This window comes from Cynocephalus volans, chromosome 4 (assembly GCF_027409185.1).
Source record: "Cynocephalus volans isolate mCynVol1 chromosome 4, mCynVol1.pri, whole genome shotgun sequence".
NCBI classification, from domain to species: Eukaryota; Metazoa; Chordata; class Mammalia; order Dermoptera; family Cynocephalidae; genus Cynocephalus; species Cynocephalus volans.
In genome coordinates this window covers 47,792,889-47,864,977 of record NC_084463.1, presented here as the reverse complement: position 1 = coordinate 47,864,977, position 72,089 = coordinate 47,792,889, and the positions used below count along the sequence as shown (strand labels likewise).

The 72,089-nt window shown below is 40.1% G+C and overlaps 1 protein-coding gene across 1 annotated transcript; it reads right to left on the bottom strand.

Moving 5' to 3' along the window:
• Positions 1-13,879: 13,879 nt before the first annotated feature.
• LOC134375615 (death-inducer obliterator 1-like) lies at positions 13,880-32,197 on the bottom strand. The gene is given in 14 exon segments (XM_063094225.1): positions 13,880-14,101; positions 14,997-15,086; positions 15,777-15,930; positions 16,217-16,721; positions 16,958-17,093; positions 17,358-17,411; positions 17,414-17,464; positions 17,608-17,724; positions 18,870-19,029; positions 19,169-19,613; positions 24,665-24,878; positions 28,115-28,327; positions 30,284-30,605; positions 31,365-32,197. Coding segments are annotated over 14 exon segments (3,516 nt in total).
• Between the last annotated feature and the right edge of the window lie 39,892 nt (positions 32,198-72,089).

Here is a 72,089-nt window from a genome sequence, read left to right as displayed (position 1 = left end):
GCACTCAGATACCATTTTTAACAGGTGATGAATTATGGGAAGGTGACTAGGGCATGTATAGGAGACAAGGGTTGTTTAGTAAGGATTATTTGTGCAGACTCTTCTTGGTGCAGAATTTCCATCTTCTGCGTGGCCATAAAAACTCCCCTAGAGAAGAGATTTCCGGCAGTCCTCATTTCTCAAAGTTTCTGCTTTTAGTTAAAGGAAGCTCCAAGAAGGTTTCTTCAATTGTCTTCAGCTCAAAATAATCCCCGTGCCTGTGTACTCATAGCATATGTTGGGATGGCACACTCTGATCTCCTTCATAATCATCGAGGAAGACAGCACCTTGTGGAGGACACTGACGTTAATAAACACATGCATTTCACAGGGCCATAGCCTATAGCGTAGTAGGACCAAAGTCCTTAGTTTAGCAGGACTAAAGTCCTGTAGTTTAAGTCATAGCCCAACTCTTTAGAAAAACACATGGAAATGCTAAGATTGGGAAAAACCAGAAAAACTTTCACAGGACTGAAGTCTTTAATGTAGATAAGAGAATTGAAACACAGCAAAAGTGATTGCTCTGGGGGCAGTTGCCCTTGGTGCCGCTAAACCTAAATAATGGGAAAGTATGTGAACTAAAACCTTCAAGGCTCTTCTGCTAGTTAGTGGTTGGAGGATGTTCCACATCTTACCCTCAGCTGTTTCTTGGAGTTTCTTAGGGAGCTAAGCACTGCTATAGTGATTATTTCATTGTTTCTGTATGTCACATAGCTTAGTTCTATTACTCCTCTTGATGGTAAACTGCTTGAACTATTTTAAGTTACACCTGCTTTAATGAAGATTGTCATGTAGCCAGTTTGTTTGTTTTCACTATGACTGATTAACCCCCTGTGTTTCTTCTGTAACTTTCTTGCCTGTACAATAAAAGCTGAGAGAAAACCTGACCCAGTGCTGTGCCTGGGACCCTTCTCTCTTGAAGGAGTTCTCCCTGCAGACAGACACTTCAGGCCTCTCAGTGCTCTGCATACATGAGCTCTGAGTAATCCTTTGCATCTCAGTCACTCTATGAGAGGTGATGACAACACTCCATCTTCCAGCTGCCTAGAAGGAGATGGGCCTCACTTCAGATGTCACCTGGCTCTGAACTGCAAAACCTCCCTGAAGTACTGAATGGGTGGTATCCACTCAACTTGATGAAAGGGTGAGGTTGCTGTTTATCTTTTCAGTCTCTTAGTGAGTTGCCTGTGATGCGCATGATGTTCTGGTTTAATGCTTATTCAAAAATAAAATGGTTTTCTTTCTCTTCTCCCTCTGTGGAGGGGTTTTCTGGGTTGGGGAGAGATTTTGTTTTTTGTTATATTTGCCCAATAGGCACAGATGTACCTGAGGTCAGAGTGGACCCCTAGCACAGCTGCTGCCCTTCCTCTGATGGGACAACCCTGGGCACTGGCCACTGGGACTCACCATGTGTGCTAGAATTAGAATGCATTCATTTAAAGTCCTTTATCTTCTGCAGTTCTTATTAGAATAAACTGATCCAGCCACTGTCTATTACATTAAAGGTTGTGTTCTGTTTCTTAGAACTCTTGGTTACAAGCAACAGAAATGACAATTCAATCTGGTTTCAAGCATATGGCATGTTTATTACTAGGATATCTCACAAAGCAGGGGCCGCAGGATAAAATAAGATTGTGGCCCCAGTGCCAGACTAATCCGTCTTTTTGTCTCCCAGCTCTGTTCTTTTCAGCCCCCACTGTATTCATCTGGCTTTCTCCACACACGATAAACACCACAAACAACAGTTCTGTAGCCTTCTCACCCTTCCCAGCTTCATCCACCAGAGCAACAGTCAAGAAATGCTCTTTTTTCCTGAAATCCAAAACCTGGGAGGAAAAGAAAGAAATACTACATGCTAATTTTAATTGTAATGACCATACATTCATTTGCTCATGTTGCCATAAGAAAATACTGCAGACTGGATGGCTTAAACAACAGAAACTCATTGTCTCTCAGTCCTGGAAGCTGGAAGTCTGAGATCCAAGTGTAGGCAGGGTTGGTGTCTCCTAAGACCTCTCTCCATGGCTTGTAGACAGTGTCTTCTCCCTGTGTCCTCACATGGTGATTCCTCAGGGCTTGTCTATGTCCTAATCTCCTTATAGGACGTCAGTCCTATGGGATTAAGACCCACCCATATGACCTCCTTTTATCTTAATCACCTCTTTAAAGGCCCTTTCTCCAAATACAGGCACATTCTGAGGTCCTGGTTGTTAGGACTTCAACATATGAATTTGGAGGGGACAAAATTCAGCCCACCACAGATAGTGAACACAGGGACCCACCATGTGCAGACACCGTACAAGTGTGTTCATTAGATTATGATGTTCTGTGACCACCCTCTGATCTGGGCACTGACATTATGTATCAAGCCCAAGGCCTTCTGGCCCAGCTCAGGGCAGGTGTCCACCTGCATCTCATGCAAAGACCACAGGATGGCCATGGGGAGTGGAGCGGCTCATGCCCAGTGGGAAGCCTGTGGCTGGGGGCTGGGATGGTGGGGGCTGTCTGGTCACCATGAGCTGTCCCTTAAGAAGGGTCAGAGGGTAAGGCCAACAGGAGGGTTCCAGGATTCTTTCTAGAAGCTTCCTGCTGTGCTCCAGTCAATGGACAGTTCTAGCTATGAAAGTTCCATACCCTCACCACACACTAGCCTCACCCTCAGCCCCAACAGGACCCTCCAAGAAGGCCCTGCTGTGGCCTCCCCTTCCCTGATGCACTGTCTGTGGGGCTCCCAAACCAGAAAAAAAATTTACAGACTTTATTTTTTAAGAGCAGTTTTAGGTTCATAGCAAGAGCGAGCAGATGCCATCAAATATCAATACAGAGCCCTATTGCTCAGGTTCAAAAGGCACCAGTATATGGAGGGTCAAATAAATAAACAGAGAAAAAAGGAAAAAAAACACAAGAAATAAAAAAGTAAAAAATGATGATTTTAAAATTTAAAAAAGAAAAGAAAAGGAAATTTTCAAAAAGAAAAAAATATGTTTATATCAAGTGGAGGAAAAATAATTTTCTCCAGACCCTTCATAGTTCTCAGCTGGGCCTACCTGTGGCACAAGACAGACTAACAAGAGCAAAACAGAAGTTTAATAACACACATACCTCTTTGTACACATGGGCGATACTCAGGAAAATCTCCAAGAGTAAATCTCCAAAAAGTGGCTCTGACTTCAGACTTACATAACCATCTTTCTCTGAATCAAGAAAGGGGAGACTAGTTCTGGATAGGAGGCCAGGAAAAGCACCTTAAACACAGCTAAGAAACATTATGCAGAGCTCAGTCAGTGCTGTTTTCACTAAGAGTCTCTAGTGAGTTAGTCACCTTCTTCCTGGTGCTAAGAGAGAGCCATCCTTACAGATGGAGACTTTCATTATAGATATAAATTTCCCTTACAAAAGGGTAACTTCTACTCTCTTTTCAGGGTTTCTTCTGTGTTGGCTATTTCCTCAAATAATCAGCTTAAAATAATCCTTATGCCAAAGATGTGTATTTGGGATAGTGTGTCCCAAACCCTATCACTGAAGCATTCCAGATGGTGGAGGCCATGAACTGGCCTCCTGAGTGATCATGTGTCACATGAAACCCCCAGGAGGCTGAATGGATCAGGACATGCCACCCTAAAATATGCCACTTTCATATATTGATTATTTTGAGTGAGGGCCAATGAGAAACAGCAAACATATAAGGAGTTTCCTGCCCTCCCCCTTTCTACCTAAAATCAGGGTATAAATTTAAATTTTGTAAAGGAAATTTCCATTTGTACAGATGCCCCCTCTCCCGTACCAGGAAGAGGAGATCGATTCATCACCAGAGGTGAGTCTATCTACCATGAGTTTCCCCCATACATTCCCTAGTCACTTCTCCACAATTTATTGCTCTTTGTGAAAATGGTATAGAAGCCCCTGGGTCTAACTGCCTCTTTAGGTTTTCAGTTCTCTTATGTGAAGCTCCCATATATGTGTTGACCTAAAAGAAACTGAGGCCAAATATTAAAAGTATAGCATTTATTATAGCCAGTGTGGCCAGTTAGCTCACTTGCGGGGGTGGGGGGGTGTTGACAGCACCAAGGTCAAGGGGTCAGATCCCCATACTGGCAAACAGCCACAAAAAAAAAAAAATTTATTGAGCTAATATGACAATTGCAACCAGGGAAATGCATAGTCAGGTCACCCTGAGAAATGAGTTCCAAAGAGAACCAGCAGAACTTATCATTTATAACCACAAGAAGGAGGAAGGGTCAAAGGACAGTGAGAGAAGACAGTCCCACCTCATCTCTTCATCAAGCTTTCTATTTGTTGTACATTACATATAGATTTGGGATTGTTACTAGGTTACAACCTACATGCAGGGATCCAGGATGAAGGTCACAAGGATTATTCTAGGTTATTGTATGGCTTCCTGGTGCCATTATACCTGCTTCTAAGTAAAATGGTCTTATGATAATGTTTTCCAGGACAGGTGGACATGATTGCTGACTTATCCCAGATCCCCCAAGGCACTATAATTTAGCTGACCTGGTCACAGCAGATTTTTTAGTTATCATATGTAAATTTTTTTAAAAAGATGAAACATGTATGTCTTTTGTCCTGTTAATCTGTCTTTTGTCAGTTTAATTTGAAGTCCCCAGTCACCGAATCTAAGAGTGTACAGGATATTTTCCCCCTCCCCTACAAAGCCCGTGATGTACATGTTGTAAGTGTGAGAAATAACCTTGCTATGGTGAGCCTCCAGGATGCAGGGTTGTCTGTTACTGCAACAAAACCCTGACAGATACAGCACAGGCTCTACTTTGAGTACAGAAAAAAATAATCACATTAGTTAGCGAAAAGTCTGGAAACCAGGTCCTATAAGAAATTGTGGCAGGCATGAAGATATTAGGGCTAAAGAAGGGACAACCTGGTGGTCAGGGAGCAAGGTTTGGGAGAAGGTGTAGGGTTGATAAAGTAGAGACCAGATATTTGAAGATCTCCATCTGATAGAAGAAGTCAAGGACATGCTCCATGTTACTTCAAAAGGGCTGGAAAATTCTGGGCTGCAGACACCAGACATAACACCATTTCCACCAGATTCCTGGGAAGGTGGGCATGCATCGCACTCACTAGGAGGTGGGTGCCAATCACCAGGGTCATGTTGTTACCAGGCACGGGTCCGGCTGCTCCCTTTCAAAAACAAGCCACTGAAAAGTCAAATGGTGGTAAAGACGGAAGTCAGCTTTTATTCAGAAATACCATTGACCTGAGGAGAGGTGTCAGGCTAACCATCTCTCCAATAAACCTGAAGGAGAAAGGCCAGACTCGTATTTACTGAGGGGTTTTTAAAGAGGGAATTGAGGGAAGGGACTATGGAAAATGAAAAGCAGGACGGAGGGGGACACGAGCTGTGGGGGCTCCGTTCAAGGAGCCGGGTGCAAGGTCTCACCAAGACTCCGCCTGGTTTCTGCTCCCATCCTTGTGGTTATCTCAGGGTCTGGATAGTGTGTGCATCCTGGCAAGTCTGCAGCTTCAGGCTGTCTGGAAAAAAGCTTTACGTTTCTGTAAATAATGTCATCTTGCCCCATATCAAGGTTTAAAATATCAAATAACCATGGGAAATGAAGGAACTCAGAAATACATGCCAAGAAAAAAACTGTCCTTTTAAAATTTGCCTGGAGCCCATGTAGTTTTAGGTCCCAACGTGGCTTCAGTCCTGCTCACTCTAGCAGTGACAGAACAAGTTGGGCAGGCCCTGTAATGCCAGAGTCCTGTATTAGTCTGTTTTCTGTAGCTTATAATGGAATACCTGATACTAGATCATTTATAAAGAAACGGAATTTATTTTTTACAGTTTTGGAGGCTGGGAAGTCCACAGTCCAGGAGGTGCATGTGGTGAGGGCCTTCTTGGTGGGGACTCTCCACAGGGTCCTCTGGTGATGTAGGGTGTCACAGGTAAGAACAGCTCCCTTCTTAGAAAGCCATCAGTCTACACCCATGATAACCCATTACTCCATGAATGGATGAATCCATTCTTGAGGGTGTAGTCCTCATGATCCAATCACCTCTCAAAGGCCCCACCTTTCAAGTATCATAATAGGATTTCCCACCCTCTTAATACTGTTAAAGTGGGGGTCAAGTTTCCAGCACACGAACTTTGGGGGAACACATTTGACCCATAGCAGGTACCTTCCCACACCAGCACCACACAGCACTATGGATCTGATATCAAAAATTGATATCAAATGCCCTTCAGTGTTCCCTATATTTTGTTCCATACAATACTGCCTTTAAGGTTTATAGGAACGCCAACTGTTCTCCCAGCCAATGTCACTATAAAATGTGCAAACACCCCTCAGCTCCCACAAACCAGATGGTGAGGGGGCAACAACTTGTGGCATTCCAGAAGTCTTAGAGCAAATCAAAGCTTTAATAATGACAAAGACTCACCCCTTGACCAAACTTCAGTCAGGTGCCTCTGGGCCCTCTTTTCCATGAGGCCTCAGCCTTGGACCCTGTCTTCATCCTGCCTAGCACAGTCTTAGCAAAAAGTCCCGCTAGGTCAGTTTAGAGAGAGCCCCCCACCCTTGACATCTCATCAGGCTGCTGTGGTTTGAATGTCTCCCCAAGCTCAAGTTGGAACTGAACCCCAATGTGGTGGTTAAAGGTGGGGCTTTTAAGCGGCCATGAGGACAGTGCCCTCTGAATGGGTTGGTCCATGCGTGGAGTAACGTGCCGATGGTTTAATGGGCATGGTTCTGATGGCTTTGTAAGCAGAATTTCAGCTCTCTTGCTCAGGCCATTCTCACCACATGATTTCCTGCACCATCTAGGACCCTGCAGAGACTCCCTACCCAGAAGAAGGCCCTCACCGGAGGTGCCCTCTTGCCCGTGGACTTCCCAGCTTCCCGGAATCGAAGAAATAAATTATATTTCTCTATAAATTACCCAGTTTCAGGGATTCTGTTATAAGCAACAGAAAATGAACTCAGACACCAATCCTCATCCCTCACCTTTGATTTTTAAGTCTGTTCTGTCCATCACAAGAACCCTGTTTGGTGAGTTTAGCAAGAAGCCCCCTACCCTTGATGTCCCCTCTCAGTAATGTCCCACTCACTTACCGCCTCACTGTGTTCGTTGGCTGTGAACCCCCTGCGGACCCTGCTATATTCAGAATCGAGCTCAGTCCTACACGGTGGTCTCTTTCCCCTTTTGCAGTAGACCCACATGACATCTGCCTTTGCCACCTTTAACTCGTGTCTGCCTTGGTTGATCTTCAACAATAACCTCTGGAGGAGATCGGAATATGTCACCCTAGAATATGCCACTTTGACATTAAGATTATTGTGAGCTGGAGGAAGCTGAGAAAAAGCGGACACAGGAAGAACTCTCTGCCTTCCCTCTGTCTTCCTAAAAGGAGAATGTAAATTCCTCCTTGTGAAGGTGTCCCGCTCTCCCACACGAGAACAATCCTGTCACCAAAGACAGAGACAGCACTGAGGCGGATCTGTGTAAATCCATCTTGTTAAATGACCCTTATCTATTATGTTTCCTTATGTATTTGCCTTCCCACAATTTACCAGCAAGAAGCCCAGACCTCCTCTGCTTCCCTTTGTCTAGTCACTTACCCACAATTTATCACCTGTTGTTACAGTGGCTATAAGTCCCCACGGTTTTTAGCTATTTATGTTTTTTGGTTTTTTGTTTTAACATCTGTGAAGCCCCCACGCACATTATTTAAAAAGTTAGCATCAGGACGGCCAGTTATCTCGGTTGGTTAGAGAGAGGCGTTATGACACTGGCTTAGATCCCCTCACCAGCCAACCACCAAAAAAAAAAAAGAAAGAAAAAAAAGAAAAGAAAAAAAGAAGAAAAATAATAAAAAATAGTTAACAGCAAATAAAATAAATAAGGTTTTCTTCTGTTAAACTGTCTTTTGTCAGTTTAATTCACTAAGAGAGTATAGGAAAAGGTTTTTCTCCCCTACACCTCAGAAAAATAAATACTACAAACATAAGACTTTTCATTTGAATGTTTATTCATATTTTTTCTACACTCAGTTTTGTAAATTTCAAATAATAGTTGTTTGATTTGGAATTCGGGTTTCCATCCCTCAGACTCATGGTGGCAAACATGGATGGAAACAAAAATAATTAAAATCATACAAACTTCACAAAACCAAATAAGTAGAAAAGAGCTAGACATGCTGCCAGTTGCGCGCTGGCTCCATCAGGATGTCGTGGGGTGAGGTGAGACCCTGACACCCGAGGCCTGTAAGGCCCGAGTGCTTTCAAGTGGGGGCATATTTTCCCAGGCATTTGGGAGGCCACCCTGATGGCAACCTGCAGGCCACATAGGGCTCACCAGTGTGGAGCCAAGTGCTGTGCCAAGCACCCCTTAGTGTTTGTGTGGTGGAATTGGAACTTCCACTGTTTGACAAAGTGTCACTGTTGGGCTGCATCGCAGACCTCTCTGCCTCATCCTGTGCAGGTCCTGAGTTAGGTAAGGGAAAGAAAAACCGAGCAGCTGCCAGCAAAGTGGACATGCTTTATTCTTCAGACACGAGCTCCACCAACCAGCAGTTCAGAGCTGCTGCCTTCCATACTGAAGTACACAATAGTAGCAATGAGCCAAGGGGTGCCCGGGCACATGCGCACTAATTCTACTCTCACGTCACTTATTTACAAAGGATGTGCCGAGTCACACCCAGCTGGACATGAGGTGAGGGGGCCCGACCAAACCAACTCCACTTTCCTCACTGTCAGCTACCAGGAGCTCCCTTCAGAGCAGTCTTCCACGAGGGACACCAACACACGTGCCACCACTGAGATTGACAAGGCCCTTGAGGTGATGGGGCCATCGTTGAGGCAGTGCCAATGGCTGTGAGAGCAGTCTGAAGGGAGTGGGGGGCTGTGTGGCCAGCACAGGTAGTCAGAGGGGACCCCTTATGAAGTCCCCTCCATTGTTACACTTGCCTCAGGTCTGCATGAGCTTGGCTGGGAAATGAGACACCAGCCCCACTAAACACTCTGCCACACAAGGCCTGTCCTGCCTGGGCTGGTCAACGATTTGTTCAGGAACATCCCCTCAGTGTCTATGCTCATGGCTGAGTTGTGGACATACACACTTGTTGAAAAGCTAATTGCTGGCTCATGGGTGACCAGATCAATCTGTCATATGGAAGGTGGGCCAGACCCACACCTGCATGCTCCTCCCTGTGGTGACCATGCACAGCCATCTCCCTTCCACCTTCAAGTACTTGTTCTGGGCCACCAACTCAGCCCAGTCACTTCCTAAGAAGACTGAATGGCAGCTGGATGCTCCTTTGAATCCCAACGGGCTGGGATTTGGGGGCAACCTCCTGCCCAGGAGCCACATACTCGGCCCCTCCCTGCACCTCCTCACTGTTACACTGTGACCACGTTTCCCCCTTCATCACACTCTGTGGTTCCCTGGGAGGGAGGCTCCTTGGTGGCCCCCAGCAGGGGTGTGTGACACCTGCAGAGCCATGAAGAATGTGGGAACCTGGGTGGCCAGTCATGACTAGGCTCATCCCCCAAGTTCAGGAAGGGGACGAGGGCAACAGAAGCTGGGGGTCCAGGTGCCCATGTCCAACCTCTAAATGCCCAGTGTTAGGGGAAAAAAATGCTGAGTGAAGACACACGAGACAAAACTCTTTGTAGATATTTATTCTACTTCAAATAACAGAACCTGACAGCCCAATATACAGTGATAAAATACTCTGCAATATAAATACAACTTACAGAAATTTCTATCAACAAAACCTAAAGAAACAAACTTTTTTTACATTTGTATATTTAAATTAGACAAAAAAACCTTCATAATGTATTAAGTATTGGGAATGACACCCACTTCAAGGTAATTTAAGCTAGTGACACTTGTTTTATAACACAAACACCCCAAGTAGATAAGTTCTCCATATTTCCATAACTTAAAAATTTGTGCTATGAAGTGAAAATCTGTAGTGATGTGTAATGCAACAGACTCCAAAAGAACATGTGAAATTCTCTAATGTTACATCTGAAAAAGTAAGTTTAAGAAAATGTAAAAAATTATCAACATATATTTTGTGCAGTCAAATAAATTAGCCAGGTTTTCTCTATTTCACATTTCAGAAGGACATCGTGGGGTAGATGGAAATGTCCACGTCTTCCTGTTGAAGTCGGGGCCGTTTCTTCTCAATCCTGTCTAACTCTCCAGCACTTGGAGGACGTTTTATTTTATGACAGATTATTAACCCAAGGATTATATTTGGGCGTGGTGACTCAAGACCTGAAAACAAAATATTTGTGTGAATTTTAGAATCTAAATCCAGTTTTCATCCTTCAGAGGTAAATTTTATTAAGGGCTTTCATGTGGGAAATTCTGTGGGAAAATAAAGCCGAGTGTTTGAGGAGCTTATTGCAAAAGAACAAATGGTTCCCGTCCCATGAAGTCACCACCAGGCCTACCCAGCCCTGATGGTGGCCGCTGAAAGGGGAGGGATTAGTCCCCTAGCCACCAACTACAGAACCAAGCGCCCAATTCAAGAGTAAACTCACCCCAACTGTCAGAACTTGTTACATGTTTTATAAAAAATTACACACAATGCTAAAGCAATAGCATGGTGGAGGCGGCGGGAAGGGCACTACAGCAATGACTAACATTGTTAACCTGCAGGGATCAAAAGTGCGTGTGGACCAGCATGTCTTTTAAACAAACGGATCTCAGATATGCTCTTATGTGCCTCTTGTGACATATCCAGAAGGTAACAGCCCTTTTTGTCATTCACTTATGAGTTGCAACACATAAGTTAAGCTAAATATACTAGTATTAGGTGTTAATGATTAAGGACCAATTCAACTCAATTTACAATGACCAAAAGGATCATAATCAGTAAAGCACAAAAACCATTAGGTAAATTCATTAGTTTCTGGTACCAGAATTACAATGAATGAAACAATAATGCTGACTGAAATAGCTAGAGTAGATGTTTGAGGCTTAGAAAAAAATTCAATGAGCATTAATTTATCAAAAACTTGCTAATGTTTGAGTCTTTGTAAACACAGGGCTTGTGCTTAAGTAAAGCGCCGAGGCATTCAGCACACTGGTGGGGAAGGACAGTCACATGGAGACAGACTGGGAGCTTCAGGGCACAGCATCAGTTTACAGAATAGGTATTTGTTAAGAAACGGTTACTCCAAAGATCCTAAGTTGTGACAACTTACATCAGGAATGCTAACGTTCCCATAATGATCCCCCACCCCCACACTCACACTCCATCAAGAATTCCCAAAGGGGAACTAACTAAACAGCCAAGTCACAAACAGTAACTTACAGAAAAATGGTTCACGAAGGACAGAATATTTGATTCAATAGCATAAGGATACAATCAGTCAAACTGTATAAATTCAATTTACAGATAACATTACATAAAATACAGGAGGTAATCACACTTTTTTCTTACAATTTAAAGCACTGCTAAGATTGTCCTGTTCTTTTTGTGATTTAGAGATGATCACACATCACTTCACGGTGTTGTTTTCATAGTTCTAAATATGTTTGCTTTGAGTCTTCCAAAATTCAGTACGGAATTGATTACTGACAGCTGAGCGCACAAGTGCAGGTGGATGTCCTGCCCGCCACTTAGGAGGAGGACACCAGGTTGAACTCGGACAACCCGGCCTCCGCAGACTGACGCCGCTCTGCTCCCCTCCCTGCTTAAGGGTGTCCTAAAGGTCACCTGCTTCACAGGCTGCTGTGTAAGAGATTCGTGTTGAAGGCACCCCTGGGTGAGCTGTGATCACAACATATCCTAGTACCACGCCACCCTCCTCTCATGAGAACTTTCTGTCAAAACCTCCTCTCCCTGCCCCGTCTGGTAACAGCAGTGTGTCAGCAAAAGAAAAGGCAAAGGAGGGGATAGCATGTGGCGTGTGGCCACCACACTGAACAGCACTTCCAAAATTTCCTGCTTGGCCAATGTGAAGAGCAACTTATCAACTTAATTTCCTAATTAGTATTCATTAAGGATATTTTAACTTCAAATAGTATTTCTTTCACCATAATAGATATTTACCGAATACTTTATAGCTAATTTAAACACAGAGTTTTGGGGTTTGGTCAATTGTTAAATCAGCTATCATGGCCTTTGTGGACAAACTATCTCTGCTGCAGATGGTCCCAGAGCTTCAGTACAGGTTTAACTGCTGAGCACATTCGGACCTACTGAGTCACAGCTGAAGTTCTGTCTGTGGGGCAGCTCTGTAAGCCAGGCTCTCTCCCTACAGAACTTGGTCTCAGGAGCAGAAGTAGGAGTGGGCTTGGCCGGGGTGGGGGTGGGGCACCAGACAGGAAGGACTGGGGGGTCTTTGCATGCGGAAGTCACCAGGGACTACCTCACTCAGGGAAAGGCTCAACTTCTAAAGGGCTAACATCAGGGCTCTTGCACAAATCAAGTTTCTTTCATCAATCAACTGCGTGTGCTGGGTTAACCATTGTGTTAAACTAAGGAAGATTCGGTCCCCAGGCTTCATAATGTGGTTCACTCAACTATCTTTTAATAGCCTAATATGCTTATTGATGAAAACAATTAGTATATCCCAGCCCTGGCAAGCTGGCTTTGACCTTTGTTGTCTTATACATCAGAGGTGAGGTTACTTAATATTTATGTTGGTCTTGAAAACAGCAAGCTGTCTAGAGATTGGGATCTAAAAGCAGCTGGTTTTTTAGATGCTTTCAACTCTCGCCCATCTCATCTGCACACACTGGGAAATGATCTAGTGAAGCTCCACAGTTTTGAACATCCCCAGCAAAATTCCCAAAGTTTTAAAATTTAAATAGGCCTTTCCCAAAATGCGTACCCCTATCCTGAAATAGTCAAATCTTATCACCTGACTCACATATTTGTTATGTTATGGTTGCATGAATATTTGAAATATAACTAGCACCTTGGAAATAACTTATATTCCTGGAAGAAACAATAAAATTCACCTATCTTGGACCTTAGAAGAAATGTTTACTGAGATGAAGGGACTTGTCTCAAATCAATGATGCTCTACACTGCTGTAAGGTGTGTCCAGCATGACGATACCAAACACATGAGGGCAAAGGGAAACATGAGCACCCCCAACTGTGCTCCACATCTAGGGGAGGAGCAAGAGAGGACCAGATTTCCCAGGGGTAACTCTCTGGGTTCACTCCATTTTGGTAGCTCCTGTGTCATGAGTGTTAACATGGAGAGTGGTGTGTGTCCCAAGAAAGTGCAGAAGCAAAGGCCACAAGGGCTGCAGCAGGGAAGAGGCAGCCCCGTGGGAGGCCGGGCACCAGCTGGGCACAGGATGGTACTTCCCCACCTCCCATGTGAGGGCTGCTGTGAGGTTTACAATTCATAAAGTGTGTGAAAATAGGCAAGTAAGTAGGTGAGATATTGAAAGACCAGCTTCAGTTAAAATGTGCCATCTTCCACAGAGGCAACACCCCCACCTGATGCCCTCCAAAACACCAGCGTGTACAGTGTATATGAAGACTTTTTAGATCCATGTCTGTATCCGTTGACTTCATGGTGGAAGGTCTAGCCTCAGACTCAGTGGTTAGAATTAAGCCACATATATGGTAAAAGAAACCAAGGACAAGGGTTACATACTGATACTAATCAATTCCTCTGTGGGCATTTAATTCCAAAAAGTTGGCATGAGTCAAGCCCATGCCAGGTGTTAAGAGTGGGCTCCAGTTGGTGCTGGGGCCATGCTGGGAGTGATGGATTCCAGCCCCCGACACAAGTCCAGGAAGTGGAGGGGCCCATACAGGATCCCAACTCAGCAGGACTCCATGTCACAGGAGAATATATGTGGGTATCACATGTTCCTAATTACCACCCAGAAAGTTGGTGCTTACCTGGTCCCTCAAAGGGCAAGAGTGCGGATGGAATAGGGTCCTTAGCACCCAGTGGAATGAGGTAGAGGTTCTTGATGTGCCTGGTCTTATTAGGTACAACACCAAAACGGCCACGACTGCTCAAGTAGGAGTAGAGAGAAACATAGGCAACCTTTTCTTCCTCTGTCAGGGGATGAAAGCGGATCAGACAGAGCTCCTACAATGCAAACAGAGGACAGGGGAAAGACTTTACCTGTGGTCATGAGAGGAAAGCATCTGCTTTAAAATTTGTACCCAAACCTCAAAAGTACAGCCTGAAATGGGAGATTTTAGCAATTCTGATTTTGACTTTCATAGCCTTATTGTCCAACATTTGAAATAATGAAATAATGAAGTAGTAAAAGAAATTCACAATCAAGCATCCAACTTCTTGACTCAAGTCTTGGTTTCAGCAGGAGACCCTTTAAAATGACTTCTACTCACAGCCTCAATTTCAGAGAGCTCTCCTGTGAGAGGGACAGGCCATGTAAGGTGTAGGCCTACCCACGTCTGCAGCAAAGTAAGCTTTCCCGCACGCACAGCGGCTGTGGGCAGAGTGAGCCGCTGCACGATCTGCAGCCATTCCCTGTGTGTCTCCACATGGGAGGGTTAAACTAGGCACAGGGTCTAAACCCTTTTCGGAATCTGATGGAAAACTGTACATACAGACACACGCAGCTGTAGCTAAATCTCAGGGGTTCCCCGAAAATCAAAACCCATTCAAGAGCCTAGGCTGGGTGCCTTTTGCCAGATCACCTCCAAATTCCCATTGTACTCCTTCAATCATAAAAAAATAAACATAAAAATGAGGAAATAAAGTTTTCACATTTTTTTACTAAAATGTAATCATATGATTACAGTAAAGGAAAAAAAACCCTTCTATCACCGTATTTCTCAAACACACCATCACACAGGAATGTAACTATATAAACTTACTTTAACATTCACCTGAAAGTATCTAGTAAGTTGCAGGCTGACATTCCAACTGTTAACCATCAAAATGAAAGGTTAAAAAAGATGTTTAAATAAGCTCTATGTTCCATTGTTGCAGAGACTATACTATAAGCGGATACCTTAGACACAGAAGACTTGAGTTCACCAACATAATCCCAAACCATCTTCGGTGCGATCCTCCCACCGATGTGAATTGTGTTGGGCAAGTCCTAAATAAAAAGTACTTTGAGTAAATCACTTGTGAAATTCTAGTGTTCAAAAAGAGACTAATGCAGTAACATGAAGGCACCAAACAACCCAAAATTCAAGAAAACAACAATTCCAAGGAAAATGGTGATAACCGTATTAAATACTGACTGGTGAACTACCATCCAGGATTACAAGCTCCCAAACCCAAAGGTGGTGTAATAACCTTCTGACAAACAGCATTGTTTAGAAACTACTGCGCAACCTTTTTATGTAATCTTTTGTGAACACGCACATACAGTAATGATTCAGTTATTACCAGGATAACTGACTTGCCACTCCTTCCTAAGGTCATAAATTCTAGTGCCATCTTTGTTAACTTTGAAAAATGAAAGACCTATCAGGAGGTTACACCTGCCACCCACACTATGCAGGTTACAGACTCCTGGCCATGCTGGTGGCTGGGCACACACGTGTGGTAAATGCCCTTGCTAAACAGATCACTGCTAAACAGATCACTGTTCTGCCCCACTGCTCAAATTTCTGCTCTGTGCAAACCTGCTGGCCCACTGTGGCAACCGTTATCTCGCTTTCAGACGTACTTAAGTAACCAGGCAGCCAGCGTAAGAGTGTCACATGTCTGCCTGTAGTAGAGGAAATCCTGTGAAAGACACATACACACAAGCACACACACATATACTCTTCGTACTAACCTCACTGAGATAATCAAAACACCCAGAGACAGGATATGCTTTAGTGACAAATTCTGCTACACTTTTCATGTTAATAAATCCTTTCCAAACAGTGTTCAGTTGAGATAAAAAGTGGGTCGTATCTCCTTCTTCAGAGGAATGTGACTCAGAGACACTGTAAAACAAAACCATGAAAAATAAGGAAATCTGTGTAAAATGAGAATTTCAAAAGAATGAAGACCATGTGTTTAAAAGTAAAAATTCCTGCAAGTTTTGGTAGCTTACTTTTGCCAATTAAATGTTTTAATCATAAGGATATAAATAAGACATTTTGGTCAAAGAACAAATAAACTGAATTGTATTTCTGAGTAAAATTAAGAGTTGAAATCACCAATTGCCTCCATTCATTAGTTCAAAAGAAAACTTCATTGGCTCTTTCAGACTATATCTGAAATACACACCTGATATTCTGTGATGGAACTGACAAGTGTCCTGGGTCAGGGGATGAGGACGGCTTAGCCAGTATGAACCTGGGCACCGTCACAGAAGTCAAAGCAGGCATTGGTGTGTCTTGTTTGGTTTCTACCACGTGGGCACTGTCTGGCTGGGCTGCTATGGAGGCTGTGACTGTGCACAATCCACTTGGACCAGTCCTGGAGTCCCAGCTTGACATAATGACCGAGGTGATCACTGCATTCCCACGGCCTTCCACTGGGGAGAGCTCAGGAATGACATCTCCTGGGGGCCCAGAGAAATACTTTCTCTTCAGGTTTGGATGAGAAGCACTTTCCAGGTCTGGCTCAGAAGCATTTCTGGGCAGAGTTCCTGGTGTTCCTTCATCAGCTGAGTTAGGAACTGGATCAGATGGAGAGCTGACACACTTGGATTTTAAGTCTTCTTTCTTAGCAGAAGCCAACAATTTCTGTTTTTTCAGAGGTGGCTCATCTTCTGATGAGGAAATGTGACCTGAGGTAAATGAGGAAAGACATGGTGAGAAATCTGGCACATCCAAGACCACAGCGTGCTCATGAGCAGATAATTGCTTACGAGAACCCAAAAGCAACAATGCAAAGAGAGGAGCTAACTTCATGAACTCCAGAAATCCATTCTACCCTTTTTGTTTGTTTGTTTAAACTCACCTTTACAAGGATTAGTGATTTTAAACAAAATCCAGTTTAACATTATCCCCAAATTATGCTCACCTGTACAGATTTTACAATTTAGATTAAAAAGTTGCGCCTCACGGTGGCTTGTTGTGTCTTTCAACAAACTGCTACAGACGTCCAGAAGGGGCTGGGGGCTTTTTTCAGGGACAGCTTGTACTGATTCTTGCTGTTCCTCAAAGAAAACAAAAAGGTAGGTCATTTATTTTCCAATGCCATTTCCAAATTAACAGCACACATGAAAAACGGTGGATGTGATTAAGAACCGCTAGACGAAAAAAAAAGGACCACTGGATACAAGTCCTTGAGCAGTAATGAAATTATATATATTTGTTATAAGCTCAGTGTCCTGCCCAATAATTTAAGACACCTAAAAACATTTGGAATGGAGAAATTTTACTCTATCTTTTCTGAACCCTGAAAATACCAAAATGCTCACACCTAAGACTGACACGGGTGTAGAATCTTTTATACTGGGAATGGTTTCCTGTTTTTAATGTCAGTCTTTTTGCCTTCATGGCACAATTTAGTTCTGGATTCTATCACCTAAAATAAAAAAGACAAAAATCAAGTCCTCCACCTTGTTTTCCAGGAGGAAAGCATATCACTCCTGCAAACAGTGTATTATTTGACTTCTGGTAAAGTTAAGTCTCTGGTATCTGAAGCAGCCATTCTGAGTCAGTACTCACAGATGTCATCAGTTTCTCTTTCCCCCGGGAACTTTCCTTAGATCCAAGTTCTTCTGGCTTCATTCTCACAAGTTTTGCCAAAGAGATTTCTCCACGCAAAACACGACGGAAGAGTCCCTATAAAGAAACATCATTCATTCATTCATCCATTCATTCAAACAATATCTGTGTGTGTTAATGTGGAGGCTACAGAAACAACAAAGCAGCACAAGAAGCTCTGCCTGGAGGTTCAAGGACCACTGGACAAAAAACCAAAGCTTTCAATGGAAGGCTGCACTGCACAGAGCCCTGCAGAGGCGCGACCTCACCTGCCTCCCAAAGCAGTCCCTTGAGAGCACGCGCCAGGCCGCCCAGCTGAGAGCAAATGGAGGCACAGAAAACATGCGTTTCAAAGTCAAGCAAGGCCCATGTTGCACTGATTCTTTTTTAAAAAATAAAAAGTCACCTCCGCAGGAAAAACAAAATCATGTACACAATTTGGAATACAGGTCAGAAATATACAGTATTAGGAATACAGACAGGAAGAAATGACTTGTGCTGGGGGGCTGTTAACCACGCTGAGATGCAGAGTATCTGACCCTGGTTCTACTGCACAGCTAAGAGCTCATAGAGTGACACAGAGGCCCAGAAGACTGTGAGCCCTGGAGGCAGGAGGCAAGAGACTGTACCAGACAAGCAGCTCAGCCTTCTCAGATTCCATTTCCATTTTCATTGCAGGAGAACCCCCACTCCACAGCTGCTATGAGGACTGAGCTGCCCTGCAGCACCCGTCGAAATGATGAGAACTGGAGGGGCTGCTCCTTATTATTACTGTGAAGTAGCCCAAATTGTCGGGCTCACTCAAGTGATGATGAGAGAAAAGAAAATAAGGCAGAAAAGGCTGTCTGTAGCCAGAATATGGACACACCCATATTCTAGATTAAAGAATCTGTACTTTAGAGCAAATGAAGGGATGGGCATGTGATTTGGCACTGCAATGTTTAGAAGAGGCCAACCTGGTGAAATAAAAGATGAACTTCAGCCAGTGAGATCCCTGACAAGAGTCCACTTAAGGTAGGGAACAGAAAGATCCTCAAATAACACCAAGTACATGGGGGCATACAGAAGTGTCAGAGGATAAAAATACTTTCTAACTTTCATGGAAAGAATATAAATGTTGCAAATGCTGTTTGATGTATTACTGTGAAACTCAGCTAATAGAAAACAGACACCAAGTTTCCTTCTGCGTCAGGAATATTGCAGTACACAGAGACCACACACACCTGATTTTTAGGATCCTTGAGGTTGAACAGGAGGCTGCGGTATTTTCTCATGTAGCGAATATCTGTAACTTGAAACAAGTTAAACATTTCCTTCTCCAGATGAAGGGCGATGTTTCCTACTTCTTTCTCTGTCATGATTAAGTCATCACTGTCACTGACTCTGAATGGAATGAAAAAGAAACTACATAAACCCCTTGAATTTGGATACATTACATTTTTGAAGAAGTAGGGCAATCTCAAAATGATCACGCCATACATGGAAGAGCCTCCACAGATAAAAGCCAAGGACAACAGCCCACCTTTTCCACAAAATCTCTTTCAAGGAGCATCGTATATTCTGCCGAATTTGTGAACTGGGCTGTGACTGGGCAGGGCTCCAGGTCCCAAGGTGTCCTGGGACTGGAGAAGCCACAGGAAGAGAAGTTGTTACTGGCTTCCCAATGGCTCCAACCAAAGCAGCAGATCCAGGGAACTCTCTGGAAGCCACCGTCTGCATGACAGCAGAAGTGCCACCTGATGGGGTGCCCGAGAGCCACGGCTTTTGTGAGATGGTGCCCTTGAAGCTAGAGGGTGCCTTTTTAATGGCCAGTTTGGCTGCTGCCACATTAGCAAATGGAGGAGACATCTTTGGAGCGAGATGTCTTGGTGATGGTCGTTTGCCCACCAAGCAGCCCGGGGAGGCTTTTCTCTTTGAGGCCGAGGCCACCGCTGCCTTCTCCTCTGCTCTTCCATCTGCCTTCCTGGCTGCAAGAGAGAGCGCAGGTGTGCGGGTGACACAGGAGAACAGGCTTCAAAGCACGCCCACCCTTAACTAGCAAGAGCTTACTAGGCATTACTGAATAGGATACATCTAGAAAAAAGGATTTTTAAAATCTTAAAATTCAGAAAAGAAGCATAATTAAGGTCTGTCAGCAGTATTTATTATAGACTATGGCTTATTTCAGATAGAAAAATGCTTTATTATTTTATTATATTAAAGCTTTTACTTTGACCAACAAACTCCATAATCAAAGACTCAATTTACTCCTCAGTTGAGCTTTAAAACTGAAGGACAAACTTCATTTTACCAAAAAAACAAATAAAAATACCCTACATAGGTTTAGGATAGCACTACAGAATTCAAGTGCAATTTTCTTGTAAACTTGAGTTTCAAAACTCTTTTCAGGAAGGGTAAACAGACGAGTGCTCCTTACATGCACATTCAACCCCGAGTGGAACTCTGTGGCAACCACATCTGAGCGGGGGGGGGGGGTTCACATGCCACATTGTCCTACTAGACGAGTCACTTGTAGGTGATGCCATTAATGAAATATGGAAAGGTGAGAGGAATTTGCAAGATGGGGAAAGTCAATCATGTTTCCATACTAAGAATTGGCAACCAACAACACAATAATGTTGCTGTTTAAATGTCCCCCTTTAAAGCCTTCTAGTCATTATTCAATTAATGTGGTAAACAGTAAATTAGTGCTTTTAATTAAAACAAGGATTATAGTCAAAAGCTCAAAAAAAACCCTCAAAAGCCCCCAACTTGCACAAAAACCTTTACATGCCAGGAAAGAACCCATTGCATTATAATCCTATATAGTCCACCAGAACTCAAAGATCAGAACTGCAGCCCCTCAGCTAGGCAGGGGCTCTGGTGCAGACGGCATGTCAGTGGATGATGCTTGTTTGGCAACAGTACATGAAAAAATGCTCAGCATCACTAGTCATCAGAGAAATTCAAATCAAAACCACACCGAGATATCATCTCACTCCAGTTAGACTGACCATTATTAAAAAGACCATTAATAACAAATGCTACTGAGGATATGGGGAAAGGAGAACTCTGCTACAACGTTGGTGGGGCTGTAAATTAGCACAGCCACTATGGAAAACAGCAAAGAAGCTTCGTCAAATACAGACAGCACTGCCATATGATCCAGCAATCCCACTACTGTATATATATCCAAAGAAATGGAAATCACTTCAAAGGGTTACCTGCACTCCCACGTTCACTGCAGCTCTATTTACAATAGCCAAAATATAGAACCAACCTCCGTGCCCATCGACAGATGACTGGATAAGGAAAATGTGATACATGTACACAATGGAATACTACACAGCTATGAAAAATGAATGAAATTCTGCCATTTGTAACAACCTGGATGAGTCTGGAGAAAATTATGTTGTGTGAAATAAGCCAGACAAGGATAGATAAATACCACATGCTCTCACTTATAACTAGGTGCTAAGAAAGAAAGAAACAGAAGAAAAGTAACAAAGAAACAGAAAAGACTACAATTCCTTGAACTTTCAGAAGGACAGAAGAAACTAATGGTTACTAGAGATGTGGGGATGGAGGGAGGGAGGGAGTTTGGGGCATGATGGATCAGGTAAAGGGCATAAAGAAAAATCACGATTTGTAATAATGAATATGCTAATAACAATATTTTTAAAAGTAAGACACTTTAAATACAAAAAGAATGTCATTATTGGCTTTGAAGAAAATTCCAGCTATGTGGATTACATTAAAAACCAGCTGTCAAGCTAAATCCTTTATCAGAACAAATTTTGATATTTCGTCAAATTGGGAGGAGAATGCTGGTTTAGATATACAATATCTGGTTACTCCCAGCCTCATTTATTTGTCACTGACAACTCTGGGAGAGACAGAGAAAATGGCTTATGCAACTTGTAAAAAAAAACACAGACACACCCTCCACCACTAGCTTTAAATTTCTACACAACGATCTTGGGATCTGGTATTCTACCATATGTTTGTTTTAGTAAAGGAAATTTACTCATGATTTCAATGCAATGTTCTTCTGGAGCCAATGCCAGAATTTATCCTTGAGGACACATGTACTCCTGGATCCATTTCACACTGTGCCTGGCCACCTGTGTGGCACACACACATGAGCGGGAGGACAAGGCTTTCAGATGGGGAACTCACAGAAGCAATTATCTGGGTTTACATCTGCAGGCTATTAAGGTTTTCCTTTTCAACTTCCACAGCTAGAATTAAACTGCAGAAATCTGTTTTCTACTTAAAATCTGTTCACATCCCAAATGTTTTAAGTTACTTTACAAGACTTTAGGGAGTCCAATATACTGGGAATTGTGTCTGTAAATATAAAGACCAGGCACTTCCATTCCAAAATTGTAATAAAGCACAAATACATTAGAAAAGAATTTTCAGCACACTTCATGCCTTGAGTAATGGGGGGTAAACAGTGGAAACAAAGAGAGGCAATATGGAAGCAAACAGATATAATAACACAAGAGAAACACCATTTTCTTGGGGAGAACTAAAAAGCAAACTGTGTCTGTAAACTAAGGAAATTATACAGAAATCCACCCCCCCAAAATTTACAAAAATTGCATGTTAATCGCATCACCTTGAGAATGTGAAGGATAATTTAACAGGCAGGGCACCTCCTTAAGCAGGAGCAGAGAGCTTCCTGCACAGCAAGGCCCAGTTCACTGAGCAGCTATACCTGTGCCCACACACCGAGGGCAGCATCAGCCATGTGGGAGCAGAGGATGTTGTCAAGGCCACCTCCACAAGCAGCAGCAATGCTCAGCTCTACACCACAGGACTTCTCACAATGTACACAGTCACACAGACTGGAAATGGACCCGATATCAGCCTCAGGACCCCCGCCCCCTGAAAGCATTTCTGCAGCCAGTCAGGGAGACAAGGGTCATCATGGAGTGCAGTTATGATGGGCTGTGTACATGCTGCCCCCTCCCACTATACCTGTCAGGACTCAGAGGATGTGCCCTGCTACCAAAAAGTCAGAGATGTTTGGTGGGAGAGAGAGGCAGAGGCACATTGAACTTGAATTATTTTACCCATGACCCTACTCTCCTCCCAATCATCATTTGGAAAAATGACATTTCTGGGGAAACAGAAAATGATCACAAGCAAGTAGCTAAAATGTATGTCCCTTATAAATTTGAGATATCAATCAATTTCAATTTTGAGATGTAGAGATGTGCTGGGAAGGTTAATTAGCCATATCAGTGTCAGTGAAAAGCTGATGGAAGAAGTGGGAAAGGCCAAAGGAGAAAACCTATGAGTACAGAAATTACCCTGTCTGATCTGGACTTCCATCCATCCCTGTCCCCCCTCAAAAAGTGAGTGAAGTAGGAGATTACTTCCCCATCTTTTCCTCTCTCCAATGTGCACAGTCTCCTCAACCCCCACACTTGGAGTATTGGGGTCAGCTCTCCAATTCTGGTCAACACAGAGAAAAACTAACTGAACTGAAATTAATCATCCAAATTATCTCTTCTGTGGTTATTTATACCCCCCAGTTTTTCTTTCCTTTACTGTTAAGTGCATATAATCAATTTAATTAAAGCATTTTAGCAGAATGTTAAAAAGTGACTGCTCCAATCCCTTTCCCAGATATGAGATACTTATTTTAACATCTGTTCATTGGCTCTAAAAGTGCTGTTTTGCACAGGTGCTATAATTGGATGAACATATGAGACATGCTATTTGCTGGCTTCAAATTCTCAGGTCAAACAAGCTAAGGTGTATGGAGATTCATTATAACACAGTAACAGGTTAATTCAATTGGGATTCCATTTCTTACGTCTTGGGCTGCTTACATAACCAAAAGGAATTACTTTTTTTATATACATATATAGACCACAATAGATCTAGCACCTACCTACAGAAGTACCGCCCCACCAAGTGATGTGTTCAAAGGACAATAAAAAGGAAAACACAGAACACATTTATTATCCTGAAATCTAGGGCTATTTAATCTTTTTGGTGTTTATTTTATAAGGCACAAAATGCACTATGAACACCATAAATAAGAACTGATTTGACCATAGTTTTATGATAGAATAAAATGTATCGGATGGATTGAATTTAAATTTTTAATTTAACGGTGCAGCATTAGTCTCAGAAACAAGATGCATGATCGAATCAACAAGCTGCGTGATCTAATCGGGTTTAATGGATCTATTTGGAATATCCTCATTACATTAATTTGAAATGTATGCCAGGGTATGACCTTTAATAGTCTGATCTTTCATAATAGCTTAAGAAATGAGCCAGGAAACCAGTCACACTTAGAATTCTCAGCACTTTCTCTTTAGTGAGGACACCCTATGGTTCCACATGGGCAAGCACACCTCTCACTCACTGTGGGATCTACAGAGCAGCAGTAAATGCCCTTCAAAATTCAAATGCATGTTATCTGGGTGTGTACTATATGAGTAGGACATGAAAAAACTCCCACCTGTCCAGTCAGAGTTAAACTTAACTCCTGAAAAGCATACCTAAGTTGAATACGAGATGCAACACTAATTTGCAGAGGTTCACAGAACATATAAAAAAAAGTGCTGATTTTATGTGCTGAGATTGGATCATGTGGGAAAACTTAAGTTTCATATGGGCTGTAAGAAGACTAACTAATGTTTGGACAATGAGGAATTTTAAATGCTGGGCAGTCTATCTATTCAGATTTTGCTGAAGACAATACAAACGCTTATCAGAGCCTGATAAGGAAAACAGATTTAAAAACTTAATCATGAAGGTGAAACATTTACTAATGAGGTTTGTACACCTTTTTGGAAAACACTGACTGGAAGTCCCAAGAGATTAGAGATAGATCCTCAGTGTCAGGAGGCATCTTGCACATGGGCATTCCCTTCCAGCACTGATGGTGCAGCCAGTGTTTATGAACAGCATTAAAACACAACTGCAACCCCCAGTCCTGGACAGGCTCAGGAAATGGCTGTCTGGAAAGAGTGGGAGGGGTCCAGGAGGCCAGCCCCCAGGTGATACATACATTTGCACAACAGTGATGATGAGACAGTGGAAGTCTTTTCCAGCTTTACTGCACTGTAATTGTGGTTGCTTGCCCAGGACGGCATGCTGCTTTCACAAGTTGTCTCCTTCCCGAGGGATTTGCTCCTAGAAAAAGCCACCACCGCCTTCTTCACTGTGCCTTCTTTTTTTTCTGGAGCTGGTCTCTCATGCAGAGAAGAGCTTTTAATGCCTCCCTGGATAATAAGTAAAACCCCAATTATTAAGAAGGCCAGAAAGTACACCTCCACTTCATTTCACTGAGCAAGAAAGGTCATAATCCTATACCTTCTTTGGGTCATCTACCCTGCGTCTGCACACCACATTTGCCTAGCAGCAGTCTGGCTACCTTTGCACATTGAGCTAACCTTTAGCACTCCCACCTCTTATTCAGGATTCCAACTTTTTGAGTGACAAGAAGATCCCTGACACAGGACCCCCTGTAACCTTGCTGAGGTATGAGAGCAGTGACACAGGATGCAGGAAGAGCACAAATGATGTTTCTTTATCCTCTGCAAGGCCCAGGGCATGCTTGGTGCAGCCATTTTCCTCCTGGGTGCAGCAGCAACCACTTCTTTGTCAGTTCTATGCTTTAAAACTACCAACTTTAAAAATTAAGTCACCTAAAAGTAAAATAAGCATTTGAAAATAATCAAGAAAACTCTCCAAACAGTGTTAGTTACACTTTGCTTGTCATAAATGTAACATCAACCTGAGCCCCAGGACAGGCCTGAGAGAAGAACCTGTGATTTCCAGCAATCCCTGAATTCTCCCCAAATTCCACAGAGTACCAAAGGCAGCCTCATCCACCTGGAAGCAGGCAAGAAGCAGAGCATGCCTGGAGTCCAAGGCAGGACCTGAGGGCAGCATCTCCTGCCTGGAAGCAGACACGGAGCACACTAAAACACCCCTTCCACATGGGTGGGCCACCACAGCCACTACCACAGCCATGGCTGCTGCAAAAGCAGCTCAAGACCACCACAGTATCACAGCAGTCACGCAGACAGCCTACCAGATACCTAATGGCATTGACACCAGTGGAGTGTGGAAAAAGAAGAGTACAGCCTTCTCTTCAAAGCCCACTCCAGAGTAACAGAAGAAGCAGCAACTATTCTCTAACAGATGACCAGACATAAATATAGAGATACTAGAAATATGAAAATCCAAGAAAATATGACACCACCAAAAGAATACAGTAACTCAGCAATACCAGACTGTATATAGCAAGAAACCCTTGCAAGGACATAAGGGGTATTATGAGCAACAATCTTAAAGGAACTCACTGACATAAGAGAAGACTCAGACAACATAAAAAAATGAGAAAAAAAATCTATGATATAAGGGAGGAAATTTACAAAGAGATTAATATCTTATAAAAGAATGATCAGAACTCATGGAACTGAAAGATTCACTCAACGAAATAACACAATGAATAGCCTTAAGCAGCAGGATAGAACAAGCAGAAGAAATGATTTCTTATCTTGAAGATGAGCTTTTTAAAAATTACCCAGGCAGGAAAAAAAGAAAAAAGAAAGAAAGAAAAGGAAAAAAACCTTTAAAAAAGGAAGAAAATCTAAGAGAGCTACAAGGCAACCTTAGGCACACAAAAATTCAACTCATGGGTGTTCCAGAAGAGGAGGAGAAATGAAAAGGCATGGAAAACCTATCCAATGAAATAATAATGGTAAACTTCCCAGGAACAGGGAGAGACATGGACCTCCAGACCCAGGAAGCTCAAAGATCCCCAAACAGATTCACCCCAATAATACTCTCCAAGACACACAGTAAGTAGTCAAACTGGCAAAGCTCAAAGACAAAGAGAATATTTTAAAAGAAGCAAGAGAAAAGCATCAAGTCACCTATAAGGGAGCCCTTATCAGACTAACAGCAAACTTTTCAACAGTAACTCTGCAGGACAGAAGGAAATGGGATGACATACTGAAAATACTAAAAGAAATAAACTGCCAGAGAAGCACACCATATCCTGTAAGGCTATCCCTCAGAAATGAGAGAGAAATAGTGTATTTTCCAGACAAAAATTGTGGGAGTTTACCACCATGTCACCAGCCCTGTAAGAAATCCTCAAGGGAGTCCTACACAAGCAATTCAAAAAATAGTAATCACCCATCTTACTAGCCATAGTTCTGTTGAAACTGCTTCTTACAAAATTCAGTCGTGGTAGGTGATGTGTTTCAAGAAATTTATTCATTTCATCTAGATGATCTAATTTGTTGACCAACAATTATGCATAGTATTCTCCTATAACCCTTTTGATTTCTGTAAATTTCATTGTAATGACCCCTCTTTCATTTCTGATTTTAGTTATTTGAGTTTTCTTTTTTCTTAGTCCACCTAGACAAAGGTTTGCCAATTTTATGGATCTCATCAAAGTACCAACATTTACTTTCATTGATTTTCCCTACATTTTTTTCTATTTTCTTTCATTTTCTATACTCTAATTTTTATTAGTTACATTCTTTGCTAAGTCTGGGCTTAGTTTGCTCTTCATTTTCTAGTTTCCTGAGGTGCAAAGGTGATTGCTGATTTGAGATCTTTCTTTTTTACTAATATATGTATTTATATTAAATAAACTTCTCTTTTAGCAAAAAATAAAACATAAGTAAATAAATAAAAACAGGTAAGCTATGGAGACAGTAAAAAGACCAGAGGTTATGGAGGAGGAATGGATGAATAGGTAGAGAGGATTTCAAGGCAATGAAATTCTGTGACAGTATCATGGTAGACACACATCATTAAACATCTGTCCAAACCCACAGAATACACAAAAAAGTGTGAACTCTAATGTAAACTGTGTCTTTGGATGACGATGATGTATAAATCCGTTTCATTAATTGTAACAAATGTACCACTTTTTTGGGCAATGTTGCTAATGGGACAAGCTACACATGTGTGGGTCAGGGGTATACATGGGAAATCTCTGTACTTCCTGCTCAATATTGCTGTGAACCTAAAACTGCTCTAAAAAGTAAAGTCTATTAAAAATAAATGAATAAAAATAATAAACAAACAATCTTGTGAGTGAGGTCTCAAATGAAGAACACAGACTTGTCCAGAGCTCACCTCCCTCCCAACTGCCCTGTGTGTCTACTCTCTATACAAACTCCGTCGGGTGACTACCAACTCTTTTATTCAAGACTGCTGCCAGTGTCCTGAAGTCTTATATTCTCCATGCAGCAGTGAGTTAGCTGCTTTTGCTTTACTGCATTTATATGACTGAATTTCAGCTAATGGGTTATGAAAAAAAAATAGGTGGAAAAGGTGGAAGACAAAGGTAAAGGTGATACTATGTGCAGTACATCTGTATCTGCTTTCCCTTACATTCTACAAATAAATAAAAAAACAAGTCTCAGGGGGAAACACTGTTACACAAATTTTGCTCCAATTGTTCAAAGGGTGGTCTGAGTCAACTTACCTGAACACTATACTGTGCAAGACGGAGCTTCTCTGGCTTCATCTTGATCTTCTCCTTAGGTTTTGGCTTCTGTTCTTTGCCTGAACTTAAGCATTTCATAGTAGCTGCAGCATGTTTAAGAATGCGGTCCTTGCTGCAGTAGGCCAGGTTGGGCTGCACCACAGTGGAGCGCCCAGGTCTGGTACACCTGGAGGTGCCTGGAGCCTCTACCACCTGCAGAGCAAAACAGGGAGCTTCAGACAGTGTGCTTGCCAATTTCTGCAGTTAAAATGCTGTGTAAAATCACTATGTGTAGTACCAAGCTCACTGTTTTTAATTAAGAGATGTCAATAATATTTTTAATATGAATAAAATCCTATCTTTACTTATTCAAACTACATGAGTGTATTTCCCCGAGGCAAGGTATTCACATTTTAACTGTCCTTCAAACCATCTGTGGTGGGCAGAACTCTAAGGTGACCCTTAGGACACCTGCCGCTGGTACATATGCTCTGTATAATTCCCTCCATCTTGAGCATGAGCAAGGTCCATGCACACGATGAGACTTCATACCTACAATCAGGTTCTGCTATAGGGCAAACGTGCAGTAATTGCACAGGTAAGCAAGGTCCCAAATGAGATGACCAGAAAGGACCCTTAAGAGAGAAACTGGCCTTTCCTAAAGAGAGGAGACTCCATTGCTGATTGTGAAATAAGCTACCCTGCTTTGGGAAGGCCAACCAAGTTTAGGATCTGAGTACAGCTGCTAGATAAAATACGGGACACACAACTAAATCTGGAATTCAGATAAACAAACAAAAAATATTATATAAGTATGCCACAAAAATTGCATGGGACATACTTATATACTGAACAGAATGAGGGATTCTGGAAGGGGATCTTTCCCCTGCTGAGCCTCTGATGAGACAAGAGTCACAGCCTGACTGCAGTCCTGTTAAGATCCCAATCAGAGGGCCCAGTGAAGTCATGCCCAGGCTTGAGAACAACAGAAACTGAAACCATAAATGTGTGATGTTCTAAGCTAAGTTTGTGGTAGTGTGGTATATAGTAACAAAAACCTAATACAGCACAAGATGTACACTTGGTTGCTTCTGTGTTGATGGTCAAGACTAAAATACACATGAAGGCATCCCTCAAATGTACTTAAGTGAAAACTTATTTCTCAAATTAAATAATTAACATAGTTATATTTCTTCCACAGGATCTGTTTTACTTAGAATAAAGTTTTATATAAGCTTAAGTAAAACACATTGACGATAAAGATGAAATGGAGAAATTTTCCTATTAATTTTTCTTAATGACTGTGATATTAACAGTAGTGTCATATTTCCATTTAGTCACTCTTAATACTTTCATGGCACATTTATTTAAATGGCTCAGTCCTTGCACTTCCACCTTGCAGCTAACAGTGCAAGAGTGTTCATAAGGCAGAGATGCTTTGAGACACAGCAACCTCAAAGCCTCCTGTTTGGTTGGCCCCAGTTAGAGGACAAGCTGCCAGGGTAGGGGTGGGCCAGGGACTCAGGAAGGCCCAGAGTGAAACATGCTCTGAGTCACGTCCCCTCATGGGCACTGGAATGGAGATTATGAGCATGTGACATCTCTCCTCAACAGCAGAAGCTGACATATGTGGAAAAAATGAAGAATCACAGTCCCAGAGGGACATAAAAACCAGGTAGGAAGGAGTGTCAAGGAAATAGCCACAAGGCAGAGAAATGACACACTGAGCCAAGAATAGTGAGGGTCAGACTGATGCAGTCACCAAGACCACTCAGGGCTTCCCACACCAAGATGGCAAAAGAACCACAAGGCAGCTCGAGATGGTGTGTGTGGGTGGACAGGAGGGCACACGCATTTCAGCCATTCAAAAACAATGCTGCTGATACACATAAAATACATAAGTAACATCAAGAACATGGAAATAAAAGTGATTGTTAAGAATTAAGTGCACAACAGCTGATGAGGTAGGTACAGATGCTTGTCCAGATGGTGTGGGCAGGAGATGGGGGCAGAGCTCAGGAAGCCCCACCCAGATGCAGCACCTGTCTTGGTAGAAATTAGCTTATTTCAAGACAGAAACTTTCCCAACCTTGATATTTCTGCCCATAGCAAGTCTGGAACCCATAAGTTCATCCCCTTAATGTTTACCTCAGTAGGCAAAATACTCACAGGCTGGCAAAGCTTGAGTTTTTTCTTGCCACTTGGATTTGCAGCTTTCTCAACTCTCCTCTTTATCTTTTGGTCTTCACTAGATTTTTGCTCCACTGTTCCTGTACTTGTAAACTCTGTGTCATCAGCATCTCCAGGTCTAAATTTAGTTTCCTGATGGTCTGTGGTTTCTGCCTTAGTCTCATCCTGCACTTGCAGAACGGTGCAGTTTGGGCAGATATAATCTTCCCTGTTCCTTTCCAAAAGCCTTCCTCGAGCCTGAGAAGCGCCCCCAGAATTGCCACAAAACCGTTCTTCACATCGGTCACAGCAACTCATAAACCTGAAATCATAAAATAATGATATTAGGAATGGGACGTGAGGGACAAACACTTACTTTTGACAAATTAAGAAGTCCAATAGGTTTTAACATTCTATTGCTTAGAAAATGCAAATATACATAAAAGTACAGAGAACGGAACAAAGAACACATATGTCCCTCTACTGATTTTACTAACATTCAACTAAATTTGTGTATCCTTTTTTGGCTGGAGTGAACTATAGGCTTTCCAGGCATTGTACCCTAACTACTTCAGTATATGTCTCCTCAAAACAGCAGTGATGCCTTTGTCCCACCAACAAGCCAATAGAGATTCCTTAACACCAAAGTCTAGCGAAGACTCTGAGCTGCCCCCATGTCCACACTGGGGTTCCACCAGTCTGCCCCTGGCCCTCTGCTGTCTCCCAAGGAACAGTCTATGGGAGCACTCTCTGACAGATTACTGAGACCACGTGTGGTCTACTCGGCAGCCACTGGCTGCACATGGCTGGGTGGGGGCAGGGAGCTTCTCACCTCCTCCCATGCTCATCACTTTGACTATAAACAGCCACATGTTGGGTGGCTACCACAGGGGAGGGGTGGCTATAGGCAGGCCTTTCATTCCTTTTTTGATAATGATGAGTTCGTCTTTTTTGAATAAACAAATTATTCATCCAGCCTAGCTTTGTAACATTTAAAATCAAAACAAATATAAACACTATTTTCACCACCCGGATTTCTTTTAAAGCTGGGGCAGCCCATCCCTGTCCTCCCATGACCCACCTGTTGTTACGAGGCTGGAGACACATGCGGTCCAGGGTGTTGGGGTTGTGCAGCTCACATTCAGGCTTAGGCTTGCCCGAGTCCCTGCTCTCTTCACCTTTCACTTGCTGAGCTGCTGTCCTCTCCCACTGACTCTCTTGGTCATCGGTCACTGCCGGGGACACAACCCTCTGGACAGTCTCTGGCTCTTGCTTGCTGGGCAGAGCATTCTCGACAGTATTTCCTGCCTTGACATGCACAGTGTCTGTGGGATTCTCCTCCCGATGCTTCTTTCTCAGGTGATTCTGGATGCCTTTCAGGGGCCTGTCAGGTGGCTCTTGCTCTCGCTTTCTCCAAAGGCGATTCTGAAGCTCCTTCAAAGTCAGGCCATCACTGTCATTGTCGGAGGTGTCCTCCTCCTTGCTTCCTGTGGCCTTTCCAGAAGAGGCAGGTCGCTCCTGTACACTCAAGGAACCAGAGTGGGGGCCACTTTTCATCTCACAGGTACTTCCTATCCTCCCTTCCAAGGCAGTTTCAACATCTGGGACTGGACAAGACATTGGCTCACTGGAATCTTCAAAGGAGACATGAGCATTCTTCCTTCCTCGGCGCTGAACTATTGTGAGGGATTCCTCCACTGGCTCGGTGCACTGTGGCCACGTCCCACTGCGTCCCAAGGCCAGGCTGTGCTGCCGTGGGGGCTGCTGCCCCTGTGAGCCTGCCTCCACATCTCCCACACTCTCTCGCTTAGCAACAGTTGTTCTTCCGAATCCCTGGGTTTTGATGAAGGCTTTCCTTGTGGGTTTGATCATCTCAGGTGCGTCCTCACTGCGCAGGTCACCTTTACTTTCCATACCTAATGAGAAAATGTAATCACATCATGACCAGCAAGCCACTGAGCAAAAAGATGACACAACCTCAACCACACACAAGAGGGAGCACAACCTGTCTAAATGTAAATAAGAACAGGATGAAATGGAACAATCCTCTACCTACAAGATGTGGGACTGTGCATGAAGTAAGCCCTGTTGACCAGTGTTTCATGAAGTATGGCACGTGAAGTGTGGCACATAAGATGATTTCAGGAGACTCATTAAGGAAACTTTAATAGTTACATATGTAATGTTTGGTAGGAAAAAACAGTCAGCAACTCAAATGTGTCCTGCTGCCATTTACCTGCTAAGGACAGGGCTTTACAAAACAGGGATCAGGGAACAAAGGAAATAAGCTCCAGCACAAGTTTGGTAAAGACAGGATCACAGAGTGAGGTTGACAGACAGCCAGCAAGGGGACTGGCCATATCTAATTGGCTCTGGAGTCCTAGGCTGCAGACCACCCTGCTGGAGATTACATGTAGGGGAGAGGACTAGCTGAGCCCTGGCCTTTAGCTGCCCTGACCCAGGACCAGGAGGGATGCTGCTCTTGGACCCTCCATACCAGCCTTCCTGCTGGCTGAACTCTGAGTGATCCTCTTGGGTGCCATGTGGGAGAAGCACTGCTTAGATTCCACAACGTTGAGAGATAAGAAACAGGCATTGTTTTAGTACACTGAGTTTCTGGGATATTGTCAGCAGCAACAGATAACTGAGACACTTAGAAAATATGAACCTAGGCAATAGCTTTAAAGTATAACACTTTTCTCTATTTTTTTCACTTTCTAATAGGTTCTAGAGGATCATGTTTGTGAAACTTTTGCTCTTGTTTAAAACAACAAAACCTGAAAAACAGTACATACCATGAGAATTCTTTTCCAAGCTGTCCAGCTTTAATCACATTTAAATGCTAATGACTCTGGTTTCTGTGATGTTCCACCTGAGGGAACAGACAGGTATTAAATGAAAACCTTAAAAACATAAAACACACAACTTAAGATCACTTGCAACCTAAATTTTTCTTTTTGCTTCCATCTAAATGTTGTCACTTCCCAGTTTCCTATCCAGCTGTAGGTGCTGCCTGACTGCAAACCTGACCCACACACTCCTCAGTCACCCAGAAACTGGTGAGGCATGGACCACACCCCTTCCTTTATGCCCCGACATGGCTAAACTAAACCAGGCACCAACACTGACCCTGCATCAGCATGGAAACCCCAGGCCCCCAGTAGTGTGCAGAGGATCCTCTGTGATGGTGGCAACACAAAGGGGGGCTTACCATGCCAGCTGGGGACACTGGGCAAATCACACTGAGCTGCTCTCATCTAGGAGGCAATGCTGACCTGAAAAGGTCATAGGTTTGAAATGTGAGAAATAACACAAAAAGCAAAGACATGCTCCTTATCAGTACATACAGCAGAGCTGTTACTATACTACAGTATACTACATTATACTTGTAATAGATAATTATAATAAAACGCTAAATTACAATTGTTTATTCATTCTTGCTAAATATTTTACTTTTTGGGAAACACTTTCTTTGCTTACACAAATCAGCAAACTTTCAGTAAATTTGATAGACATTTTAAAAGAAAGTCAAGTCCCAATTTTCTTATAACACTTTGAATTTCTACTAAAGACGCAGTCTGAGGAGCCTGCACCAAGAAGGGCATGTGGATGCAGTACCTCTACCGCTGGGACCTGCCTCTGTGGGGAAAGCTTTCTGTAGGAGGAATAAAGGGACGCTGTGAATCAAATTCTTTTTGTTTGTTTCTTGGGTGGCTGGCCGGTAAGGGGATCCAAACCACTGACCTTGGTGTTAGCATGTAAACCTAATTCTTAACAGATGATTTTCAAATGAAAACGTTAGGCAAAAGTTTAGAATATTTCAAATAAATATGAATGTTCCATTATGTCAATCTCCTTACAAATGAATCCCACTTTATTAACAGAAGACACAAACTTATTAAGTTAAAATTTAGTTATTACCATTTAACAGTACTGATACTTTACAAACCTAATAATGAAAGCTTGGATACTTTTTCTGCTGGAATCCTAAATACAAAACAAAAAACAAAAAGCAAAGAAAAAAACCCCCAAAAACCTAGCTGACAAAATCTCTTGGTTCAAGTAGACAGCCAGGCCTCACAACACCGTTGTTGTTGGTCACTGTTCACAAGTAACAGGATTCATATTTTCAACATCTCACTTTATCTAGAGATACTAAAAGAAAATTAAAAAATAATTTTTTATAACTCTTAAATAACTAACTAAAGCCACATATCAGTAGTTTTAAAATAAAAAGGCACTACACTTTCCAAGTGATCTTATATTTGAATGTACATTATGTTACCCACAAATACATCTGGGGAGTTGGAAAAAAGCACATAACACCCTCTTTAAGGACTTTATCACAGAAAGGCAGATATTACCAGTACACTCAGAGAGAAGGGACTTAGAGAGGCCGGGAAGGAGCGGACAATCTTGGGTTTGCCCAGGGGGGCTGGCAGAGGCACAGAAGATGAGGGCTCAGAGGTCAGCCGTCAGGCATCTCCTTCTTTCCAAGTATAAGCCTGCTTCAGAGGTGAACTCAGCTCAACAAAACCCAGCACAGCAGAGAAACACGAACAAAAGGTGAAAAGGCTGAACAAAATTGTATATGAATGTAACTATTCAAAAACTCATAATATTGTAGCTATGTCATCATTTTAATCAAAAAACTAAGAAAATCTTTAGAAGATTAATGTTTACAATTACTAAACATCAATGTGGCACAGTTAATCTATGTGTACTTAAATAACATTTCTCCTTCTAGATGCTCTTTCAATAGTCACACCTAAACACTCACTTGAGATGCTTTTCTTTCTAGGTAGGACCTGAATATCTACCTTTTTCTAGCACATCTGCCCCAGAGCCCACCCTCCTGAGCAGCTTCTCACCTGCTCCAGCTGCCCCCTCTAACTGTGGTCTCCCTGGTGACCTCGGAACAGAGAGGAAAACATTCCGCCTCATCCTTTTAAAGAGACGGTGACCATTTAGTGTTCATTGATTAGCCCAATGACATCATCATGGTCACATAATCTCTTCAATGTAGTAAACCTACCCTCAAAATGCCTGCTTCAAGAATTCAGAAACTACCTGGAAATACATTTTTATATTTCACAAGACTGAACATTTATAAAAGCAATGTTCTCAGGAATGAAAAACCACTTTTAAAAATTCAAATTCTATATTAATCTGAAAACATGTTTATGGATTTAAGTTCTGAATAATCAGAAAATATACAGTTATTTCTGTTAAGTAGAATGAGATAAAGGACATATTCAGAACAGATGGGATCATTCCACATATGCAAAATTGATATCTTTTTATAATTTCTTCAACACTGGGAATCTAATATAAAATTTCAGTTAGCTTGTGAAATAAAAACATATGTATACCAAGGCAAAGTAAAACAAAAAATTGTTAAATTGCTAGCACAACTTAGAATTAGTGTATCACTCTACCCACTACCCAGCACATTACATGGGGAACATGGTCAATCACACCATATTAACACTATTTATTCTCAATAGGAAGAGAAAGGTGGGATTCTCTGAAACTGGGAAAGCAAACAAACTGTAGGGTTAACACTGAATGTACTGAATTTAAAATTATCTTTCTACATTTCTAAGCACAAATTTCTTCTCAGCTGAAAACTGCTCTACTTCCTACTAACTAGAAGTTGGGATGATGCTATGGAATCTAAGATTAAATTTTATGTATGCATACATTTGTGCGTGCGTGCGTGCGCATGCACACATGCATGCAGAAACCTGGACTGCCACAATGGAGCCTATTGTCCAGGCCCAGGACTTGAAGCACTGGGAACCTCTCCCCACTCCACCTCCCAGCCTGAACCACCTTGGCATTTGAGTATTCCAGCCCTACCCGGACTTCCTTCTGGCAGACCTCTATACCAGAAGTGGGAAATGTGGAGGAACACACTGCATCTGGCCAATAGGAAACACCCTCTGCCGATTGCAAAGATGTTCTGGCCAATGACAGAGGCCTGTGTATACATGCTGCTCTCCACTAACTTCCAGCCTTTTAATATAAAATGTTTGCTACATTGAGGCCTCTAGATGTAAAGAGGTTACCAATGTATGATAAAGTAAAGTTAAAAGTGTCACCTCTTGTAAATGTCCATTTTTTTATTGTTTTGAACCCTAAGGCTATATTAAATAAAGTGATAAAAGTGGACATTATTGATTTGTTCTCAGGCTTTAAGGTAAAGCATCTAGTCTTTCACCATTAAGCATGATATTAGCAGTACTTTTATATAGGCACCCTTTTACAGGTCTAGAAAATTCCTTCCTATTCCTAATGTGCTAGGAATTTTATTATAAATGGATGTTGGATATGTGAAATATTTTTGTGTCAATTGAAGTAATGTTTTTGTTGTTCTTTAGTCTATTATACTGTGTATTGTATTAATTGACTTTTGAATGTTAAGTCAACATTGCGTTTGTGAAATACTCTAATTTGGTAATGGTGTTGGTCATTTCTATATATTCCAGGACACAGTTTGGTAAAGTTTTTAAAGGACATCTGTGTCTGCATTCATTAGGGATGCTCATTCATATCATACCTTACATGTGATGCTTTTGTCTGGCTCTGATATCAACATAGATCTCATGGAATGAACCGAGGAGGGTCCTCTCCTCATTTTTTTTTTTTGTGAAAAAAGGGGTTGTGAATAATTAATATTGATTCTTCTTCATATTTTGTAGAATTGATCATGCAAGACATCTAATTCTATGTTTTTCTTTGTAGAAAGATTTTAAAAATTATTTCAATTTCTTTACTTGTTGTAGGCCTAACTATATGTATTCCTTAAGTTTACTTCAATAATTTGTGCTTATCAAGTAGTTATGTCTCATGTGTCATATTCCATGTTTCTAAATTTTCTATACTGTTGTCATAGAAGGTTCAGGAAGTGCAACATAAAAGAATGAAGCTTTGGTGTGAATAATGAATGACCAAAAGTTTCTTCTGATATAGGATGGAGAATATGACTATAATTACTGTACTTAATACTCATATTTATTTTGTGAGTCAAACAGTTATTAAATCTAAAGGAAAACAGTGAAGCATTCCATTCGACTTCGAATTTCATCAAGATAGCACATTAGCCTACCTCTGTTTTTAAATCAGTATTTACACACATCAGAGAAGCAAATTTTAATAAAACCAGATACAAAATAATTTGGTAAATGAAAAATAAACAAATAAAATTGGACAAATCAGAGTATTTACTTAGCCCTCCCAATGTTAGAGCTAAGAGTTTAAAATGTATAACAAAAAGATTCATGGAAAATGACAAAACTGACACATTTATAATCATATTAAGTGACATTACTACCATTACAGAAATAAAAAGTTTTGGTATACAACTAAATTAACATTAAAAATGACAAATAATTTTATTACAAAGTTTGACTAATTAGGCATGGAGAAAAATTGACAGCATTTTTTACTAGTAAGCAGAGGTTACATATTATATTCCAATATTAGAAGAAAAAATTTAAATAGCCAAGTTTTAGGTCTAAAATATTATTAATTTTATGAAAGCAGAAATCTAACAGGTTACATTTTTAGGCAGTATAAAATAAAAACAGATACTTTAAATTAAGTTGGAACCAATAAGTAATATCGAGCCACACGCAAATATTATTTGACTAATATTATTAATTTATAAATCAAATGAAAAATCCAAACACATTATTTTTAGAGTTGGGGACATGATAATAAGGAAGGATGTTGATTGAAGCCAGAAGCCCTGAATTCAGGTAAATAGTTGGATGAATATGAGCTAACATAACAGAAAAACAGTAAAACTGGCTGTATCCACGTTGGTACTGTTATAAATTTGTGTAAAACCTAAAATTAACTTTTCGTTATTGAAAAATAAATTACCTCTCACAAATTGTTATCACCACATGGTATATTTGGGAGAGGGGATGTTCCAAATTAAGGAACTTGGGATGTCTCATCAGATGCTGTTGGGTGCTGCACAATATCTACATGAAATATTTTACTCATGTGTACCCTGTGGATATTTGTGCTTTTAGGGAAAATGTTATGTATTCCCAAAATTTTTCATGTATACAATTAAAAGTCCTCAAGAAGCTTCAAGAATTCTTAAAATGCTAAACAGAGTTAAAGGAAATTATGAGAACGTCACAGGAGCAGAAGTAAATCCAGAGAACAATCTAGAATAATCACACTAAGAAGACCTTCCTTCAGATACTGACTGATCACAAAGATGTCAAATCTATGTGGATTTCTAACTTGTCCCCAGGAAAATTGAATAAACAAAAAAATAATGTGATTGCAGCCATCCTAAATGTGACATTTCAAAAAATTGTGAACCAGATTAAAAACTATAATGAACCCAAGAAAATAAGGACAAAGTATTGGAAAAAAATATACACAAAAGCTATGCATATTGGGATTATGTTTTGAAATTTTAAGCAAATACAATTTTAAAAAAAGAAAATCAATGTTAATTTTTGTGAAAATTGGAAACTATAAAATTTAAAAGAATATTTGAAAAAAAGCAAAATAGAAAATACACAGTATACAAACATATCCAGTTAATAAACAATGTACAGGTTAGCTATTAAATTAAACTAGGATGATGAGAGGTTTAGTGAACTAGAATATTGAGCAGAATTAATATAGCTAAAACAGTAAAGTGACACTTCATAAAATACAAATATAATTATACATAGATGAAGACTAAAAGTAAAACGCACCTAATTGTTTGGATAGAATGAAAATAATAATAATAAAAATAATCAAAAACATGGTGATTTACAAATTTTTAAAAGATAACCAGACACAGATCTTTGAATTTTTAAGTGCAGCATTTCAAAGGAGAGTTTTAAAAACCTTAACAGAAATAATAGTCAAGATTTTTAACGGTAAAAGGAAAAAAATCTTATAAGAAGTGAGAGAGAGAAAATCTACAAAGTGAGATAAATTTAAACACTTTCACAAGGAAAAACACTGTGATATTTCATACCAATAGAGGCTTCTTAAGATTATCCTTCAAAGGCTGGCTGGTTAGTTCACTTGGTTAGAGTGTGATGCTGATAACACCAAGGTCCACGTTTTGATCTCTGTAATGGCCAGCCACCAAAAACAAACAAAAATGTTTTCTTGTATGAAAGTTTGAGAATCACAATGAAAGACTGAGAGCCACAATACAGGAATATCCACTTATGGTGGATACTGAACTAAAGGAATCACATACTCCTTGGCAGCATCAGCTTCAGAAAGTAATTAGATATAAAAAGAAGTAATTCACACATTTTAATTAAATAAAACAGCAAATTCTTTGCTGTGTAAACATTTAACTGAGAGTATAAGAATCTATTTTCCAGCAAATATTTTCTATCTCTAAGCTGTTAAAAATTGATACAACTTCTGTTGCATATTTTGCAGAACATTGATTATCTTCTTAAAAAAACTGAGCAGCACCAAAGTACCAACAGTGACAGATATTGATCACAAGCCTCTGGCACCCAGGAGGACAGGGCCACAGGCCAATAACAGGGTTGAGAAGAATGAAATGTGGAAGGAAGTCCACCCAGTACATGACCACAAAGAAACTCACTAGCAGCAGGATGGTCTGGGTGGCCCTTTTCTCTAGAAAGATTCTCAGGGAGAGGCTGGTACTACGGAAATGCTGGGATCACCTCTAATGCCTAGACTGTAAGACCAAGAGAATCACCATGTATGCACTTGAAGATTGATCCCTTCAAAGGAGACATTGCTGGATCCTGTCAGAGTAAAAACATGTATGTAATACAGTTCATGGGTGAAAGTGAGCAGTAGTTAGCACTGCTATGTGGATGAGGGCCAAGTGACAGGTGATCAGACCAGTGGCCTAGGCCTGTGATCCAGAAAGAGCGTGAAGATACAGACGAGAAGAATGAAGGTGCTGGCTATGAGTCCAATGCCAACTTGGAAAAGAAAGGCATTTTTAATAATATAAATTGAAATTGATCATTTTACTGGCAAAGAAGAAACATCTGAAAAAAAGAAATAGATCTCTTATCACTAATGTTATTTACCCCATAGTCAAAATTATCACCAACATCATTTGAACTTTACCCATTTATGCTGATCTACCTTCTTTTACATGAATTCTTAAAAGTACAGTCTGAATATTCTTTTATCTATCAAATACTCAATATACATTAATCACCAACACATCCACAATCACACATGTGCAGGGTGCACATTATCTATACTTCTGTAGCACCTGCGATTCACTGTTTAGAGAGCATTGCTTTACTATCTTTATTTAATTCTTGCCACCAGAGCAGTGATATGCATATAAAAATAAACCATGGTTGTCTGTGAAAATGAACTGAAGTAAATTTCATGCTAATTAGAAAAGAATCACCCAAAAACGATTTTTTAATAAAAGTTGGGTGTGGTTTACCTTACATCAAATCCTTTCACACTTCTCTCTTCTTCATCAACACTCTACATTTAAACTACCCTTGTCTTTACATGATGAGCATCGTGATGATGGAGCCTAATCTTCTTATCATAAAGTCAGCTGATTATTAACCTTGATTCTATCTGCACCTAAATTTCCCTTTGCCACATTCCCTAATATATTCACAAGATCAGGGGATTAGAGTGTGACATCCTTATGCCAACTGTATCTCCTCAAAATAATCCCAGCTCTCTCCCATTTTACTTTCTATACCATAGACCTCCCATGTACATTTTTCAGCTAATGAAGGAAATTGCTTAAGCCCTGCTCTCAATTTCAAGAGGGCAGTACTTTTATCTACTTTGTAACATTCATGAGATTGCATCAAAATATTTATATGGTGATTCTTTTCTTCAGACTTCAGTTATGAGGATAACCTCCTATGCCTTTAAAAATACTTAGGTCTCCAATAGTAAAGACAATTCCACTCCTTCTTACCTTCCATCCCCCTTTCCTTCCTTCCTTCCTCCCTCCCTTCCTTCCTTCCTTCCTTTCCTTCCTTCTTTCCTTTCCTTCCTCCCTCCCTCCCTCCCCCTTCCTTCCTTCCTTCCTTCCTTCCTTCCTTCCTCTGTCCCTCCCTTCCTTTATTTTAGATATTCATAAGATACAAACCCAATTGTCACCTCTTTTGCCCATAATGTGAGAGCCAGATTCATACTGGGGGCATACCCATTACCAGAAATTACTTTTGTACCCTGTGTCCCTACCCAGTTATCCCCCAACCTTCCTCCCCTTCCCCCCGCCACTCCACTTTGTAGACCTAGGAATGATCCCTCCCTGTGTAAGACCAATGCAGACAATTCCACTCTTGTCTTAACCAAGATATATCTGTATCAGAACCCTTTGTAAACGTTCACAGAATGATCCTGAAATCACTTTATCATGATATTTCCCTGAATCCAGGCATTATTATTTTATCAGATTAAACCAATCTATGGCTTAGAAAAATTCAACTGTAAGACACACACAAAAAATCCACACATTCACTATATTTCTTTTTAGACGGAAGACTGTTAAATTAGATTTTAAGATTATACAGGCTCATAAATATAAATATGGAAAGCAATGCAGATAGCAGAAAGTGCTCTTGGGTCATCCTCAGAAAATTATAGCTGAAGCAGAACATTGTTCCACACTTATGACTTATGTATCTATGTATATCATAGATATATAATAAGCACATACACATATATACATATATATATAACAGCATATGTTATCACATGCTAGATTAAGAATTTCAAGAAAGGCTTTTCAAGATGGCGGCGGCTGCGACGGCTGGCGCGGAATAGTTTCTCCAAGAAAAGTCATAGTCAAATTGGCAAAACTCAGAGATAAAGAGAGAATCTTAAAAGCTGCAAGAGAGAAGCGTCAAATCACCTATAAGGGAGGCCCAATCAGGTTAACATCAGACTTTTCATCACAAACCCTAAAAGCTAGAAAGAAATGGGATGATATTTTCAAAATACTAAAAGACAAAGATTGCCAGCCAAGAATACTCTACCCTGCAAGGCTATCCTTCCGAAATGAGGGGCAAATAGTATATTTCCCAGACAAACAAAAACTGTGGGAGTTCACTACCACAAGACCACCCTTACAAGAAATCCACAAGGGAGTACTGGGTTTGGTTCCTGAAAAATAACTACCACTGCCATAAAGACCCAAGAAAAATCTAAACCCGCTAGTATAGTAAAAATGGCATTCATGAAGAGAAAACAAGCTAACAAAAACACTATCTACAACCTAAGGAACCAACAAACACAGAAAACAAACAGTAAATCAGAAAGCAAGGAACAAAGACACCTAAGACAACCAAACAACCAATAAAATGCTAGGAATAAATCAACACCTTTCAATAACAACTCTTAATGTAAAAGGCTTAAATTCACCAATTAAAAGACACAGACTGGCTGACTGGATCAAAAAGCAGGACCCAACTATATGCTGCCTACAAGAGACCCACCTCACCCATAAAGATTCACACCGACTAAGAGTGAAAGGATGGAAAAAGATTTACCATGCAAACGGAAAAGAAAAACGAGCTGGAGTAGCTATTCTTATATCTGACAAAATAGACTTTAAACTAAAAACCATAAAAAGAGACAATGAGGGACACTACTTAATGATAAAAGGACTGATCCATCAAGAAGACATAACAATCATAAATATGTATACACCCAATGTTAGAGCAGCCAGATTTATAAAACAAACTCCATTCGACCTAAAGAAGGAAATAGACACTAATACCATAATAGCAGGGGACCTGAACACCCCACTGTCAATATTAGACAGATCATCTAGGCAAAGAATCAGTAGAGAAACACAAGATCTAAACAAGACTCTAGACCAATTGGAATTGGCAGATATCTACAGAACATTCCACCCAACAAACTCAGAATATTCATTCTTCTCATTAGCACATGGATCATTCTCCAGGATAGATCACATATCAGGTCACAAATCATGTCTCAATAAATTCAAAAAAATTGGAATTATCCCATGTATCTTCTCAGACCACAATGGATTAAAACTAGAAATTGATAACAAACGAAACTCTGGAAACTATACAAACACATGGAAATTAAACAGCATTCCACTTAATGACATATGGGTCCAAGAAGAAATCAAGCAGGAAATCAAAAAATTTATTGAAACTAATGAAAACAATGATACATCATACCAAAACCTGTGGGATACTGCAAAAGCAGTATTGAGGGGAAAATTTATTGCATTAAACGCTCACTTCAGAAGAATGGAAAGATGGCAAGTGAACAACCTAACACTTCACCTTAAAGAACTAGAAAAACAAGAACAATCCAAACCTAAAGTTAGCAGACGGAAAGAAATCATTAAGATCAGAGCAGAACTGAATGAAATTGAAAACCAAAAAACAATTCAAAAGATCAACAAATAAAAAGTTGGTTTTTTGAAAAGATAAATAAAATTGACAAACCATTAGCATGGCTAACAAAAAAAAGAAGAGAGAAGACTCAAAAAACAAAAATTAGAAATGAAAAAGGCGATATTACAACTGATTCATCTGAAATACAAGGAATCATTCGAGACTACTATAAACAACTATACGCCAACAAATTTGAAAATCTGGAGGAAATGGATAAATTTCTGGACACACACAAGCTCCCAAAACTGAACCGTGAAGATGTAGAAAATTTGAACAGACCAATAACAATAAAGGAGATTGAAGCTGTTATCAGAAGGCTCCCAACAAAGAAAAGCCCAGGACCAGATGGATTCAGAGCAGAATTTTACCAAACATTCAAACAGGAATTGACACCGATTCTTTACAAACTATTCCAAAAGACTGAAACGGACGCAAATCTCCCAAACTCATTCTATGAAGCAAACATCATCCTGATACCAAAACCAGGTAAAGATATAACCAAAAAAGAAAACTACAGGCCGATATCCTTGATGAATATAGATGCAAAAATCCTCACTAAATTACTAGCAAACAGAATACAGCAAAACATACGTAAAATTATTCATCACGATGAAGTGGGATTCATCCCAGGGATGCAAGGTTGGTTCAACATACGCAAATCAATAAATGTGATACACCATATTAATAAACTCAAACACAAGGACCATATGATCATCTCTATAGATGCTGAAAAAGCATTTGATAAAGTTCAGCATTCATTCATGACAAAGACCCTCTATAAGTTAGGTATAGAGGGAAAGTATCTCAACATAATTAAAGCCATATATGCCAAACCCACAGCCAATATCATCCTGAATGGGGAAAAGCTGAAAGCTTTTCCTTTAAGAACAGGAACTAGACAAGGATGCCCACTCTCAACACTCCTATTCAACATAGCGTTGGAAGTACTAGTCAGAGCAATCAGAGAAGAGAAGGAAATAAAGGGCATCCAGATTGGAAAAGATGAACTCAAACTGTCCCTGTTTGCAGATGACATGATCCTATACATCGAACAGCCTAAAACCTCTACAAAAAAACTGCTGGAATTGATAAATGATTTCAGCACAGTAGCAGGATACAAAATCAACACACAAAAATAAGTAGCATTTCTTTTCTCCAATAGTGAACATGGAGAAAGAGAAATCAAGAAAGCCTGCCCATTTACAATAGCCACCAAAAAAATAAAATACTTAGGAATTGAGTTAACCAAGGAGGTGAAAAATCTCTATAATGAGAACTACAAACCACTGCTGAGAGAAATTAGAGAGGATATCCCATGCTCTTGGATTGGAAGAATCAACATAGTGAAAATATCCACACTACCCAAAGTGATATATAAATTCAATGCAATCCCCATCAAAATTCCAAAGACATTTTTCTCAGAAATGGAAAAAACTATTCAGACATTTATATGGAACAATAAAAGACCACGCATAGCCAAAGCAATGCTGAGCAAAAAAAATAAAGCTGGAGGCATAACACTACCTGACTTTAAGCTATACTACAAAGCTATAATAACCAAAACAGTATGGTACTGGCATAAAAACAGACACACTGAACAATGGAATAAAATAGAGAATCCAGAAATCAACCCACACACTTACTGCCAGCTGATCTTTGACAAAGGCACCAAGCCTATTCACTGGCGAAGGGACTGCCTCTTCAGCAAATGGTGCTGGGATAACTGGATATCCATATGCAGGAGAATGAAACTAGATCCATACCTCTCACCGTATACTAAAATCAACTCAAAATGGATTAAGGATTTAAATATGCACCCTGAAACAATAAAACTTCTTAAAGAAAACATAGGAGAAACACTTCAGGAAATAGGACTGGGCACAGACTTCATGAATACGACCCCAAAAGCACGGGCAAGCAAAGGAAAAATAAACAAATGGGATTATATCAAACTAAAAAGCTTCTGCACAGCAAAAGAAACAATTTACAGAGTTAAAAGACCACCAACAGAGTGGGAGAAAATATTTGCAAAATATACATCTGACAAAGGATTAATATCCAGAATATATAAGTAACTCAAACAACTTTACAAGAAGAAAACAAGCAACCCAATTAAAAAATGGGCAAAAGAGATAAGTAGGCATTTCTCTAAGGAAGATATACAAATGGCCAACAGACATATGAAAAAATGCTCAACATCACTCAGCATCCAGGAAATGCAAATCAAAACCACACTGAGATACCATCTAACTCCAGTTAGGATGGCTAAAATCCAAAAGACTCTGAACAATAAATGCTGGCGAGGTTGCGGAGAAAAAGGAACTCTCATACACTGTTGGTGGGACTGCAAAATGGTGCAGCCTCTATGGAAAAGGGTATGGAGGTTCCTCAAACAATTGCAGATCGATCTACCATATGACCCAGCTATCCCACTGTTGGGAATATACCCAGAGGAATGGAAATCATCAAGTCGAAAGTATACCTGTTCCCCAATGTTTATCGCAGCACTCTTTACAATAGCCAAGAGTTGGAACCAGCCCAAATGCCCATCATCAGATGAGTGGATACGGAAAATGTGGTACATCTACACAATGGAATACTACTCAGCTATAAAAACGAATGAAATACTGCCATTTGCAACAACATGGACGGACCTTGAGAGAATTATATTAAGTGAAACAAGTCAGGCACAGAAAGAGAAATACCACATGTTCTCACTTATTGGTGGGAGCTAAAAATTAATATATAAATTCACACACACACATACACACACACACACACACACACACACACACAAAACCGGGGGGGGGGGGAAAGATATAACAACCACAATTATTTGAAGTTGATACAACAAGCAAACAGAAAGGACATTGTTGGGGGGAAAGGGGGGAGCGAGAAGGGAGGGAGGTTTTGGTGATGGGGAGCAATAATCAGCCACAATGTATATCGACAAAAGAAAAATTAAAAAAAAAATAATAAAAATAAAAATAAATAAAAAATAAAAAGTGTATGGAGGTTCCTCAAACAATTGCAGATAGATCTACCATATGACCCAGCTATCCCAAAGTTGGGAATATACCCAGAGGAATGGAAATCATCAAGTCGAAGGTATACCTGTTCCCCAATGTACATCACAGCACTATTTACAATAGCCAAGAGTTGGAACCAGCCCAAATGTCCATCATCAGATGAGTGGATACGGAAAATGTGGTACATCTACACAATGGAATACTACTCAGCTATAAAAACGAATGAAATACTGCCATTTGCAACAACGTGGATGGACTTTGAGAGAATTATATTAAGTGAAACAAGTCAGGCACAGAAAGAGAAATACCACATGTTCTCACTTATTGGTGGGAGCTAAAAATTAATATATAAATTCACACACACACACACACACACACAGACTGGGGCAGGAGAGAAGATATAACAACCACAATTACTTGAAGTTGATACGACAAGGAAACAGAAAGGACATTGTTGGGGGGGCAGGGAGGGAGGTTTTGGGGATGGGGAAACAATAATCAATCACAATGTATATCGACAAAATAAAATTAAAAAAACAAAAACAAACAAAAAAACAAAAGTCCTTTAACCAGGAAAACTACCTTTTAAAAATGAAGATTAGTTTAGAAAATTTTAAAAAATGAAGCATAACAAAAAGAGAGAAAGTCAATGACACAAAAGTGGGGTCTTAAAATACCAAGAAAATTGGCAAACATTTAGCTAGATTGACCAAGATATAAAGAGAAACCTAGAATTGCTAGAACCAGGAAGATAGAGGGACATTAGTACAGACCTTACAGAAGGATTTAAAGAAAAAAATGCTATACACAATATTATAAGTAATTGTATGCTGAATAAATTAGATAACTTAGATGAAATGGACAAATTTGTATAAGGAAGTGGCCAAAACTGATTCAGGGAGAAATTGAAAATGCAAATAAGCCTACAAATAAATGAGCATTTTGTACTACTAATCAAAGCACTACACACAAAGAGAAGCCCAGGCCTAAATAGCTTGACTACAGAATGTTCTTCCCAATAATCAGAGAAGATTTAACACCAATTTTTAAATAAACTTTTTCTATGAAATAGAATAGGAATACACTTCAACTTATTTTATACCAGTATATCAAAACAAGATAAAAATATCACAAAAAAATAAATCAATATCTCTTTTTCAAGTAAACACATAATACTGATCAAATACTAGCAAACTTAACCTAGAAACATAGAAAAATAAGTATTCAACATGACCATGTGGGGTTTGTTCCAAAGATGTAAGGTTGGTTTAATATCCCCAAATCAATTAATGTAATATATCATAGTAATACAGTAAAAAACAAAAATCACATGAGTACCTCAAAAGACTCCAAAGAGATCTGGCAAAATTCAACCTCCTATCATGATAAAATAAATAAATAAATAACAACCACCCCAACACACTAGAAATAGAAGAAAAATTGCTGAACCTAATATTGAGCATCTATGAAAAACCTGCAAATAATATATGTAATGCTAAAAGGCTGGATGCATTTCCCCTAAGATCAGTAACAAATAAGAATGTCTGCAGGGCTCCATGGTGGGATGAGGCAATGTGTTGGAGTGAGGCTCCTGACCAAGCTCTGTCTCTACTTTCCAGCAAGGCTCCTGAAAGTCTCCATGCTTGGGCAGAATCAAGGAGCACAGCTCCACAGCAGAGTCTCCTGATGGGCTTCTTTGTTTCACCAGGGGTGCAAGGTCACTCATGGAGCCAAGGAGTTCCAAATTCATGTGGCCTGGCACTGAAGTCCCTGCCTCTATTCTTCCTTCCTAGCTTTCCTCAAGTGATCCACCCATGTCAGTTACTTTAGTATTACAGATGAATCCAGAAAGAAGTGAGCCTGTAGGGTAGTGTCCTGAAAAACCAGGAAAGTTAGACATCTTCATTGGTCTCTTTCCTCCTGGGAGAATCACATACCAAGAACTGTACAGCATGTACACTCCACTACAGTGGCTTTGGGGAAGGGGCTGATGCAGATAAAGTGAAATTGTTTTTGTGGTTATTTTTGTTTGTTTTTTCTCTGCTAGTGAAGCATAACATTTTCTCTGGGTTCCAGGATTCTCACAAGAGTATTCTCAGTCAGGCAGGTGTGTTTAATCTGTGTTTCTGTGGGGCTGGGTGGACCAAGCCAGGAAACATAAGCTGTCTTTCCATTTGTTAGTGTTATTAACTTCTTTCAGCAAAGTTTTGTAGTTTTCAAAGTAAAAGTCTTTTGTCTCTGTGGTTAAACTTATTCCAAAGCGTTTTATCCATTTTGATGCTACTGTAAATGAAAAAATGTTTATTTCTGGTGTATAGAAATGCAATTTAATTTGGCATGTTAATTTTGGATACTGCAACTCTGTAGAATTTGTTTATGGATTCTAGCATTTTTCTCTATATGTGGAATCTTCAGTGTTTTCTACATGGATCATGTCATCTGTGAAGAGATAATTTAACTGCTTCCTTGACAATATAAATGTCTTTTTTTCTTTCCTAATTGCCACGAATAGATCTCCAAGAACAAAGTAAAGTAGAAGTGGAGAAGGCTGGTATCCTGTTCTGACCCTGATCTTAGTGAAAAAACCTTCAGTCTTTTACCATTAAATGTGATGACTTCTGTTGTCCATGCATGGCATGGCACGTGTATGGTTTTTCATTCATACATTGTAGTTTCCTTCTTTTCATAGATTTCTGAGTGCTTTTTATCATCAAAGGGTGTTAAATGTGTCAAACGCTTCTTCTGCATCAATTGAGATGACCATGATTTTTTTTTTCTCATTCTACTACTATGGTGTGTTACATTGTTTGACTTCCATATGTTGAACCATTCTTGCATTCCCAGAATAAATCCCACTTGATCATGGTGTATAACCCTTTTGATATGCTTCTGAATACTGCATGCTAGTACTGTTTGAGGATATTAACATCAAAATCCATAAAGCGTATTTGTCTTTTCTTTCCTTGTAATGCCTTTATCTGGCTTTGGTTTCGGGGTAATGCTGGCCTTATGTGTTTAGAATAAAATTTCCTTGCCAATTTTTTGGAAGATTTTGAGAAATGGGATTAATTCTTTAAGTGTTTGGTAGGATTAACCTGTGAAGCCATCTGGTCCTGGGTTTTTCTATGTTGGAAGATTTTTGATTATTGCACCAATAACCTTCATAGTTATAGCTCTGTTCAAATTTTCTATTTCTTCATGATTCAGTCTCAGTAGATTGTATATTTTTGACATATCCCTAGAGATTTTTTGAAGAAGTTCTAAGACATGCAGTTCTTTTTAGATGCAGTCCTGTTATCCAGGATCGCTATTGATGTCCTGGTAAAGTGTTAGAAGGGAAAGTATTCTAGAGGCATATGATTTGATCTTGTGAGCCTGTGCTCCTGGGCTGTGACTTTCACAACTGCTTTTCAGTTACCTCCTCAACAACCCTAAGTTGAAGCAGAAAGAGCTGACGGCATTGAAGTTGAGTATTTTCTTGATGTACTTCAACAATGTTGAAGTTAATTTACAGCCTATTTTGTAGAAGCATAAAATCCAATCAGCACCCATGTAACTTTTTATCTTGTATATTATTTTAGTAAGCTTTGGGTTTCCAATTAGGTCACATTGTAAACCTTTGTTTTAGTTTGTATTCTTTTTATGGGGTAGGGGTTGCTTTGATGTTGAGATGAGGAGGGGTAAAAATGTACCTGTGCACCCTACTCATATTTATAAGTTTCTTCCTCTGGAGATCCTCCAGTGTCATCATTGTTACAGACCTCCCACATGGCAATAGTTGCATTATAGGGTTTAAAGACCTTAAGTTTGTGTCTGGTTGAATTAACTCCTTTGTGGTGGCACAGGGGTATCATGGGTAACATTCCCCATTGTGAAGCAGGTCCACTGTGCACTGGTTAACAACTTCTCTGAGTATGAGACAGAACACATTCACATAAAAGTTACATGAAGTGGACTTATTACTTACAGATACAATGCAAAGGAGAACAGAAGTCTAGGATGCAATGTGAGCTGCTCCTGCAAGGCTCAGGAAAGCTACCCAGGAAAGGAGACTACCCAGGAGAGGAGACTACCCAGGAGACTTGACTGCATGTGCCCCTCTTGCACCACAGCAAGGACCACAGAAAAGCAGCCCACCCTGAATTTTATATCCTGAAATAATCTGAGTCACTGGACAAAGTGTTGAAGAACATCTTGCTGTGGGGGAATTGTAACAGAGCCTGGGCTTTTCTGACCACTCTCTCATAATCCCAGGATGTTGCATTCCCAGAGTATTCTACAATTTCCTTAATAATTACAAAAAAGAAAAAGTGGAGAATTGGGTTAGGGCAAGACTACGGAGTGAACTGCCCTGCATCCTTAACACTGACACATCAATATCTGTTGAGACAGAGGCATTGGCAGTAGCAGCAGTATTAGTACAGGTATTTAAGTATCCCTGTGAGCCATTTGCTATTAGGTTTCTAGATTTACACATACCAAATGGCTGCTATTTTCTTTTCTTTCAATGAAAATTATGTAACAATATTTTGCATTTCTACTCACGTGAAGTTGCAAGTTTGATCACTGATAGTGTGGATCACCTGTGTGGTTAAGGAGATGAGTTCAGAAGCCCAACAACCAATATTGGAGGAGACTACCTCAGCTTCCAAGGAGTGCTAAACACTAATTCTGCAATTAGTGTCCACATGCCATAAGGTCATTTTGTCAAGATTATCTAGCGTTGTGATTGCAAGATTAGGCCTTTGGCACATTCGTAAGCAGCAGCGCTAATGAAAACCCACACACTGGCTAGGAGGACTGCATTGGCAGAACAGTTTAGTTACTTCATTCCACACTTGTGGAGAGGCTAAAGCCAAATGCTTCTTTCCCTTTTCCTTCCTCATTAGTGCCTGGACTATGAGAAATCATAGATGTGCATTTCATCAGGACAGTACACATGACAGCAGCAAGAAAAGCAGCAGGAAATGACAAGGCCACTACTCTTGCCTGTACAAAAAATAACTCTTATTAGGCAACTGGATGATAGGCTTAATTCTCCTCAGGGTGGGGGTCCCCTTCCTTTCTGCAACTTCACAAAGGACAATCCCTGAGCCTGTCTCAGGGGGTTACAATAATGAACAATGTTCAAATGCCTACACAAATCATTCAGTGATGGTGATCAGACTAGTTGCAGTGACCACAAAGCTATAACCTGACTCTTGGTACTCAGAACTAAAGTGCCAATTGGTTACAGTGTGTTGTTTTTCCTGCCTTCTGAGGTGGGTGCCTGGGAAACTACTTGCTAAACACAGTCTGAACCGAATGACAGATCAGGCTGAGGCATAGTCAATGAACCATTTATGTCTAGGGAATGAGAGTGTTTTAGTGTGTGAAGAGATGAAAACACTGGATAAAGACCACAAAATGCTGTGTAGAACAAAGTGAAAGCCCATCAACAATTAGTGTTTCTGACACAGGTGACTTTTGATGCATCATGGAACCAGTTAGCCAAGAACAGTTAAAGTTGAGCAGATGTCCTGGGTCATGGTTGGTCCATCCTGTTTGCATTTCCAACTGTTTCAATAGCCTGCCATGAACTGCATTGGTGAGGGGGAAATTAGCACTCTAGGGCTACTGGCAAAGTACAGAACTCAACACCTTCTACTAGACAGATAAGATTGGCAGCAGTTATTAGTTACAAATGCTCACAGAAAGGGGAGGAGGAGGATACTGCAAGGTATGAAGGCTGACAGCGATCACACCTTGGAGCAGAAACAAGAAACAGGTAATGTGGGAGGAAAGCTTTGTGGTGTCAAGAAGGTGAGATCTTCCTTGGTTCCTACGGGAAGTTTTGACTGGTTTGTTTGAATAAATCTGTGGGCTGTCAGGGAACAGAAACATATACTACAGACTGATAAGACGACTATACCATAGTGTTGCAATATGTTATAAATTACATATTATATTTATAAATACATATACACAAATACACATCCTACATATACAAAATAATGGCATACTATATGAGGCTACACAAATATCTAAATATAGATGCAAATAGCCTAATAAAATACTGCAAAATTTAACTTACCAGTACAGGTTGAGTACACCTTATCCAAAATGCTTGCAAGCAGAAGTGCTTTGGATTTTTTTTTTCAAATTTTGGAATATTTGCAGAATACTTACCAGTTGCATATTGCTAATCTGAAAAATCTAAAATCTTTAATGATCCAGTAAGCATTTCCTTTGAATATCATGTCAGTGTTCAAAAAGTTTCAGATATTGGAAGTTTTGGGATTTCAAATTTTCAGATTAGAGATGCACAACCTGTATATAAAAAGACTTATACTCCATGATGAAGATAAATTTCATCTAGAAACGCAATGCTGTTCCACATCTGAAAGTCAATTGACATAATACAACATATTAAAGGAAAAAATGTCAAAAACAACAGGATCATTACAATACATGCAGAAAAAAATACTAGAAAATGTTTAGCACCTCTTCAGGATGAATGGTAAATAATGAACAGACAAGAACTTCCTCAACTTGCCTTAAGGCATTTATGCAAAACCCACAGCTAACATGCTTGATGGTGTGAATGAATGTTTTCTCCCTCAGATTAGACACAACAAATGGTCCTATCACATGATCTCTCATTTCAAAGTGAACTATCCAAAAAAACAGCCTAAAATAATGACAGAGTAAAGAGCAACAAATGAAAATAATAATTCACATGCAACTATAATCTATACTAAAATTTACATACTTAAGAATTGATACCAATTATTTATTAGCAAAGAAAGCAAAAGATACTGCTTTATGCAATAAAGAATAAATTTTCCCATTAGAAAAAAGATTGAATATATATAATGAGGGATATCCAGAACTTTCAATATAAGGCCAGCAACAAATTTTCAACAATTAACAAAGACTCATTTTGCAATGGCACATTAATCAAAGAGCAATTAAACAAATGTATAAAAATAAAAAAGTTTACCTTCAGTATGAGTGCTTTTATGTTTTTAAACATTAGTGGAAAAACTGAAGGCTTCACACATTTTATATATACATATATGTATATATATATACATATATACATATCTGTACATGTATATATGCATATGCATATACATGTATATATACACACGCACATACATATATATGTATGTGTATATACGTGAGTGTGTGTGTATATATATATATATTAGGTTTTTGAAAGGAACTAAAATATATGAAGGCATTACCACATTTCTTACAGAGTATTTTTCTCCAGTATGAGCTCTCTCATGTATTCAAACGTAACTAAAACATCTATAGCCTTTACTACATCCTTTATATTCATAGGGGTTTTCTCTAACATGAGTGCTTTGATGTAATCAAAGGGAAATGGAAACACTGAAAGCTTTTACCACATTTTTTATATGCAGAGGACATATTTTTGTCAGTATGAGTTCTTTTATGTTTTCAAAGGCAACTGGAAAGACTAACGTTTTTACAACAACTTTAACATTCATAGAGTTTTTTGTCAATAATAGTTATTGCATGTCTTTGAAAGAAACTGAGAAAACCAAATAATTTACGATATTTTTACATTCAAAGTGTTTTTCTCCAGTATGAGATTTTTCATGGCAATAAAACACTCCCAATATGATACTGAGATGGTAGATATATGATACATGCATTTGTCAAAAATCATACAACTGTCCAACACAAAGACTGAACCCTGATGTAAAGTATGGACTTTATTTAATGTATTGCTTCATGAGTTCTCATCATCACCAAATATAATATATTGGTTTATCAATTGAAACAAATGCACTACACAAACACAACACATTAAAACATAGGGGAAACTAAGAATTGAGAGAAGAAATTCTCTGTAATATGTTTGATTTTTCTGTAAACATAAGACTACTCTGAAAAATAAAGTCTATTAAATAAAAAAGTGAATAAACTACCATTCTGCCGAAGATTTACAACTGCATAAACAAGGAATAATATTACACACAAACAATACCACTTATGCTAATTAAAAAAGTAATAATAGATTATGCTGAGAGGGGTGCATCCACAGGTTATAATACTATAAAGGAAAGCAGGAAAATTATCATATAATTCACAATACTGCCTCCATCAGAAAAGATATGAGATGACTCAGACTTCAGAAATCATATCAAGTGGGGTGAGAGGTGTGAAGGGTTCTTTCAAGTCTATACCTGGTTGTCATTTCACAGACTTACCTTTTACAATACTTCAGGTGACAGTGCAATATTTTTTTTTCTACATATGTAAAATTTATTGTAAGTTTCCAGAATGCAAACTCAATATACACACATCTTATTGCATTTTGAATTGCTATCAAAAGTCTGTTGAAATGAATTATTAGAAAATATCATAGCCTACTAAAATTAATTTTCTTGAGGTCCTAAAATGTCTAATCAACGATATAAAATGATTATAATAGAAAATTATACATTAAAATACCTCAAAGCATAATAAAATTAGTTGAAAGACAGCATATGTCCTTAGGAAAGAGACTGGACCTTACCATGATCTAAGCTCTCCCAAACAGTTTGTTTTACTAGATTCCATAAAATTCACAAACAGTTTTGTTTTGTTTATTAGTGAACTTAACAAACAAACAAAACTACCTCTAAAAACTGAAGGTGAAGACAAATGATTAAGAATAGCTGGGATGTTGTACAGAGCACTGTTAGGGAGTGCTATGTACTGAACGTTTATGTACCCCTGATAATTCATGTGTTGAAATCCTAAGCCCCAAAGTGATGGTATTAGAAACTGGCATCTATAACAGGTAATAAGGTTAGATGACATTATGAAGAAGTCCTATAAATGTAATTAGAACCCTTATGAAAAGAGACAGGTATTTATCCGTTTCAGAAAAGAAAAGATGTAATTTAATTATTTACATGATAATAAATCCTTCACTATACAAATGCTCATATTTACTACTTCTTGGTGTTGCCATGCTTGTCCCATACGATTGAGCATTAATCTGCCAAGTCCAGATAAAAGGATACAGAACAGAGTTATCCACTATCACAAACAGCCAGCCCGCAAAAGAAAAAAACTGTTTTGGTGAATCTTTACAATTCAACAATTTATCTATCTCACTATTTTTGTGGAAAGACATCCATTTTCTGCAGCCACAATAAAAAAGAAAATTTCTCTATTTCTTTTCCCCAGTAGCATTGTCAAAGCTAAGCCCTCAAATTCTATTTGAAATTGCCCTCAAAAAGGAACAGACCTGAGAAACTTACTACACTCATTCTGAGGGGGGAAAAAAGGTAAATAAGAATTTTTAAGTAAGGGACTATAAGACTAGTTTTTTTGTTTGTTTGTTTTTTCTTAAACCCACATTTCTTGAGTCCTTGGAAATATTTTCTTATCTTTCAAGCTCTACTGATGAGATGTATTTTAAAATTAATTAAAATCTGAGGCTCCATTAAGTGAACATGTTTTAAAGGTCACAAACACAGGGAAAGGCAGGTGCTGACTAGAACGTATATATCTGACTGCAGTGTCAAGTAAGTTCATCCTATCACTTGGGACATCCTCCTGCCCCATCCTGCTCACTGAAGTGCTCAATGATCACCTTCATTGAGATACCAGCATGTGATTGGCTGAGCACCCATGTGACTCCAGGGAATGAAAACTGGGGTTGGAGGAAAAAGTGTTAATGTCCCAAGAGGTTAGCTCTTTAGATGAAGGTCCTACCATGACACTTTCCACCTGGCCCACGGCATCCAGCTGCTCCCCTGAGAGGCTCCATCCACCCCCATCCCTCAGGCTGTCCTCTGGGAGATGACCCAGGGGCTGACATTCATTAGACACTCCAAGAAAAATGGCTGCTGTGCGCACCTTGCATCAGGCCCAGACAGTTCTGAAACCCAGGACTAGCAAAAGATAGGAGGGCAGGGAGGTTGAGAATACATCACTCTGTAAAGCTTCCAAAGAGGAAAGCTTAACCCAAGAATATTTTGATAAGATGTCGTGCCTAGAGAAAAGAAAAGGAGGGGAGACACAAATATTCTCTTTACAGAGGAGTGTCAGGCAATTATTCTCTGCTTTCCTCCCATGGGAAATGTTCAAAAGCTATTTTTTAAAGAGCCATCAATTTCTCTGTGAAAAAATGATAAACAATTAAAATACTGTGTTTGAAATGTAGAATAAATGAAAAACAGTTGACAATATTGTTGAGAGGGGAAGCTGGCACTCAGGAATGTGGAGAAGGAACTGGAAAAATAGGATTTTACTGCAAGCCTTAGAAGACTAGGGCTGGGGGGACAGGGTTGTGGATTTGAGATCTAGCTTCAAAGATATTTGGAAAAGTCAAGGGAAAACCAGTCCCCTTTGGAGTGTTACAATAATGGAATAGGGGGAAATTTGGCTGAAGTAGCTGCAGGGTGCTGAGTTCCTACCTGACAAAAATGAAATCTACTTCAAAGGCATTTCCTGCAATAAAATTTAGGCTTAAGCAAGCACAAACCGTCAACCTCTCATTACACAACCAGGAAATTACCACCAGGATAGTCCAAATAAGGTGACTACAGAACTGCAACCAATCAATTATTTAATTTGCTTTGCTTCATCATGTACCTTATAAAAGGTCTTTCCTTCAAGCCCTTCCAGTGGACCCCAAACCACAAATCATGACTGGGGACTTCTCACGTGATTTGCTTCTTGCTCAAAGAAACCCTTTTAACATTTTAAGGGTGCCTCAGCTTAATTTTTAACAGGAGAAAAAAGTGACTGAGAACCCCAGAAGAAACTACTTCCACACACGAACCTCACACACCGGGTAAGGATTCTTCCAATGATCCCTCACCATCCACACTTGATCTGGGGAGGCGCAAGGCTACAGGTGGGAAGCTGCACATTGAGGGCTCCAGGTTGCCGAAGTCGCCATGCTGAAGTCACCAAACTGGAAAGGACAGCACGCTTTGGGTCCCAGCTACTGCCCAGCATCCACCCTGCATCTGGAGGGGATAAAGGGCTGAGATGCATCAGCGGCAGGCTCGGGGATGCAGATACCCAAGCTGACTGCATGGAAGCCCGTGTCCCACACCAACCGGGTTCCCGCCGGTTGCACACAGCCACCTACCCCATCTCGGGACCCCGGCCCTGCACACTCACCATTTCCCAGCTTCCGGGGTGTCCTGGGACCTCCCTGCAGATCTCCCAGTGTGTGTGGGTGACGGCTACAGAGGCTGTGGTGGAGCCACCCCGGCCTCCCATAGCAGACGACATGGAGCTGTGAAGGCTCACCAAGCTTGGCGGGAACAAGAGACAAAAATCGTGCCAGATTGTGGAAGGCCGGCCCCACCTCCCCGTCTGCGCGCCTGATTGTAGTTCCCACCCCAGTGCCGGTGACTGGACAGAGCTCCAGGTCCCGTCCCCTCAAGTTGAGTGACAGGAGATGGGAGCAGATACACTGCTGAATGAGGCCAGGATGACAAGTTCTAGGCTGCAGCTCTTTTCAGGCAGGGTATCTTCCTTGCTCTGGGAACTGACCCTGCCACAGGAGACATTTGTGTTTAACCTTGTATATAGGGTTATATTCACTTATGAACTGTATGTACATGAGTATATATATGTGCATATGTTATTCACAAGTGACAACAATATAAGGACAATTATTTTAACATTTTAAGGTTTTATAATCTTCCTGGTCTCTGGTGTTATGAGGGGTGGGGGCAGCCTAAGCTTTGAAAAGGGAAACAGTCCTCTAAAGCAGTGACGTCCAGTAGAAATAAAATGTGAGCCACGTGTATAATTTTAAATTTTCTAGTAGCCACACAAAAAAAATAAAAAGAAACAGGTAAAATTGATGGTGATAATTTACTTAACTCAATATATCCAAAAAATTTTCATCTTAATATGAGCAATATAAAATTATTAATGAAGTATTTCCTTTTTTTGGTACTAAATCTTCAAAACTCTGTTTTGTGCATCCAGCACATCTTCATTCAGACCAGCCACATTCCAGGTGTTCATTGGCCACACATGGACCTTGGCTGCCACATTGCAAATGCAGCTGAGGGTTCTGATGTCCTTGACATAAGGAAGGTGAAGGGCCTGAATCCCCCTTCTCTGTCAGAAGCAAGGGAACACCCCTCCCCACCAACAACTCTCCTCAGGCCCAAGGGTGGGAGAGTTGGTGTAGAGTATGCATAAAGCAAATGTACTTCACAGGGCCTGGTTTTCCAAAGCCTTACAATTTCAAATATTGACCTTGCAAAGGACAGGAAATTTTCCCAAGGATATATAGTCTCTGTTGTAAGATAAAGAATTGTAACACAGCAGCAATGTTGATGGCTCAAAGAAAGACAGGCTACTGATTGATATGTAAAGATGCTGGGAAATTGCTGTAAGAAGAGAATGCTTGCTAAAATCAAGCTTTTATTAGTGGATCAACTTAACTGCATGTTACCAGCTTCTATTGTTAAACTTGTTAACCTGTACTTAGCAAAAACCCCACCTGTGTTCTCTTAAACTGTACTTAGCAAAAACCCCACCTGTGTTCTCTTCCTGTAACTTCCTGGGGTGGAAAATAAATGCAGAAAGAGAACCCCAATTCATGGTTAATTTCCCAAATGGAAGGAATGCCTCTATCTTGAGGGTTCTGGGAGATTAACCCCTTTCTGGGGCTTCTCACTGCTCAGAAGAGATGGGCTTTGAGTAATCTTCAGTGGCTCCATCACCCAGGGGAAAATGGGCGACAAATCTGTGGGAGGCAAAGCAACAAGTTGGTGCCTGGAGAGGCAGTAGGAAGCTGCAGGCGGACAGTGACCAAATATAGACCACTGATTCCCACGTGCTGCTTGGTGTGGGCCCATTTCCCTTTGCTAAAGATCAGACAGCCATGGAAAAAGAAGGGTCCCAGAAGGAAGGAACACCATGTCCTAACAACTGTCCACTGCCTTGTCCTACAGTTTGGATTTGGAGGGAAAAGATTAAAGGCAAACTTCTTATCTTGCAATTTGACCTTGACCTTAGGGGATCATGGAAGTGTTAGTAGAAGAATAAATACCTCAGAATATTAATATTTATCTGATGATGCCATGAGTGAACTTGTTACACTTTAAAACAAAACAAAACTGCTGTTATTTTGAGACACTGAGTTAGAATTTTTGTGCAAATATGTAATATTAAAATTCGTATTGATGTATAACATGCATATAAAAATACATGCACTTTCATGTAAAGCTCAATGAATTATTACAAAGCAAATACACTTGTGTAAGCAAGAAGTAGAACCAGCCTCACTGATGCCTCTTGACAATCACTTTCTCCCACGCTTCTCTCCAAAGGGAACCAGGATCTTAAGAGCTAACAATGTAGATCGAACTCATTTTATAGAAGCGCTTTTTACACAGCATTTTAATCACATACAAAAGAAACGAAATAGTACTATGGACCTGCCACCCAGCATTTTTTTTTTTTGAAATTTTAATTTTCCTTTTGTTTTCTTTTTTTATTGAAGCATAATTGATTATACATATTTGGGGGTACGGTGTTAACAACAGTCTCCTGTGTACAACATGTGATGATCAAATAAATATTAGATATTTGTAATTATTCTTTATGCCACTTACTTTATCTCCCCCCAACATCCCCGTATCCCTCATCCCTCCCACCTCTAGTAAACTTGGATTTGTCCTCTCCTTCTGAAAGTTCAACGTGATTCATTCTTTCTTTCTCTTTCTCTCTCTCTTTCATTTTAACAACTACCAATCATGTGCCATTTTCACTCCATCTATACTGAAACAAATTTCCCCCCCTCACATTATCGTTTTTTAGTTTTGTTTTATTTATTTTTTCCTCCTGTGGGCTCAGATGTACATCAATGGCAAGGCACAAATCTTAAGTGTACAGTTTTGACAAATAAATACACCCATATAAACTTCATCTTTTTATCCGATAATATTTTAATCATCAGAAAATTTTCTTGCTCTCCTCACCAGGCAATGTTTTCCTTCCCCAGAGGCAATTTGCTGCCATGGTACATTTCACCATTGGTTCATTTTCCCTGCAATCATACAACATGTATGAGTGCTGTCTCATTCAGCATGTCTGAGATTCACTCGAGGTGTGTGCCTCAGCAGTTGTTCCTTTGTATTGCTGAGCAGTGTTCTGTTCTATGAATGCTCCACAACTTGTACATCCATTTCTCTACTCATGGGCACTTGATATTATTTCCTGCTTTTAGCTATTATGTCTAAAGAAACTATGGAAGTTTTTAAACACATTTTGTATTTAATTTTTATTAGCATTAAATGATATCTCTTCATACTTATAGTTGTTGGTCCAGGGATTAAAATATGTATCTTTTAATATATCAGAATCTACTTAGAGTCAATATTGTACTGTTTTAATAAATGTAAAATATAAAAGCCTTGTTGCACAACAGTTCCATTTACCTCCTGTCATTTCAGCTACTGTTATAAATTACATATTTACACATTCTGAATCCCCAAATACAGTGTTTATAAAGTTTGAGTTAAACAGCCATAGGCTTTTAAAGAAATTAAGAGAATAAAAAGCATTAATAAATATTTGGAGCTAGATATTTTGAAACTTTGCAAATACGCTGTTTCTCCTTAAAGTTTCACCCACAAGTTTTCCATTCACCAGTGAATCTTGCCTATTACTCTGGATGTCTAGTAGTGATTTTATCTTTTGCATTATCCATCTACATTTACTACTTGGAATTCTTCTGTAAGGAAAATTTGTCTGTCTCTCTCCCTCCCTTAATTTGTTTCTTCCTTTCTTTCTCTATTCCTTTCTTATTTAACCATTTTTGGTATGAGTATCGACAAATGGATATTTATTTTACTTTCTGAGTTATAATCTAATGCTATCATTATTTATTCTTTCCTCATGTTATTCTAGCTTGGGACATTGGGAGGTTTATTAGGTTGGTTCCTTTTGACATGTCCCTATTCTTGGTTTCTGTGTGTGTGTAATTTTAAAGCACTTTACTACTTTTTGGCTCTGCAAGATGCTCTAGGCACATCTTGTATTTTCCATTTCCAGCTCTAGTGTTAGCCATTTCTCCAGAAAGCCATGGTTCTTTTTATTAAAAGATGGCATTTAGAAACCAAGATCTGGGTGCTAGGTGTTTTCATTTCTACTGGGCTGTGACTGCCTCTTGGTCCTCTCAGCAAAGTTTGAAAATGCACATGTCGGGCCGAGCCCATGGTGCACTGGGGAGAGTGCGGCGCTGGGAGCACGGCGACGCTCCCGCCGCAGGTTCGGATCCTATATAGGACTGGCCGGTGCACTCACTGGCTGAGTACCGGTCACGAAAAAGACAAAAAAAAAAAAAAAGAAAGAAAATGCACATGTGAATATAAATTCAGGTACAAACACATATCTATATCTATCTATTTATTTATCTATCTGGACAGGCAGATTAAAATACACACTATACTTTCTAACTCCAATCTACCACCAGAGGGTTCACTCTAGCATTTTCCTTAGATTATTTCTAACTTTTTTTACCTACTGTGAGAAACTGTGCGCTAATTATCTGACATTTATTCACTTCCATATAGTTTTGCAATTCCTAACCCATATCCTTGTGAGATAAAAAGTCAGCATCGAGAGCACAGTGTCTGTGTACAGTTATCGAGTCACACAATATCCAGTCAAAAGACTGTTTTCCAAAGTTACTTAGGTCAGAAACTTAGAGTCATTTAGAATAAGAATAATACACTTGAATGTGTTATGTGTTCAAAAACATTAAACAGAAAAAAGTCAAAATAAATTGGAGACTAGATAATGAATTACAACTAATTCAATGAGAGAATAATGTATTTTAAACAATAATCCAACAAAGCAAAATTGACAAAAATGGACAAACTGTTTGAAACAGAAACAAATGTTGCCTAAAAGTAAAAGTTCTCAAACACACTCGTAATTTGAGAAATGTGATTATATATGGCATTAGAAGTCCATTTAGATAATTTCACCTAATGTAGTAAATATTTTCATAATGTGTTTGTGAGGGTGTCAATCCAAAGAAAATTTCAAAGCTGGTAAAATAAGAGAGAACAGAAGGAGGGCCCAAGGATATGTGAAGACAACACTATGACCCACATCTTTCCCTGAAATAATTTTTTAAAACATTAATAAAAATTTTAAAATGTCCCTTGGATGAGATTCGGCTAAATAGAAAAAGAGGACACCAAGGAGGCTCACCTGGATATGAAGAGGAGAAAACAGAAAAATGAGGCCTGTCTTGCAATCTGGGTGTGCCCACATGACCCAAACTTCTGGTGTGACCCACCTTCCCCACATGTCCCCCATGTAACCTCCATAGCAACAGGAGACATTCTGATCAAACATTATACAGTTTGGATGTTTGTCCCCCAAACCTTTGTCCCCACAAAGCTCATGTGGAAATCTGATCTCCAATGTGGCAGTGTTGGGAACTGTTTAGGTTATGAGGGGTGGATCCTTCATGAATAGATTAATGCCCTCCATTGGGGGGGTGTTAGTGAGTTCTTGCTCTCTTAGTTCCCATGACAGCTGGTTGTTAAGAGCCTGGAACCTCCCCCCTCTTCTCTTGCTTTCTCTCACCATGTGATCTGCTTGCACTGTCAGGCTGCCCTTCCACTTTCCACCAGGAGTAGAGGAAGCCTGAGACCTGTGCCAGATGCAGATGGCAGCTGTCCCAGAACTGTGAGTCAAATAGGCCTCTTTAAAAAAAAATTACACAGTCTCAGGTGTTCTTTTATAGCAACACAGATATGAACTATTACAGAAAGTTGGTACCAAGGAAACAGACACTGGAAAATATGGAAGCAGCTTTGGAACTGGGCAAAGGTTGGAGGAGTTTGGAGAACTTAGAAGAAGGCAAAAAGAGAAGGGAAAGGTTGGAACTTCTTAGAGATGCTTGAATGGTTGTGACCAGAATGCTGATAAAAATGTGGACAATAAACGCCACGATGATGAGATCTCAGACAGAAATGAGGAACTTATTTGGAACTGGACAACAGACTACCCTTTCTACATCATAGCAAGAAACTTGGCTGCATTCTTTCCATGCCCTAGGGTTTTGTGGAAGGTGGGACTTAAAAGTTAGGACCCAGCATATTTGGTGGAAAAAATTACTAAGGAGCAAAGCATTCAGACAACTGCATGGCTATTTGAAATTAACTATGCTCAGTTATGGCAGGAAAGGCATGATATAAAGCTGGAATTTGTAATTAAAAGAGAAGCAGAACATAAGGATTTGGAAAATTTGCAGCCTGGCCATCTGGTAGAGAACAAGAGAGCATTTTCAGAAGAATCCAAGGGTGCAGAAGGACTGACTGCTAAAGACATGAGCATGGCTATTAGGCAACCAGGTGCTAATAGAGAAGACAATGAGAGAAAGGCCCTAAAGGCATTTCAGAAGTCTCCCAGTGACACCCCTACAATCACAGGTTCAGGCCTCGGTTCTGCTGCCCTGCTCAGCCTTGGGAAGCTGCTCCCTGCAACCCAATCACTCTGGCTGCAGCAGCCTTGCTTAAAGTGGGCCCATGTGTGGTTCATGCTGCCGCTCTGGAGAATGAACATTGGAAACCTTGGAGATGCCCACGTTGTTTTAAGGCTGAAGGTATGCGGAATGCAACAGCCGTGGAGGTACAGCAGCCTCCACCCAGATATCAGAGGTTGTATGGAAAGGGCTGGGAGTTTAGGCAGAGACTTGCTGCAGGGGTGGAGCTACCACACAGAGCATCTACTAGGGCAATGCAGAGCAGAAATGTGGGGTCAGAGCCCCTACAGAGAGCCCCCATTAGAGCAATGTCAAGTAGAGCCAAGGGGGCAGGACCACTTCCAGGACCCAACAACTGTAGGGCCACTAGGAATGTGCAATGCCAGCCTGGAAAAGCCACAGGCACCAGTGTTGCCCAGTGGGCTCCTCCTGGCAAAGCCACAAGGGCAGGTCTGCCCAATGCTTTGGAGACCTGAATCCCCCACTTTGCCCAGGACACTGAACTTGGACTCAAAGGAGATTATTTTGGAGCTTTAAGGTTTAATGTCTGCCCTGCTGGCTTTCAGAGTTGTTAAGGCTGTTTATTCTTTCTTCTGGCCTATTCCTCCCTTTTGGAATGGGAATTTGTACTCAATGTCTGTTCCACCATTGTATCTTGGAAGTAGATAAATTTGTTTTTGATTTTTACATGTTCACAACTGGAAGGTTTGCCTTCAGTCTTAGATGAGACTGCACTTTGAAGTTGGTGCTGGAACAACCTAAGACTTTTGAGACTATTAGAATGGAATGACTGTGTTATGTATTTGAGAGGAACATGAGTTCTGGGGGACAAGGGGTGGAACAATAGAGTTTGGATGTGTTTCCCCTCTAAAGTCTATGTTGAAATCTGATCTCCAGTGTGGCAGTGTTGGAAGCTGTTTGGGTCATGGGGAGGAGATCCCTCATAAATAGATCCATGCCCTCAGGGTGAGTGAGTTCTTGCTCTATTAGTTCCTGCAAGAGATGGTTGTTTAAAGGACCCTGGCACCTCTCCTCCCCCTCTCTCTTGCTTCTCACCAGGTGATCTGTTTACACCTGCTGCATGCTATGCCACTTCCCACCATGAGTAGAAGCAGCCTGAGGTTCATACCAGATGCAGCTGACCTAGAATCATTAGCAAAATAAACTTTTTAAAAATATAAACTACCCAGTCTCAGATGTGCTGTTATAGCAACACAAAAACAGACTAATACACTTGCCTTACATGATCTCTCCTGTGGTTCCACTAGAATCACAGTAAGTGTCAAAGTCCAATCAGGTGTCCACAGACCAAACATGATGTGGCCCTATCTCACCTGCCTGAAGCTGAGGCTTGATGAGCTCTCACAAGGCCCTCTTGCTGTCCCTGCAGAGACCCTGAGGACCCTGCTGCAGCACTGCCAGGAGGTGGAGGGTGAGGTACAGAGGTATGAGCTTGCAGCCCAGCCTGACTCTGCCCTGCCCCTTCATTCTGGTAGAGTATGAGAAGCCAAAGGGTGTCTTCCCCATTTGGCCCAACAGCTGGCAGTAGTGTTGAGGGTCACTCTCTTGCTCATGTGATAAAAGTTCATTTACTGCATTATCAATTAAGTTTCTTCAGTCAGTGTTAATTCTGTGATTTTATTCATTGCCACCCAGCTCATCACTGTCTATTCACTCATCTGCCTGCTCATTTAGGCATCCAGCCAACCACCTCTCTATCCTCTCTATTCATCCATTATCTCTCCATCCACCCAACTGCTTGTCTACCCATCTCTCCATCTCTTGAATACTTATCTAGAAACACTTTTAATTCAAAGATACAAAAAGGTTGAAAGTTAACAGATGGAAAAAGATATTCAATGAAAACAAGCATAAGACAGCTACACTGGCTGGCCATACTAACATGAGACAAAATAAATGTTAAGAAAAAAATGCTACTGAGGATAAAAAGGGACATTTTATAATGAAAAGGGACAAGCCATGAAGATATCAATTACAGACATGCATGCACATAACAAAGAAGCCCAACATTAAATGAAAACAGGAAAAATTAAAAAAGAAGTCAACTGTTCTACATAAATATTTGGAGACATCAACTGCAACCTTCAAGAACGGATAGAACAGCTAGGCAGAAGACTGACAAGAACAACATCTGGATGACATTTTAAAACGACATGACTTAACAGATATTTATTAAGCTCACACCACCCAACAACAAAATACACATTCTGTTCAGTGCACATGGAACATTTTCCAGAAAAGACCATTTGCTAAGCCACAAAAGAGCAACAAATTTAAAGACTGAAATAATACAAAATATTTTCTCTGACCACAATACGTTTAAATTAAAAATCAGTAACTGAAGGATATTTGACGAGTTCACAATTATGTAAAAAACAAGCAACATGCTCCCAAATAGCCAGTGAGTCATAGCAAAACTCACAAGAAAAATTAGAAACACACTGAGATGAATGAAAAGTAAAACACAATATGCCAAAACTAAAAAAAGGACTTAGAAGAACACTGATAGCCATAAACCTCTGTATTTATGTACCTACATAGATTTTTTTAAAAAAGAAATATCTGAAATCAATGAGTTAACCTTTCAACTTAAAAACTAGTAAAAAGGGCAACCCACTTAGCTCAGTTGGTTAGAGATTTGGTGTTACAACACCAAGGTTAAAGGCTCAGATCCCCATACCAGCCAGCCATAAAAAAAAAAAAAAAAACACACAACAAAAACCAAACTTAGAAAAAGAAGGAAACCTAATCCTCCATCAGGAGGAGGAGGTGAAGAAAATAAAGATTAAAGATTAGAGTGGAAAATGATAATGAAATGACAGTGCTGTGCTCTATGCCCACTGTTACCAGAGATTTGGGGACAGAAGAGTGGCAGGTGGAAAGGGACCTCCCTCTCCAGCAAGACCCCCTTCTCTCATGAACCCCATTCCATTCCACTAGCTCCTATCTGTTTTTGGAGCTAGGTCTCCACAGGGGCTCTGGGGGTAGTAAGGGGATCACCAAGGACTACAGGAGGCTCCTTCAGTGGAAAGAGGTTCTGGGGACATTGATAGGTCTGCAGGCTGCATGGGTCCTGCAACTCTCCTCCTGGGACTTCAAGCAGAGCCTGGGCTCTGAAGACCTCCCATGTGTTCTCCACCTTGTAATTCAGGTTCTCCAAGGCTGTGGGATATTTGCTGTGCTGTTGGCCAATATTTTCTTGCCTTCATGGGAAACATCAATGAAAGTCAATATTTAGGGCATTCTGCATTGAATGCTACTAGCCTGTTGACTCTGAGGTTTATGTGTTCATTAATTACTTTAATCTGGTTTCACCACCTTCTTATCCCCATTTATTAAACCTTTATGAACCCATGGAAGAGAGTTGACTGTACCTCCAACTATGATCATGAATTTGTCCACTTCTGTAAGTTGACTAGTTTTCAATTTAAATATGTTAAGTCTCAGTTGTAAAGTGCACAGACACTAAAAATATTACACCAACCTGACAGACAGAATGTTTTATCAGTATAGATTTTGCTCCATCTCTAGAAATATGTTTTGCATTACAGTCAACTCCCTGTGGAATATGTATACATACTTCGGCTTTGTTTTGGTTACTTTTTTTTTTTATGTACAATACACAAAATGATTTCTCTTCAAATCAGTATTTATACTAATATTTGTGGTCTGCATCTCATGATCAGCATCTGGGGGATGTCCAAGGGGCATGACCACGGCCAACAAAGTTGTACCCAATGGGCATAGGTGGAGGTCACCCACCTCTTACCTATAGAAACTTGACCTCTTACCCACAGAAACTTGAGATAGTGTGTACTGTTTCAAATCATTAAGTTGGTGGCTATTCCTTATGCAATATTAGGAACCTAATGTTAGGCATAAATTTCCCCAAAGAGAGCAGCCCCGGATTGGCTATTTCAGTGACCCTTCACATTGTCATTCATGCTGGTTCTATAGTGTTCTGCCTGCCACCCTCAGGCCCCATAACCAAGGACCATATTATGCAACCAGGGGACATGTCCACAAATAGCAATGTCCTTCCATCAACAAACCATCTTTTCCAAGTCTCTTGTTTTTGGAGGAAACTTTCCCAGACATGTCACAAAATCCTCTAGTAAGACACTGGACAGAACTGTGTCACATGCTCAGCCCAAAAGGACCACTCGAGAAAAGAGTAGTCTCAGCTAATTACACAATGCTTAGGAAAAATAAATCCCTGAATAACTCGGTATAGAGGAGGGTAACAAAACCAAACCAAAAATCTGTCCCAAGGTGAAGATGACCTTTTGCTATCCAGTCTGTTGGAGCCTCCTACCAATTTATTATGCAGTAATTTTATAAAGTATGATGATACCTACTGCCACCACAGCTGCAGAGTATATATGGAAGTACTAGAAAAAGCTTATGGAGAGATTCATGTTATCTTTTAATCTTATTCTTCCACAAACTTTCTGAAATACTCTCACATTGTTTACCAGGTGCCAGGTAATAATAAAAACACTTTGCTTACTTAATTTACTCTTCACAATGACCATTTGACGCAGGTTCTATTCCTACTCTCTTTTTGAATAAGAAGAAACAGAAGCACAGAGTGGCTACTAAAATCGGAAGTCATACACAGAGGAGCCAGGAATTATCCTGTTGCCCCATAAGTCACAAGACACGCACTCAATCACTGCAAACAGAAACATAGAGATTTCTCAGTTACACAGTACTTGGTACATACTCATCTATGATGCAGTCACATTTAAAGACATGAGAAATAGGAACGGAGGAGAAATCTTTCTTCCAGACACTGCTTTCCACTGAACAGAATACAATGAGTACTGCTGTACACAGCTTTTTAGATTAATTCAGACTTAAGCCGTTAACAATTATGTGCCTCAGTTGTGCACTTGTATGGCAATGTTTTTATTCAGCTCACTGGTTCTGTGTTGGCTTCAAACTTAATCATCTTTTTTACTTTAAAAGGTTTAATAATAATGGTCACACACTAAGAGAGTAAAGAAAAGTGTGTAATATGTCACGCTTTAGACTTAATATATTTAATGACATAAAAAAAGCTAGAATGTCATTTAGTGTGAGAAATCCTATTGAAAGTCACTCTATTATGCTACATGTACATGTTCCCTACCAACAGCTTTGCTGGGTTCCATTAAGTAACATTTCTCTTAACATAACATCCTCATATGCATAAATGCTAAACATTTGAGGGCACTGTTCTGTGCAGTGTAGGCTGTTCAGCAGGATACTTGGCCTCTACTCAGAAGATGCCAGTATTAGTTCTTATACAATTAAGTATGTTACTTTTCTTTCTTCTTTTTTTTTTTAAGAGGCTAGCTGGTATATGAATTGAACCATGTACGTTGATGTTATCAGCACCACACTCTAAACAACTGAACTGACCACATTCAAATGTTTTTAAAAATACTTTTAAAAACATATTTAAGATTTCTATTTAAAAATTTACATCCTAATTACATAAATGATAATTTCCTCTCATTTAAATTTGCTAATATAAAATTCAAAATGTTCTTAAAATGTTTCAGACACATTAAAGATATTTATAAAATTTTACTTTATTTTTACCACCAAAGGACATGTGCCTGATAAAATGCTTGATAAAATTTTCCCTATTTATTGCATTGTTTTTCCCCATAATTTTAGTTTTTCATAAACAGACTTGAAAATAAAAAGTGAGAATACAAATTTCTTTCCTGTGTGAATCTTCTGATATATAAGGACAGGCAACTTTGCTCAGAGAGTTCATAAATTTAATTAGCTACAATGGTCTGTATGGGTCATAAAGCAAACAAAGAAAGCACACATCCAGTGGCTCAACAAAGCAAGTATTATTTCTCACTCATGATAAAATAAAAATGGAGATTTGTGGATAGAGGTGGGAAAATCTCTGTGCTAATCAATTTCTTCTGTCTTAAATCATGCTGGCCTTCTCCCACCTTCTCTCTTGGTTGCAAAGGCCACCCTGAGGGTCTTCTGCACTTGAGTCCCAGAGGACATGTTAAATCAGGGAGCAATGCATGGACACTGTCTTGTTGCCAGGCCTAGAAGTAATCGTCAGCACCTGTGTCCATTTGCCCTGCACAGAACTCAGTTACATGGTCCCACACACTGCAATAGAAGGCTGACAATGCAGGCTACATGTTTAATTTAAAGAAATTCTTATTACAATATACATAGGCAGTATCTGTCAAAAAATAAATTTCTCCCCTGTATGAGTTCTCTGATGATGGCTGCAATACAAATTTTTTTTTTTTTCTCTTTTTCGTGACCGGCACTCAGCCAGTGAGTGCACCAGCCATTCCTATATAGGATCCGAACCCGCGGAGGGAGCATCGCTGCGCTCCCAGCACTGCACTCTCCCAAGTTCGCCACGGGCTCGGCCCTGCAATACAAATTCTGACATTCATTACAATCCACTTTCCACATCTGTGGGTTCCACATCCACTGGTTCATTAAAGTGTAAATTGAAACTATTTGAAAGATAAGCAGTAAAAGCAAATAATGCAACAATACACACAAAAGCAACTACTTACATAGTACTTACATTGTATTCAGTAGTATAAGTAAACAAAACACAATGTAAAATATGCATCAGAATGTGCATGGGTAATATGCAAATACTACACCACTTTACATAAGAGACTTCAGCATCCACCAATTTTTGTATCCTTGTGCAGTCCTTGAAAAAATCCCCTGCGGAAAACTTGGGAAAAGTGTAAATTAATAGGGTTTATCCTATGTGAGTTCTCTGATGCACCTTGAGGTGTGACTTCAGGCAAAAGTATTTCAACACTCATTCCAATCATAGCGTTTTTTCCCTTGTGTATGGGTAATGAGAGCTCAATTCTGGCAAAACAACTTCCCACAGTTATTACATTAATATGATTTCTCATCTGTGTGAGTTCTCTGAAGTACACAGAGATGGGATTTATGGTAGAAAGTTTATCTTCATTCCTTTCATATGGCTTCTCACCTGTGTGAGTGCCTTGATAGCAGCTGAGGTGTGATAGAATCCCAAGAAAGCTTTTTCCACATTCTTTACATTCATATGGCTCCTCACCTGTGTGAGTTCTCTGAGTCCTCCTGAAGAATTACTTCTATTAAAAGGTTTTTCCACATTTGTTAAATTCATAAGGTTCCTCACCTATGTGAGCTCTCTCATGTTCCACGAAGGCTGATTCTTGTAGAAAGATTTCCTACACTCATTGCATTTATAGGGTTTCTCACCTGTGTGAGTTCTCTCATGTACAGCAAAGTGTGAATTCTAGCAGAAAGATTTCCTACACTCTTCCATTCATAGGGTTTCTTGCCTGTGTGAGTTCTCTGACGTACATTGAGGTCTGACTTACCATGGAAACTTTTTCTATATTCTTTACCTTCATATGGTTTCTCAATACTCTGATGCATACTGAGGTATGATTTAAAGTAGAAAATTTTCCTACATTCTTTACATTGATATGGTTTCTCACCTGTGGGAACTGTGGAAAAACCTTTCACTGGAAGTCACTTTGTTGAGAAGTGACTTCCGGTGAAAGGATTTTCCATAATCATTATATCCACAGGGTTTTTCTCTTCTGTGAATTCTCTTATGCACAGTAAGTTCTGAGCTCTGAAAAAAAGTACTTCTCACATTCATTACACACATAGGACTTCTCCCTATATGTGTTCTGATGTGCAGTAATGTATGATTTCTTAATGAAGAATTTCTTCCATTCACTAGATTTGTAGGGATTCTCTCCTGGTTGTATTTCCTGGTGTTTAGTGGGTTTAGACTTTTTATAGGATGTTTTCCCGTATAAATCACATTGAAAAGTATTCCCTACCTCTGTTATTACTTGAGCAATGAC